The sequence below is a fragment of the Falco rusticolus genome, chromosome 9 (assembly GCF_015220075.1).
Source record: "Falco rusticolus isolate bFalRus1 chromosome 9, bFalRus1.pri, whole genome shotgun sequence".
NCBI lineage: Eukaryota > Metazoa > Chordata > Aves > Falconiformes > Falconidae > Falco > Falco rusticolus.
Genome location: NC_051195.1, coordinates 7211418 through 7282753, shown reverse-complemented (window position 1 = coordinate 7282753; position 71336 = coordinate 7211418). Strand labels below are relative to the sequence as shown.

General features: G+C 42.7%; 3 protein-coding genes across 8 annotated transcripts; 1 reads left to right on the top strand and 2 right to left on the bottom strand.

Annotated features, from left to right (window-relative positions):
• The first annotated feature begins 2063 nt into the window (after positions 1–2063).
• On the top strand, positions 2064–8751 carry COMTD1 (catechol-O-methyltransferase domain containing 1). 2 transcript variants are annotated; one of them, XM_037400954.1, is made up of 7 exons: positions 2064–2201; positions 3508–3620; positions 4665–4770; positions 5630–5748; positions 6014–6068; positions 7455–7588; positions 8358–8751. In XM_037400954.1, the coding sequence occupies exons 1-7, from the start codon at positions 2120–2122 to the stop codon at positions 8508–8510; spliced, it is 762 nt and encodes a 253-aa protein (XP_037256851.1). In that variant the 5' UTR covers positions 2064–2119; the 3' UTR covers positions 8511–8751. The 2 variants fall into 2 exon arrangements, with proteins under 2 accessions (XP_037256851.1, XP_037256852.1); XM_037400955.1 differs by having other exon boundaries at positions 3487–3620.
• Positions 8752–23818: 15067 nt separating this feature from the next.
• On the bottom strand, positions 23819–36609 carry VDAC2 (voltage dependent anion channel 2). 3 transcript variants are annotated; one of them, XM_037399494.1, is made up of 9 exons: positions 36475–36609; positions 32370–32441; positions 31255–31304; positions 28880–29032; positions 28738–28790; positions 28071–28298; positions 26738–26888; positions 25781–25838; positions 23819–24888 (listed from the first exon to the last, which is right to left on the bottom strand). In XM_037399494.1, exons 2-9 carry the CDS (start codon positions 32434–32436, stop codon positions 24797–24799), a joined length of 852 nt encoding a protein of 283 aa, XP_037255391.1. In that variant the 5' UTR covers positions 32437–32441; positions 36475–36609; the 3' UTR covers positions 23819–24796. The 3 variants fall into 3 exon arrangements, with proteins under 3 accessions (XP_037255391.1, XP_037255390.1, XP_037255392.1); XM_037399493.1 differs by lacking the exon at positions 36475–36609 and adding an exon at positions 33800–33839; XM_037399495.1 differs by lacking the exon at positions 36475–36609 and adding an exon at positions 33780–33792.
• A 15738-nt stretch (positions 36610–52347) lies between these two features.
• Positions 52348–70854, bottom strand: SAMD8 (sterile alpha motif domain containing 8). 3 transcript variants are annotated; one of them, XM_037400000.1, is made up of 6 exons: positions 70679–70854; positions 62719–63327; positions 60852–60947; positions 60019–60136; positions 59065–59215; positions 52348–58089 (listed from the first exon to the last, which is right to left on the bottom strand). In XM_037400000.1, the coding sequence occupies exons 2-6, from the start codon at positions 63297–63299 to the stop codon at positions 57785–57787; spliced, it is 1251 nt and encodes a 416-aa protein (XP_037255897.1). In that variant the 5' UTR covers positions 63300–63327; positions 70679–70854; the 3' UTR covers positions 52348–57784. The 3 variants fall into 3 exon arrangements, with proteins under 3 accessions (XP_037255897.1, XP_037255894.1, XP_037255898.1); XM_037399997.1 differs by having other exon boundaries at positions 70689–70854; XM_037400001.1 differs by lacking the exon at positions 70679–70854 and adding an exon at positions 70629–70652.
• Positions 70855–71336: the final 482 nt, after the last annotated feature.

Here is a 71336-nt window from a genome sequence, read left to right as displayed (position 1 = left end):
TGGCTTTCTTCAGTTGGAAGACTAACTCTTTTGCCACTCTAAGAAAGTGTTTTATCTGGATTTAAAGATCTGTAAATCAACTTCCTTATCTAAGGAAACAACACATTGCCCAGTACACTGACATAGCAAAAAACCTTCTGACACTGCCACCACAGATAAGCTATTACAGCATAAGAATTTGGGACACACACACACACACACAAAAAAAAGTTACAGATGCATGTTTAAGTATGTTAGCAATTCTGCTCACCAATTCTCTTGGAGATTTCAGAAACTAGAAGTTTCCAGAGAACTTCAAGTGAGGCAGCTCCTCGAGTTGGGAATCGAGAGGCCAACACAAGATTTAACGCTTACAAATTTTGAGTGTTTCATGAAAAAGTCCGCATATCCCAGTTACTCTCCCTCCTGCTGCAGTTGTAGAGAATAATCACTAGATGGAGCTGCACAGTCACAAATCTGATTTATGGAGGCTAAAAGTTTGCTGTCTCCTACAATTGTTTGGCCTAAAACTGACATATTCCAGCGCTTCCTGATAACTCATCTTTGAAACATGGGATGAAATGCTTTCATTTACAAAAGCAAAATGTACACAGAGAAAGCGATGGGGATCTGAATGGGGAAAAGAAGGGGGCGGGGGGGAACCAAACAAAACCCAAGAAACCAACAGCACTCACAGCTTTCAAAATCAAATAAATTTTAAGTGAACTAAAAAATATTGTATCTGCCGAGACAGATCATATCTCTTGCTTTGTTCTGCAAGTCAGAAAGCACAGCAGATTCCTTAGTGCTTGACATGATTAGCTGCTGCAAAAGAAATGCAAAGCTATGAGCTTGAGCCTTTGTGAATAAGGTCGAGCACATGCTAAAAATGCAGTGATAGGCAAACCCGTTTCCCATAAATGCTCTAGTGATATACTTAATCCTGCACTTAAGATGTACTTACAAAAGAATCTTTTCCTGCTAACTGCACTGACAACAGTTTTGCTAGCATCGGAACATCGTTGAAAAGCTAGCAGCCTAACCTATCAGCACGCAATTCATCTGGCTTTCTAGAGATTAACTACGTGCCAAAGGGAAGTATTACCTGTTTTCATCTTACATCTGGTGAGGCTGAGTTACAGTGCACTCCCTGCCTGCGTATTCCTGGTCTGTGTGCAACGTTGCTAATTTCATCCCCTGCAGAGTGACAAAATGATAGATCTTCACATCTTGCTTGGGTTTTGCAAAATCAGATATTGCCAACACTTCACAAAATGAAAATCAAATCCCCGGCCCTTCTCCAAAAGGCACTGCAGGGTGCTTTCAGCATGTATCAATGTAATAAAACAAAAGCACACAAAATTTTTTTAGCCTGATTCTAAGAGAAGAAAATGGCACAGTCACTGTTGGTTTATGTATCAATTTCCTCAGCGACAGATCAGGCCAGGGAGGAGATCCCTAAAAATCCAGAATGTCAAACAGAGGCAAGGGCACTGCTGCGCCTTGCCAAGGAGCTGCTGCAGGAGGGGGCTGAAACAGTGGCAGGGGAAACCAGGCAGCATTCCCCCTCTCACAAGGGGTCTTCCTTGATCTATTTCACCTGGAAGCTCTCAGTTCTTTTGGTCACAGGACTGAAGCTCCACAAACATACATGCTTTTTGGTAAGAAATCTGATCACACCTCAACCGTAAAAAACATCCGCGCTAGGGGAGGGAGAGAGCATGTTTCCTGGACTAGCTGGAGGACCAAGCCTCTCACGAGAACATTTCTGTGAACAGCTCCTCCATCAGAGCCCATTGCTAGCTCACACAACACCGCGCTGTGTTTTAAAACAAAGACTGGCACGAAGGCATACCAGGAGCAGCCTCTGAGGAGGTGAAGGCACAAGCACCAGGCACTGCTTGTGTCACTTTACCACCGCTGCAGAGTACGTGCCTCGAGAGGAAGGCGCGCACCCCTTGCGGGATGCCCACGCTCCCCCCAGCCCACCCCGGGGCGCTACGGGCCACCCCAAATCTGCCAAAGCGCCGGCCGCCGCGCCCCGCCTCCCGGGGCCGCCCCGCCGAGGACCGCCCCGCCGGGACCGCCCCGCCCCGCGCCCGCCTGTGACCGGCCCGGCCGCGCCGCTGCCAGCCGCGCCATGCCGCTTTTCAGCGTGCCCAAAGAAGTGGCCGTCGGCACGGCCATGCTGGGGGTCGCCTTCGCCACGGGGATGCTCGCAGGTAAGCGGCGCCCGTTCCCTGTCCCCAGCGGGAGGGGACGAGGACCGCGGCGGCCGGACAGGGTCCCCCCGGCGGTGGGCAGGAGCTCCCGGTTGCGGTCGGGGGAGCATCCCCCTGGGCGCTGCGCCGAGCGGGGCTGCGCTGCGGGCCGGGATTGCGCGGAGCTGGGGCCGTGAGTACGCTGATGCTCTTTGAACCCAAGTCGCTCCCGCAATCCAGCTGCTGCCGCGTGGGGCGGGCGAGCTGCCGGTGGCCCAGCGGAGGCGAGGGCAAGCTCCCGGCCCGGCCCCTACCTGCGGCTGTTCGGCCGGCCCAGAAACGCCGTGGTGGGGTCCTGGTCACACTCTGTTCTGGCGACAGTTTCGCTGTCATTCCCCGGGGTCCGATCCCACTATCAGGCGGGGGAAGGAGGCGGGGGTTGGGTTTGTAATGCAGCTGCTTGCTTGCTTACCCTTTCACTTCAGGCAGGTTGTGGAAACAATCTCCGCTTCAGGGTGATCCTCTGGAAAAAAGAGCCATTAACAGAAAATTAAGTAAAATAAAATCCTCGAAATAAAAGTGTTCTTTAATCGCGATCAACGATCAGATGTGGAACTAGATTTTTTTGTTGGGTTTTTTTGTTAATTCTTTAAAATGTTTGCCCATTTTGTAAAAGAAAGATTGGGTTCAAAGCTGAGATCAGTTCTGTATTTAAGCAGACAAGCAACAGTTCTTAAACTTCAGCTGTAGCACCTACTTTTTTTTTGCACACTAGTTTCATGCTAGACAAGCCATGGAGCAACAACGGATTTCCTCTGGCTAGAGGGCAGGACACTGTCATTAGGAGAACTGAGGGCTTGAGAAGATGCATCAGCTGATGGCCCTAAAGACCAGCAGCCTCTAGCCATCTAGAAAATAAGGCCCCCAGACTAAGAAAATTGTGTGCCTCATTCATGCTTCTCTCCTTACATTTGCCCTTTGAGGTCTGATGTGGTTACTTATCCTGTAAGAATGACTGCTTGTAACCTTCAGATCAGCCACTGAACAGCACAATACCCAAGCCTTTCCTCTTTCAGCCTTTGCAGACTTGGGCTGGACATCTTAAGAGGTTTGAAAAGAAGGGGGTGCGGGGAATAATAATGTAGTCCACTGAGCTGTCTGGCTATATTTCGGTTTCTTTTTTCACTGGATTTTTCAGAACAAAGAACTCCTTAACCTTTAGTAGCACTTAAGCGCTTGTTTTATTTAAGTGGGCAATAACTGAGAAAGATGAAATTTTTTATTATTATTCCCTATTTTTTGGTAGGTAAAAAGTACCCTTCTTTAGGTTTTGGGACACCCAAATCATCTAAGAGTATTATCGGGAAAAGCAGTCCACTCTGGCAATACATACTGGATCACTCTTTGCGGGAACATCCAATTTTAAAGAAGCTACGACTGGTCAGTATTTTATCCCCCAAAGCAGGTTTTCTGCTCCATGCCCTTACTGTTGTGCTAGGACCTTTTGGTATCACCCACACCTCATCCCGAACTGCTGAACTCAGTTGCCTACACATCAGAATTTGTTTGGAACTGGTAATTCTCAGACTCTTCAATGTTCAGGGCTGCCCTAAATGCGTATTTAATAGTATTGGCATACAGTTTAGACATGTCATTTTATCCATGGCTGCCTATGTGTTTGGGCCCCACTTGATTTTGACTGGAACAGATGACTTCTGTTCCTTTTAGCTGGCATATAAGGAAACTAGCTCAGAGGTGATGTCCTCCAGCAGGGTCCAGTGTCAGAGCTCAGACCAGACATCCCCTGACTCAGGACTGAATCATTTCAAGTAAGACAAACTACTGTATAAAAGCAATTAAGTGTTAAATACTGGAGCTGTCTGGTGGGATTGAGCCCTAGAGGAAGAAAGGAAAGGGGAGGACCAGCTTTTCCATTAAACTTCCACTGCACAGCCCTGCTTCTGCCGCTGCCCCCTCCGCACAGCTCCTGCAGCTCTGCATTGCCTAGCCAGAACCGCCTGGTCTGACCTTCAGCAGCAGACTTTAACCTAACATTTCATAAAACCATGCTACATGTCTTGGAGGAATACGGGCAGAAGCACAAAGGTTATAAATAAATAAATATATATATATATATAAAAGTGTATCTGTTTATGTAACTTCACATAAATAAAAGACTTTCACAGTCAAGATTCCCCTGTGGCTCTCATCAGTTACAACTATTGCCGAGTTTGCCAAAGCCATGGTAAGTTTAGGGCATGCTTTGAATGATGAACTATTGCTTATGAAAAGCACCCCACCCTCCTTAGCTGCTGTTAAATTCAAACCAATTTCTGGCTCATAGGTGTACCACAAAGCCATCTAAAATGAGAAGGGTAGAAGTGTCTGTTTTTCCTGGAGTTTTTCTGTTGTTTTTTTTCCCTAGATTGTTTTGGAGCTTTGGGTTTTGTTTGTTGTGATACATTATTTTTTTTCCTTTTTTAGCTCACTGCTGATCATCCCTGGAGTAAAATGATGGTGTCCTGTGACCAGGCTCAGCTTATGGCAAATTTGGTCAAACTCATTAAAGCCAAGAAAGTTATTGAAATAGGTAAGAGTGTCACCTTGTCCTCTCCGTAGTACAATAAAGCTCATGGCTGCACTTCTCCAAATACAGCTGTGTTTACATAAGGTAAAATATCTAAACATAGTGAGGCACCGCATACTTGTCTCAGCTGACAGGTGGGCAAGCTACAGCATAAAAAGCAGCGTCTGATTTGCACTTACTTGCCACTGTACCTGTGCATTCAGTAACTCTGGCATCAGCATGGATGTCTCACAAACTCCGAGGCAATCTGAAAAAGTAAGATCAACAGATCATTTGGCTCTCCCGCAGTTGCAGGACAGGGTGTATTCTTTCCTTTCTGTACCAGTTTCTTGCCAGAAGGAAATGTTTTGCTGCACAGGCCCTGCATCCAAACCACCTTCCTTGATGCACATATGTTAGCAGGATGTCCCAAAGCCAGACTGATGCTGAGCAGCCAGGTATGGGTTCTCAGCATCTTCATTCTTGGCCTAGCTGTTAGTTATGGTGCCCTGGTATTTTGCTGCTGGTCCAGTCCCTTTGACCCAGGATTTAGCTCCACTTTTAAATAAGGGTGTTCCTCAGAGATGCACGACCAGACTCTGCCCTGTATGTCCAGGAGACTTTAGGAGAAAGCCAACATTGAGCTTTGCTAAGAGATTGATTTAGAGAAAAAAAAATGTAAAAAAATTCCTCCAAACCCACCATTACATTAAAATGGAGTGGGAAAACCTTTTGTGTCCGTTAACAAATTGCCCACCTGTTTGGGCAAATCTTTGACTCCTTTGGGGTTTTTATTCCTGAAGGGAGCCCCATAACTAACTATTTATCTTTTTCCTCCCCCCTCCAATATGGTAAGTGTTGATGACTCTTATGATTTTCCTAGGTGTTTTCACCGGTTATAATACCTTGAATATGGCACTTGTCCTGCCAGATAATGGCAGAGTTATTGCTTGTGATATAAATGAGGACTATGTCAAAATTGGAAAGCCGCTGTGGAAGGAGGTAAGCAGCATCTCTTCCATTACATGTTCAGGACAGCTGCATTTGCATGTCAAGGGATTTTAGTATCTTAGACTTGCACATTCACAAAGAAGCATTCCTGTCATTAAAGGAAGCTGAGAAAGTTCCATTTGGAAAGACAAATTCAGTGCTATCTGGAACCTAGAAATAATAGGAAAAATATCTGACCACCAGTCATTTCGAGTCCAACAACCAACAGGTTATTTCTTGACTGCTTTGATCAACTCTTTGTTCTTTTCCATTCTAGGCAGGAGTAGAGCATAAAATTGACCTGCGGATTAAGCCAGCAATTCAAACACTTGGTAAGCAACTTAAAATACTTTCCTTTTTTCCCTTCCCTAGAAACAGAAGATGGATATAATGCTGATGAAATCTAAAGCCAAATATGTTTGTGGATGTGATCCCTTTGCTAAAATTTCACAACTTCAGAAGTTCATAGTTTTCCTGCATGCCAGCAGAGAGGAAGAAAATGCTTGTCCTATGTAGCAGGCTGTACTGGTCACTCACCTGTCCTGTCTGTTGCCTTGGTTAATCTATGAAGTACTATTGTCAGCTGCTTCTGGGAAAGCTGATTAAAACAGATTAATTAGACAAAGCCCGATTTCTCTTATCCACTGTCCATTATAAGCAAGTATTTCTTTGTTATAGACAGGAAGAGTTTTCTGAAAGGGTTGAAGTGCAGAAAAAATACAGAAGCCAATATAAAACTTAGCGTATAACAGTTGAATTATGTCCAGAGGACATAATTGACAGTGTCAAATTTAGGATGTGCCAAAAGTATGCAAGGCAAGATGATGTGGGGCAGAGGAAATATTAATAAATATTCTGAAAATGCAAGAAACCTGCTAGGAAAGGAGGAGTCAGAAGGTTTCCAGCAAAGGTGTTTGATAGATCCATCCATAACCTTGTGTTACTCCCAAATTCATCCATCCTTTCTAAAGAGGCAAATATAAGCAGTCTGCTAGGATGCACTGTCCTTGAAGTCTGATGGACAGCTTTGTCTAGGCAATGCTTCAGACAAAAATATCCTGTGTTGACAGAGAGGATAAGGGCAGGTGAGGGGGGTGGCTGAGACCTTTAGGAAAGCAGCAGCCGTCAGCCCCTCCGCAACTGGCGATTTGGAGTTTTCAGTCAAGAAGTCCATTTAGGAGAACTTACAATTGCATTCCACTTGCCTTGGCCCAGAGAGGGACTACTTACAGCAGTATTTTGCTGTGATAAACATCTCTGACGGGGTTTGTTCATGACTTGTGTCATGACACTTGATCATCAACAAGAGATTAGCATTTAGGACCTGTTCATAAGTGTGAGAAAAATCCTAATCCATTTAAAAAAACAATTCTGCTCAGTCAGCTCAAAAAAATAGCTGAAGTTGTAGAGTGTGTCCAGTTTCAAACTGCTTGACTTGTTTTTACTGCACCTTTCAGCAGTCCTAGCTGTATCCTGCAGGTTTAGAACTACTCCATGAACTTCCAAGTAGGAAGAACTCAGTAACCGAGTGTTTTATGGCATACATTATGTCTAGATTGGTTTCTGTGGGATAAGCTTTTATAGTAATTAGCTGTAGAGGAATAGGCTGCCTGGTCAAGGCACTAAAACCATTATTTAACGAGAACTTTGACAGAAATGGACGACTGCCTCCTACACAACATTAACCAGGGTCTAACGACTCTTTGTTACTCATCTAGATGAGCTGTTGGCCAGTGGAGAAGCAGAAAGCTTTGACTTTGCTTTCATTGATGCGGATAAAGAAAGCTGCAATGAATACTACAAAAAATGTTTGCGCCTCATAAAGAAAGGAGGAATAATAGCTATTGATAATGTAAGTACTGCAGTTACAGTAGTAGTAGCACAGGGAGTTACTGCTTTTGCCTCTGGGAAAGGAAAAAAAAAGTCACAGTGGGATTCTAGTAATGTCATTTCTGAGTTGCAAGTGGGTTGCCAATTGCAACACGTTTGTTCCGTGTTATACAAAGGAGGCTTTTAAAATTCAACATAAATTCCTAAAGCAAGCTATACAGAACACTGATATAAGCAAGGAATAAAACCCTATAGAAGTTACAAGTATTGTGTTACATTTATGTTAGTACATTAACAGTCTGTGATAACAGAAACTTACCAATTTTTTCGTAATTCATTACAGAGAATGCTCTGTATTATCCTGATTTGTCTTGTAAAGCATTTTCTACTATGTACAGTACTTACACATGATCAAAAGTAGCACTTGTAATCAGTAACAACTAGTAAGTTATTGATTGATAACTTTTACTAGAACCAAAGAACAATATTAAATTTCAGGCACCTTCAGGGTTATGGTGGCGCTGGATAGGGGATTTTAAAAATACCTATGTTTAAACACATCTTTTTTTTATTTTGGCTTCTAACGTGCAGTAGAAATATAATTAGCCAGTTCTGTGGACTCCTAATCCCACTTGCTTATGAGAGCTCCATGGCAGAGATAGTTAGAAATCGGAAATAGAATAATTAATATCCGTTTCTAGAAAATATGCAGGACATTTTCCAAAGCTTCCTTTATGGTCCAACGAACATATTGGAACAAATTAGGTGTATGACATTTCTTTTTTCAATAGGTCCTTTGGGGTGGAAAGGTGCTAAAACCAAGAAAGGATGACTTGGCAACCCAGAGCATCCACCACCTCAATGAGAAACTTCTCAGAGATGCACGAGTCAATATCAGCATGCTCCCAATGGGGGATGGAGTCACATTAGCATTCAAGTTGTAATTGGAGGAAGCCCAGCAGATGGGAAACAACAAGCTGCATCAAATCATCAGGAAAAATGCAGGCGGAGCAGTACCAAAAATGGTCATTTAACCTGTATCTCCACTGGATGGCATAGCCTGGGAAAGTAGACTTTAGGTGCAGCAGGATCCTCAGGACAACCAAGTTCAGAAGGTAGACTTATTTTGACATCTACTATGGTTTCTTATTTTAATTGCAATAAAGCAAATTAACTTAGCATGAAGTTGTCTTTGTAACACAGTGGTTGAAAAAATCTCCGTCTCTAGAATGACCGAGTTCCAAGTGAATCAATAAAACAAAGTCATTCTCTATCCTAAAAGAGGCTATTCAGTGGTAGAATACTCAGTCCTAGCATCAAAAGGAAAAGAAGTGGAGTTTACTAATGTTAATAACCATAAGAGAAAAATGGATTTTTAATGAAATGTACATGACATCAAGGAGACTGCTAGCCTTCTCAAACTAACCATATTGAAAGTCACTGGTAATCCTTGAAGGGTACTACGTAACAAGCCTCAAATATACACTCTCTGAAAAAAAAGTTCTTTCTAAAAGTACATCAAAGGACAAACAAGATTTCAAATGCAGGGCACTCCCTAAAACCTTCGTGTGCAAGAACCTGGGTAACAGTGCAGGTAGATTTTTTTTTTTTTTTTTTAAATCAGAATGAGGAAGAGCAAATGGGCAAGAAGAAAAATGAAACAATTCTTCCTCCTTCCTCTCTCCCTCCCACCTGCCCCCCAAAGAAACAACTTGCTAGGCACTTGCTTCCTAGAAAGTTGCAAGCGCAGAGCATTGGTAGCAAGTCTACAGAAGGAAAATTATGATTGTACGAGAACGCAATACAGCTGTTAACTGGCTATTCAAATAGTTACTGCAAGCAGAGATTCCATTCCCTAGGCAGCATGTAACAAAATGATGTTTTTTCTACGCCCTAGTACACTATTTTCCCTACAGTATTCTTAACTCCTAGTTAGCTTCATTGCTATTGTCATCCATTACTCTTATTTCATCCTTGTGCATTCTATAAAATTTTTTATCAAGAAATAGTTTCAAAAGCTCACCTTACCTGAGACCAATGAAATAGACTTAAGGGGGCAGGAGCTGTATTCTGTTCAAGCTAGAGAATGAGAATCCAGCTAATGACTTCTTTCCATGGTGAATTACAAATAACAATAACTAATTTTTAGGGCTTTTTATTTCACTCTGAAATTTGTATTAAAGAGAAAACCTAATGAAACAAGAAACCACAGCTAGCATTTTACAGACAAGCTCCCCTGGCTGTTGTTTTAGGGGACTGATAACACCAGAAGGATGTCAGGAAAAAGGGCACTTTTGATTTCTTGGCCTCCTGTAGGGATGCTGTTTCAGAGCTAAGAGAATCCTTCTTCAGCTTGCTCAAATAATGCACTTGAATGACTCAAGGCAGTGGGGAACAAAGATTTCAAGTCTCAAAATTGTTAGAGCTGGCTACTCAGCTCACATTTTTGAAGTTTCAGCTGGGTGGACTTGGGTTCCGAAAAGGGGCAGATATTCAGGGCACAGGTCTTGCCTGTCTCAGACACTTGTGGTAGTATACTGCAGTGAGAGAGCAATGACTAAAGGAAGCATTGCCTGGTGGTTTCAGAGTGGGTCTATGAGTGAGGAGATCTCAATTCTATTTCCGTCACTTCCACTTAAAACCCTGATTCAGCAGAGCTGTCAGGATGTGCTTAAGTACTTTGCTGAATTGAGGACTGGCTGCTGTAAAGCAAAATCCATGCCTGGGAGAAGGCCAGGACAAGGTGCATATGGCCCTTAAATGGGATTTTAAAGAGCGTACAGCTTGCCCAAGCTCTCTTTCTGCGTTTTACCCTCAGAGCTTCAAACCTCTGTGTCTCTTAATTTTCTTATCCATGTAAATGAAATAACACCTTACCAAAGCATTAATGACTATAATAGCTCTCAGATGGAGTGGCTAAAGGGATATACAAGATCATTATACATTTGCATGCAAAGCTGGCCATGTTCTACATTACAATTTTACAGATTTTTGTTATCTGCTTAAGAAGTAAGGGTTACAAGTGCAAAATGGGACACTTGAACAGCTGGGCATCCTCTCAAATATTCTTGCTTTCAGAGGCTGTAGGCTGATAATCACAAGCAAGCTACAAGCTGTTAAGAATACATACCCTGGCCTGAAAGTACCGTGATAGCCTGTCCCAAACACACAGAAGTCACTGGAATATTGATCACAGACTCTGTAAGTGTTTTGCTGCATTTCCAAGTTGCAAGAATCTTCTCAGTAAAGCTGAGCCAAAAATGGGCAAGCACCATAAAATACTTTTTTTTTTTCCCAAGAAACTGTCAAATAACAGTTTAGCAACATTCAAAACCAGATACAAACAATCATAGTTCATGAATTCAAAAACTCTGCTCCTTGAATGGTGGGAACTGGTAAAGTCCTCATCACCTGTGCTAGAGCAAAACCAATCAAGTGCCTGAGGCTGAAGCACCGTGCAGCAGGCTAGCATTTAGCCTCTGCTTTGGACTCAGCTCCATTTTAAATATGCAGAGCATAGAGCGAGCACTTAATCAAACCTGTCTCCATCCTGATCACCTAATTACCATTAGAAAGAATAGCAATGTGTCCCTAAACTATAGATTGATGAGCCATCTGCAAGCTGAAACAAAGAGCAGAAGGAAGCTTAATTGAATCAAATATTTAGAATACATTACACTTTTATCTTGTAGTTACTCAGAAGCTGGCCTTCTCTTCAGGCTTCTGTCCCATGCATCTGGAATTCATCACCACTAACGGCATTTAATCCTTCAACCTTACTATAAAGTGACTGCTGATAATACATAATTACGGCTTAATTCAAGTGGTGAATCAGTTTTAGGGAATTTGTGGGGACAATGGGAATTTAGGCTTTCATTAGGTGGTGACAGTGGACCATAGGAGAATGCAGTGCAAGTCTTTGTCTCTCTCTAATGGCGAGATCATGTATGGAAGCTTATGGGCCTGCTCACCCCTCCCAGGTAATACACCTGCCTGAGCTACTGCTCACATTGTAGAGGCTCAGGATTTTCCGCCCCTAGAGAGGAGCTGACCTGGGGCCACAGTCGTTGCCCAAACCCTACCACCCAGCTGTTCACACAACACTGACATCTCTTCTAGCTGCAAGGCTTGACCCTAGAGAGGCCAGCACAGGTGACATACATACAGTTGGGACTCACTCAGAAGCAAATGAGGTTGAAGTGTAGTGCTTTAAGGGGGGTGGGGGGGTGGGGAAGAAAAAAAGAAAATTTCCCGTAGTGCAGTAACTCCCAGAAGCCATGAGAATTAAAGCATGTCATTCTAGCTGCCAGTCAGGTATGTCAGTCCCTGCACCAAAGGTGTCATATTCAAAATGGTGTGGTGTGATATTTGGGTGGGTGGTGGGGAAAGGAACAGAAGACCATTTCAGAGCAGACTTTGCATCTCTACTAGCTAATTAAATGAGCCACCGACACTTGCTCTGCAGTGCTGCCATGCTCCCGCTTTGTGCTGACCCTCTTTGATATACCCAGAGGAAAAAGGAAGAGCTTGAAGCTACCGACAGCATAGAAAACACTCAAGACTCAGGCTGGGTGCTCAGAAGTCTGGAGCGGGCTCCCCCCAAAAAGAAACAACTCACTGTCCAAGGGCAGACACAGGAGTTCCTGAATGCTTAGGTCTCACTTCTGCATTTTCAAGGCTGCAGCTTTTGATCCCACTGGACATGCAGGGGACAAGGTAGGGAGAATCTCACATCACTGCAGGCCTGAAGGAAAACTGGGCTGCTGGGCAGAGCGTAATTTAGAGGCATTTGTTTGAACCTCTGACATTGCCATCCCTCCTCCTCCTCAAGCTGTTTGAATTTAGCCACATTACACAGGGACAGGCTTTCTGCGAATTGCTGCTCATGGAAGACAGTTGGCAAGCTTTTTGTGATAAAGCCCTTAGGATACAGGGAAAGGAACATCAACACAAGCCTCACCCAAATCCACTCCTTTGAAGGATGAGCAGCTCCCCACACTCCCCAGAAACCTTGCAGTTCAGACCTGAGGCACACACTGTCTCAGGCACTGCAATCTTGATGATGCTTGGGTGGCAACAGCAGCAAGTGCTGTAACTTGCAGCTGGCTCCTTTTTGACGACATAGTCACACAGTTAGCCGCATCCCTGCTTGTGTTCTCCTTATCACTTGAAATCCATCCTAAATGGCCACAACAGAGGGTAAATGAGCTAAGAGGTCAGTGCTGCTTTAAGAGGCTGTTCTCCCTACTAGTCGAGATGAACACAGCTTGGTTTTATCTAACCCACCTACTGAAACTGCACAGGCCTCCTCCAGCCCTGGCATCACCCTTGCACTACCATGAGGAACATGACCATGCTGAATGGCTCCATCCGTTCTTCCAAACAACAGGTACACCAATACGTTCAGATAACCTATGAGCTACACACACACATGAGATCTGGACCCATCTCTGAGTGGTTTGCAGTACATTTGATTTCAATGCTCATTTCATTTTCACAGAGGCAGCAGCAGCGCTATCGCATCCTTCCCAGAATGAAAATGTAGAAAGCCATAAATAACATGAGAAGGGTCTTTTGTGGAAGGATTTCTGATGAAATCCTAAACAACAAGTACTGAGCAGGAAATTACAAAGCCGATTCTTGCCTCTCTGCACACCCAAGAATGGCAAAGAATTGTTTCCTACCAGTGAACACTGAAGTTCCTTCAGAGGTAATAAGGGGTTGTTTTTTTTGTTTCCTCACCCATCAGTTACTCTGCCAAGCCCTGCCTCAGGGCAGTGGCATTTCTCTGCTGCATGTTTTTGCCAGTGATTTGCACTGGGATGAAAAGCTCTGTGCAAGTATAAAGCATTACCTCTGCATAATTCTAGTCACACACAAATTGGTCTCATGCATTTGCAGCTACTCGTGCTTTCTAAGTCACCTGTTTTATAATAATAATTTTCAAAGGAATGCTTTGAAAAAGGAAATGAACAAACATAAAACCTGTAAAAGAGGGAAATTAATGTGAGATTTCAGACAAGTTATTTATCTTCCTTTTTGGCTTAGTGCAATAGTGTAGGGATAAGCACATAACTAGCTGCTTTAATATTTACTCCTATTATACGAAAAGTAAACATCGCTGATAAGTCACTGCTTTCCAGGATTAGATTTCATATTTTAGAGACTGTTTTAAATTAATGCAGAAGCAAACATTATCTTTTTTCTTATTCATATATTTCCCTAATGAGTTCCAAGCAAATTGTGCCTACTTATATTTTATGATTTTAAATAATTAAAACATTTTATGGAGGCAACTAAAATTCTCCCCAGAGTTAGCAGAAAGATTATTGATTGAACAGATCTCAAGCTACAAGGAAGAAATTATTATTTAGTTTAAAGGCTCATAATATTCTTCCTATTCACCTACTGAAAAACCAAGAGACCGCATTTTTACAGCAATCTTTTGAGTTATGCTGGGGTAGGGACTTGGGTTATGTTGGTGAGCTGAAATGAGTAACTTTCTGACATCATGAAATTAGATTTGCAAAAGACAGTTAATGAGACTGTTATTGCTGCTGTCACGAGTAAATGCAATGCCTAACTACTGCATACGCACACGACAACCGTGTTCATTATCCAGGATAAAGCCTGGTTGTGCATTCACAACACCAAGAATTTTAGTCAAATCCACAAATGAAAAACATCAAAAGAATTCCATTGTCAGGGGAGGACTGGCTCACAGGACAGCCAGGCTCTATTTGCCATATCATGTGGCATGGCCACAGGAGTCCATATGGTCATGGCCCAGATGTTACTGGCCTGTAGCACAGCCTCCAATAATAGAAAGGGAGTTTCTACCAGCATGAGAAGAAAGAACAAACCAACCAGCCAAACCACAACAACAAAAAAGAAACAATAAGAACAAACAAACAAAAAAAAAAATAGAGACAAATGCATTTTAGAACAGGTGCAAAGAAACCTGTAAAAGGAAATAGATGTTTGCAAATCTAAATGGAAACAAAAAACTGTAACAGCTGGAGATTAAATTTAGGCTTATTTGTAAGGAACCTCTTTCTTGTCCATGACGTCACTCACTCGTATAATTTAACTGTTTTTTTAGGAAGCAAACATTAGGAGTTTACATTTAAAGCTAAGCAAAACATGTAGCTCCTTGGGCTAGGAAAAAAACATAAATACAGAATTTAGACAAATATGTATTTAAAGATACAAAATGCTGACCTTGAGCATTATTGTTTACTCTGCAGGTCCTACCCTTTTACCCATAACAGCTAAATGCACACAGGCTGCGGCTCACGACGCTCAATGCTTACCTCATTTCTTTATAAAAAGTCCATATTTTTGCATTTGCCTACTACAAGTTGACATTGTTGATGTCTACTACAGGTCAAAACCCAGAAGGCAGGAGAAGCAGTAGCAGCTGCAGCTAGCAGAAGTGGAAAGTTTCTTCAGGTGGTGATGGACACCTCTGAATCCAGGCAGAGCTGTGAGGGCCACGTGGGGACAGGGAGGGGGCTGTGACACCTCCACACCACTCTGTGTGGAGGGACTCATGTCTGTCTCCACCTCTGGCAAGGTCCAGCTCCATGGACAGAGGTGAGAAGGGGTCTCTCAGGTGTCTTCACCCACAGCTGCTACACAGTCACCGCCATCTCCACAGCCTCCCCAGGCCCATCAGCAGGGTATTGGTGTGCCAGTTCCACAGTGTCACCTTCAACGTCCTTTAGCCATCTAAATGTCAGCAGCTATAAAACGCTCTCCCAAGACATTTAATCCAGCTTTTCAACGTAATTAGTGGGGTCGTTCCAAAGCAGAAAGCCACAGTTAATTGTGCAACTACTGTGCTGTCACGTATTATATCAAAGAGATTAATACAACCTGAAAGAAATGGCAGGGCCCTCCTTGGTTTCCTTTGAACAACAGAGCTGGATGAGCCTCAAAGACATCCCCAGTGCAGAGGCATTAATTTACTATCAAAGTGCAATTACAAAACAATACTCACTAGGTCAAACTCCTGACAAAATGGTTCCTGTACAAAAAAAACTGCAGTTTCTCCACAGATGTGTAGAGCCAGCTTCTGTATCATCTCCAGGTCTTCCCATGGCTGTAGGGGATTTTAGGCACAGTCATGTCCTGGGAACTATTCCCACCAACAAGCAGCAGTCCCTCTCCTCAGGTCAAGAGGATCATCAAGACAGAGCCAGTAGGGTGTCTTGCTGACGGCCTGGGCCACAGCACCAAAGCTCAGCTCCCTCCACCCCCATCAGGGGCTGCTGTGTGGGATCAGACCTGTCCTCACAATCTGAGACTGATCCAAGTTATCACTGAAGACTAACTTGAAGGAGGCAAAAGCATAGACACATTTAATCAACACCCAGAGACCTGGGGCCCCAGAATTACTTCTGGTGTTACAGAAAGGGTACCAGGCACCACTAAGCCCATCACACTCCCCTTTCTCATGCAGCTTCAGTTACTTTACAGGTGCTACCAAATTTTCCTTTCCTGATTTTCAACTTAGTCACTCACGTACCAGATACTGAGTAATGCCCTTTAGCTTAAGCTTAACTTCAAGTGTATATATAAACTCTCAGACATGGACTATGGTAAACTCTTAGTGAAAACTTGAGACTTGCAGCTAGGGTCTGCCCATCGACCCTAGGAGCCATTTATGGTCAACTCCAGAAATTGCATTGAAGGCACATCATTAAGGCTGCAAAGCTAAGCACTCAGAAGTTTACAAAAAACTAATTAAATTTGCACAAGCAATCTTAATTTTGACCATCCCTATTCCATATAGGCATTATAATACAGATTTTAATTTTATGGTCAAGCATTTCTGCATCCTACCTCTTATGTGCTCCCTCCTGACATTATTAGGTTTCATTTTACTTCTTTTGCCTTCAGGCTAATAAACTGAGAACCTGAAAATAGCTGGTTTTAGGCAGCCTGTGCCAGTAGAGGATTCCTAGGTCTCAGAAGGGCCAAGCAGCTGTGTGCCATGGTCACGTTTCTCCAGCAGAAGTCATTGACAAAATTAGGTAATCACCAGCAGAAGTTATAACTGCCTTTTCTGTGTCCAATTATCTTTTCTTTCTGCTTTCTCTTTATCTTATTTCATAAAAGAATATTGGACTGTAACAGCTACAGCAACACCAAGCCATTTCAACTAACTCCCTGTACTTTTCCTCCAACGGATCAAAGGCTATCAAGTAAAATGGAAGACAAAGAGAGGAGACTTAAAAATTGGGGTTTCCTATGCAACAGGAAAGTTATCCTGTGAAGTACTGAAATTAAAGCCTTTCTTTTCATGAAAAGTTTACATTTTAAATGCTTCGCTGCTTCTTTTTCCTTCTCCCCCTTGCTGCTAACCAGGCTGAAGTCCGTGCCTGAAAGCCTGCCCCTCAGGTACCCATCTGCCACCATGCAGGCAGCTCAGCTTGCACGGCCAAGGCAGGCACGTACCCACTTGCAATGAAGACCAACAGAGCCACACTGCAGCACGGCCAGCATGCAGGGGCCAGGCGTACCCCACCAAACAAAGCACTGTGCCTCTGGGAGAGGCTGCACTGAATGACTGTGGTGGGACTGTGCGGTACACCTCTCTGCTACAGCTTCCCCCAAAGAAAAGGAAACGGTAGGAAACTGGACTTTGAGCCAGACTGTTTAGAGAGCCCATGAGAGGGAGAAATTGTGAAGTAGAAGGTGAGTTAGTTGGGCTGTGCTGGATTGGCTGGGAGACCTACCAAGGCTCCAACATTTATGCATGCTCATGACCTCTCCTTGTGCTGGGCATGATAAAATTAAACCAAGTGAGCTTCAGGCTATATGAGCAGGCTGTTAACAATTTCAGTAGCATGCTGATATACCCTAAAAGCAGTGAGAACCTTTGCTACAAATTGTTAGGTCTCATCTGAAAGCCTACTAGTCTTGCACCAGGACTAAACACTGTACCAGATTTCCCAAAAAACTTCAAAAAAGTAAACAAAAATAAAGTATTTCATCAAACACAGTGGAAGATCAGCCTTCTGCTACAGAGGCTGCAGTACAAGCTTACGTCCACACTAAATTACAGCACCCTGAAGAGGTATTTGTGAATTTGTAAATTCATAAGTTTGTACATTGCAACAAACACAATTTGTAAATTGCAGTTTATTTAAAAACATTTCATAAAACGTTGATTCCTGAAACACCGGAGATGCCAATTCACACTCACCTGGTGCCATCTCTGCCAGCCAAGGCTCCACAGGTGGCAGTGTGTAGGGCCACCACCTCCACTTGCAACATCCATGGGGATATCTGTCAGACTTGGCCCAATCCAGCCCAACCAATGAACATCCCAAGTACAACAGCGAGCAGCTTGCACCCAAACACTACTACAGCGAAAGCCACAACACCCTCCTCCGCTATGGGCAGGCTTTTCCAGGCTAAAGGACACAGGTCAAGCATCAGCAACAAGGGAAGGCAGAAACACTCTCTACCCTGCTCCCAAAAGCACATGTTGCCAATTATAAAAGCGAAAATTATACCAGGTGACTCTCATGATCAATTGTAACCCACCCAATGCACTCAACAAAGTAGCAAGGAAAAAAAATTCGCTATAACTGTAAATTTGGCCTGGGTCCAGGCTCAGCCCCAGCCTGTGGGCAGTGCACCCCCTCCTCCTGCCCCCCAGCAGCTGAGGGGCTCAACTCACCTGGCAAAGGTGTTTTTACATGCTCTGCTTGGGCAGGGAAAATAGGTCCCAAAGACTAATGAGTGACCCCAAAGAGGGGAACCAGACAAGGCAAGGCACAGGCAGGAGCAGGTGGTGAAGAGCCTGGAGCAGCAGTGCCAGCCCCACAGTATACTGCCCAGCGCCATGGACACACTAGTCTTCTGGTTTTGTCCAGGAAAGACAAATTTTGTACATGCATGAACAAAACAGCCCAGACACAAGATGCCTCCACTCCCCACCCTCAACTGAATTATCCTGCACAACAGCTTTGTAACAGCCCCTGCATGTGAAGGTGCCCTGGTTTCAGCTGGGATAGTTTTCTTCTTTGTAGCTAGTACAGTGTTGTGTTTTGGATTTGGTGCAAGAACAGTGTTGATAGCACACTGAAGTTTTCAGTTGTTGCTGGGTGATGTTTATACTAAATCAAGGACTTTTTGGTTTCTTGGGCCCTGCCAGCAACAGGGCTGGAGGGGCACAGGAATTGGGAGGGGAGATAGCCAGGGTAGGTGACCCGAACTAGCCAAAGGGGTATTCCATACATGGGACATCATGCTGAGTATATAAACTGAGGGAAGAAGAAGGAAGGGGGGAAACATCTGACATCATGGCATTTGTCTTCCTGAATAACCATTATGCATGATGAAGCCCTGCTTTCCTGGAGATGGATGAGCAGCTGCCTGCTGATGCAAAGTAGTGAATTAATTCCTTGTTTTGCTTTACCTGTTAAATTGTTCTTATCTCAATCCTTGAGTTTTATATTCCTTTCCAATTCTCCTCCCCATCCCTCTGGGTGAGGGGGAGTGAGCGAGCACCTACATGGTGCTTGGTTGCCAGCCAGGGTTAAACCACAACAGAAGAGGGTGGTGGTACAGTGCTTCTGGTGGGAGGCTGCTGCCCCACGGCTGTGGTGGCTCAAGCAAGCGAAAGGGTACAAATGCTTCACCACGGCATTCACACAGGACAAGCCCTGAGCAGACTTGCTGGGCTCTCTTCCCTGTCCCCATGCTCCAATTGCTTAATTAGGACTTACTAATTGCAAAGATGGGGGAAGAGTTTGTGAGCTACCTACACTGTGGCAATGCAAGGTCCCTGGGCTGTGGCCATCCACCCACCACACGGGCACCACAGGGCCGGTTCAGCCCCATCATGGTGCCACCAGATGTGGGAAGATCACAAATCAGGCAACGTTTTGGATCTTTTCCGTCTGCCTGCTGGTTTTTGGGAGCTGGTGTGCCCTGTCTTCCTGTCAGCAAACGCTTCTCAAAGCCCAGGGTCTGCAGAACATCCCTTTGGAAATCAAGGGATCTCAAGCCGTTTTGAGATTTCTAGAAAAACTTTGTCAAGCCAAGAGCAGAGCAGCATTCGGGAAGATAACCTGCTTAATTAATTAATTTTGTTTAGATTGGAGAGGGTATGCACCCAGGAACCAGTGGCAGACTGATGTAAGAAGAACAAGACACCTGCTCCCTCAGAAGCTGACACCCGCTGCCTAGGTCTCTCAGGGAGAGAGGACACCCGCCTGACGGCGCACACAGGAGTTTTCCTCCGCTAATTCGATTTCTTTAGCTCCGAATCGGGCTTAGACTTACCACGGTTATTATTTTCCCAAAGATTTCCCTCAGTCGGTGAGCAAAATAAGGAGACGCGCCTGCGAAACGCGCGACGAAGCAGCCTCTCCACAGGTGGTGGCGGCTCCCCAGAGGGCTGCGAGGACAGCGGCGGCCACCAGATGGCGCCCTCGGCTCGCGCCCGGGCGGCGCGCGGCTGCCGCTGCCCCAGCCCGCGCCCGGCGGCGATCGCGGCTCCGGGAGCAGGGAATTACGGGAACGCTCCTCCAGCAGCTGCAGGGGAAAACATCCCCATCACATCAATGCAATCAATCCAAAAAAACACCCTCCCCCACGCCCCGTACCCACACCCCAGAGCTGAACCCCAAGCAGCATAGCAAAACTTAGCATTTCTTAAATAAAGTCATTATGCGTGCCTAATGAAGGCTCGGTTGAGTAATGGCACCGTGGATCAATAAAATACCCAAGAAGAAAGCTCACTGGTTCCTTGTGTGCTCCTTCCCCAGCTCTCCCACCCACGGCAGGCCCAGCTCCAGGGCTGACTCACCCCAGCACACCCAAACCCTCTGCACAAAGCTCACCGAGGGTTTTATAACAGCCATTTCGTATTTTAATGCTCATAAGAGCACAGGCAAAGTAAACAACAAAGGTAGCGAGCTGCTACCAGCGCCAAATCATTAAACAGAGTCATTACTTTTGCATTGGGATCTTCCTCCATGGATCCAGGACAACAAGCATCCCATGGAAACACCCACTAACACTGGGAAGGTTTCTGGTGCGAGCGCTACTGCGGCGCTGGTGAGAGCAGAAAAGTCTCACTTCAAAACACATGCTGCACCAAAGGGCAAATGTTTGGAGCTGAAACAGTCTGCCTGCTTGCCACCTTTAAAGGCCTTTAAAGGCCTGCCAGCACTCTTCCCACCACCAGTAGATGAGTGTAGATACAAACCAAACTTGCGTAACACCCCACATCTCCTCTAAAAGCTTTTTTGCAAGTTTTAGTATCATATTATTTTTCAGATACTGCTGTGCAAAAAGTTTGCCTCTTTTTACATGACATCAGCATCAAACTCACAGCTGAAGTAGAAGATGCTGTACGTTAGGCTCACAAAAATTAGTTGTTTATTGCTTTCCATTGTACCCAGCAGCATGTGGGAAGACAGACAAAACAGGCAACTAAAACGCAGGCCAGGAATGATCAGAAGGGAAACCACTAAAATACAATGAATGCACACTACAGAAATTGATATAATCTGTATTTTTATTCCTACTCCAGATCAGGAACAGAAATATTCCACTGCAACAAGAGGCAGGCAAACAGGATAAAACTGCTTGCAACAACCGTAGCCCTTCTGTGCCACATAACAACCAGCTTTTCCTTAGGGTTTTCCTTCCTGCCGGTTCACGGGAAGCATTTGACCCTGCCCTTAAGACACTGCTGACACAGGCGTGACCCTGCATTTGCCATCACTAGCGGCTTACCTTGCACAAAACTGCTTCTGTCTCTGCAGGCTGCTACGATGAGGAAACAAGGACCTTTGACATAAGCAGGGTTGAATCACCCATGCGTGGGCCGCTCTTCTGTTTGCTGGGTTCTGCTTCCTACAGAAGTGCCGTCACCGTACATTTAAACGCATCTTTGCGCCCCGCAGACCGACTAGCACAGCCACGGGCGAAACACCAGCACAGGGCATCAGACAGCAGCCAGCATGCCGCTACCACCGGGCTTCAGCCCAGCCATAGGGAAAGGTAAAAACCTCTGCCCCAATGCTCGGGGAGGGGGGGTTCCATGTCCATTCTGAAATGGTTCCAAACAAATTTCCAGGTTTTGAATGACTGCAGTGTGCAAGAGGCAGGTTTAAGAATATACCACACCAAGCTGTACCATGTGAAGAGTGCAAGGTTAATTGAAACAACCTGGAGAATTTCTACTGCACAGCAAGAACGTAAACGTTGGGGTCACACTGACAGCAACTTCCAAAATCCAGGGTGTCAGCATCCCACCATTTAGGAAAGCACGATTAGGTTTCCTCGCAGTATGCACACAGGCAACCCCTACTCCAGCTGCGCCAGGCAGGAACGCAACACTACAGTTCGCACAAACAAGATGCACAGCCATGCTCAGGTCATTGGTTATCTCAAGTGGTTTTATTTTATTCAGAATGACACCTGAGGAAAGGCTGGCTAGCGCTGGAAGTTATCATTAAGGCTTTTTACATGTCCTAACAGAATAGAGCTATTTAAACTACCAACGACATTCCTTATCACGGAACTCCAATTACACCACCAGCTTCTGTAACACTTGAAAAGGAAGTTTGAAAACAGTTTTTATACGGCTCACTTGAGAGATGTCAAGAGATAAGACACTGGCTGAACTTCCTTTCCAAGCTCAAAGTGGTTATTTATGACAGAATATTTTAGGAAAACAAACATTTTCACAGTTGTCTTAAACTACTGCAAAGCCCTTTCATCTCTCCAGCTGCCTATCAGCATCGTAACAAATGGAACTACTTACAAGTTTAAAGGCTGAGGACTAGTAAAGTGATGGACATGAACACAAAATAAAATGAACAGGTTCAAGTTTTCCATTACTAATCTGTACAAATTTAAGAAGAACTCTGCAATATCTGCCTTTAGTTCACTTGCCCATTTTGTGACCTCAGGAAAAACAGCCAGAGGTGAGCAGGTAGTCAAGAAAAGGGTTAGAGTTGTTTCGGGGGGGGGGGGGGGGGGGGGGGGGGGGGGGGACCCACAAAAAACCCAACCAACCAAAACCCCAAACCACAAAAAAAACCCACAAGACACCACCTCAAAAAAAAAAAAAAAAAAAGTATCAGATCATTATAACCCTATTAAAAGCTTCCAAAAATGCATCAGTGTTGCAGCCATGCTGGTTTAAGGATGCAAAGCATCATTCGTAAGTAAAAGAGAGTCCTTTATTTGCCCAGGTGTTAGAGGGGGACAACACATACAGGCACACAGCATTTTTTTCCTCCAGAAGCTACCTGAACACACTTTGTGAGGCACCGAAAATTGTTATACCAAAAAGAGAACCTGTACTAAAACTCCAATGTCTGGCTGCAGTCTCTAGCTTTAAGTGGCCTAGCACATAAAAACACAAACTAAAAATACAGTTTATGAACGTTAACGTGCAGTAAGAGAGCAACAAACTGCACCTTACACGCTTCTTCCTTCACCAAGTGGTGGAAGTGCTCCTCAGAAGAGGACATGTAGTGACAACAGGCACTCCAGAGCACAAATGCCACCGAACCTTCTCTTTGTCACTGTCACAGTTTAACAAAAATAGTCAAATACACTAGTAGGCCTGCTCAAGGGCCTAAGCTGGAAGCTTAAACCCTGCTCTGTCTTCTGCAAAGGCGGCAGCTCAGCTATTCCGCAGCTAAAGCCTAAGCACAGGCCGTTCACAGCACAGTACTGTACTTAGGATTCTGAGCAGAAGGGCAACAATGCAGGATGGCGCACCACCTCGGCAACTGCTACAGCTTTTACTGGGGTTAAGTCTAATCCACAGCACAAGCCCAACACAGCTCACAAACTAGAGATGAAGCTCCCTGGTCACAAGCCAGCCACCTGCCCTGTAAAGGAAGCTGCTGTGAACTACACACTGCAAGCCTGAATATTAAAACACCTTTCCCAGCTATGACAGACTTTAAAAAGTAGACTTCAGGCACTCCTCTGAACTCAGTAAATCCCTGTTCTTAAATGAATGCACTGTAACTACATGTATTTAATATATCCCACATTGAAGGCATTCACAACTTGTTACGTTTGACTTTAAAGGACGTTATGTTTACAGACAAATATCCCTAATACTTCTATACTCTCTTAATTCTAGACTGGAAAAACATGAGAGTTTTTTCCATTATTCTGCACGTTTCTGGACTTGAAATGGGTATCTGCAATGATTTATTAGTCAAAGTGAAAGCAAAATCGGATGCGTTTTCCTGTCTCCATTTAAAATGAAGCCTTTATTTCAAACATTTTAAGCAGAAACCTCTCACAGCAGTTGGGATAAGCAGGCTGTTATACCATTACACTGTTACACTCAGTTGCAGAGATACGTCTCACTTCATACAAATATAAGCAAAAGGTGTGTTTGTGGTGAGGTTTTTCACCCCTTGGGCAAAAGCGTCAAGGAACAGTTCTTAAATGTCTTAGCGTGCCACGTACATCACTGCACTCTTTGCATCAGGAAGCCAGCTAGTAACACAGTACACCTTGCCCGTGGAACACAGGGGAATCAAACCACTGTGTCATGACAAATCTTACCTGACAGAAAAGCACATTCAACTTGCTTGAGGAATCCAACCATTCAGTGAAAACCATCTATATTCAGTGCTGTCATGGGTGAGGTGGGGGGGTCCTTAATTGCACAAAGGTATAGAGCACTACTTCTTGGGTTATTTCAAGTTAAAACTTAACTGAGCACTACCCTCACATCTTAACTCTTAAAATATCTGAGGCACAAGTATGTGTGTGTACTTGTTTTATTCGTAATTTGTCTTGGGATACCAAATGTACTTCTACTTCAAGTGAATTAACAAACTCTTTGACCTCATTTCAAAAAATCCACGGATCCATTTTTCATTCAATGGCAATACCAAATGTTAAGAGGAACATAAAAACAAACATGCACACAATTGTACAGTTTTCATAGATGTCTATTTCATTATTTGTGGGTAGCGCATTAAACAGTTAAATACATTTAAATAATGTTTAAGTGACTGCACTAATGCAGAATTTTAACTAGATGGGTAACCAATTTAACTAGAAACCAGCTAACAAGTAACTGTCTAAATACTTCAAATACAGCTCTTGTTCTAGGTCATCCTTCTTGGAAAAAAAAAAGCCTGCTGGTCACATTGGAAATACATTTTAAGGCCAAATTCTTCTGATATCCCTTCTCTGCAGCAGTTTCTTCACCTTTTTAAGCCTCCAGTTCCAGGCCAAGACCAAGTTTATGGCCACCAGCATTGATGCTTTTCCCATCTATCAGGGCAGACAGTGTAAGCTTCACACCTGTAAGATTTTTTAAAACAGCATGTTTACAACAGACAATCAGAGTAGCTTTCATGCAACTCAACCCCCCTCATTACAAGTCCCAGTTGTAGCTCGTTCTATTTCATTACTTTCCTCTAAAGATTTCTACAGAAGAATCCATTTACCCATAAAATCCTATTGAAGGGTAGCCATGTGAACCAAGCTGAATGCTTTTTGTAAATACCGTGTTATACAGTGAATATACAAAGTCTCTAATTGGCAAGTATACAAGAGCTCTCCTTTTCTACATTAAAGTGAGCAAAGGAGGAGAAAAATTATGCATAGAAAGGCAGACACTTTTACCAAGGAAGGGATGGAATGAAACTACCATTTTTATTTGTTTTCAGGTAAGGAACTAACCAATGGTAATATAGCACTAACAGGTATTTTCATACTTAAGCCAAACAAGTTAAGTTCTGGAGGTGCTTGGTTGGGATTTTTTGCTAGTATTAAGAGCAGGAACTATGCTCTTTTGACGATGAATCATTATTTCAAGGTCTGCTATCATTCAATATGGTACGACTGGAGAAAGCAAGGCTTAAAAAAAACAACACACACACACATACACACCCAAAAAAAAACCCCAGACTGCTTTGCACAGCCTAAAGCTAAGCTATCAAACAAAATACAGTCCACTCCTACACAATCAATGAGGCATATGATGCAGATGTACCATTAGATACAAAGGAATTTGTCTTGTTCAGGTAAAGATTTGATGTGCAACATATAAGCTGCTGTAAAACATCTACTTTGCCTTCAAGACAAAACTATTCTGAAGGGAAATAGTTGCATATAAATGTACAGATCTCAAACATTTCCTTTGTGGTGCATAAAAGAAAATGTATGTGACAATTCATGTGATGCCCCTTACCTGGCCTCAGGGTCTGGGTGTAACCCACTCCAACTAGACTAGAATTGTTCACTTTTGCCTGAAAAAAGAACAAGACAGAAGCAATTGAAATAGCGTAACTGATTAGTTCTTTGTTAGTTCTCCATTCAGAAGCCAGAGAACTGTGGCAACATTGCCATTATCAACATAAACCAAATTTTACTTGTTCTTTCGATATCTGTGCTTATGAGATTGTGTCTTTCCAGCTCTGACCTTGCCCCCCAACTTACCTACAGCTGAAGTAGCGACATATTTAAGAGCAGGGTGAATGTAAGGGCACAGAACTGTTACTGCAATGTAGTTTGACAGGTGAACTTCCCCACTCCCCCCTTTCCAGAAGGCCATAGCAATTTGCCACTATGGCCTCCCAAAACAAGCCACTTGAGAAGAATCCTCCACGTTCATATCATTACAGAAGAATCAGTATCTTGTAGGTCCAACCAAGTCAAGCAGCAAACACTTTGTAACGTCATCATAAACAACATGCGCATATAATTTGCATCACTTCCTCTACAGATGATTCCAACAATCCTGGTTCAATTCTAGCTTTATAACACACAAAACACTCTGCATATCGCTTTTTTAACCAGTACCACCAGAGTTCTTACCATGAGAATATGACAGAACTCCCCAAAAACTGGTTTTAAAAAAAAATTATGTAAGCTTACGGAACTAGACATGAAGGGGTTTTTCTTTTTTTTTTATAAATACATTAAGTCCTCCAGAGCAGCACATCTGACAGATTATAAGAGACCCTGCTGTATGCAGCATTATAGAATCTAAATACTGCTGGTTTAATTATAGCCGCCTGGATTGTAAGAGCAATTCCTACACCACTTCGTGACCTACTACCTTCTTTTGTACAAATAACACACAGATTCACAGAAAGTGAAAGTCCACTGTGCTTAGCATAAACCTTTTGGTTAGAGCTGTACTTACAGAGATAGAAGCAGTGGAATCCAACTTGTATTTAGCCGCAATGCCAAAGCGAGTGCTGTTGCTACCTGCTGTCCAAGCCAGGTTTACAGCAGTTTCAAGATTGTCACTCACTTTCTGGTAAATTGACCCACCAAATTCTGAACCATCATTGCTGCACAAATTGAAAAAAAGTTAGTTTCCTATATTTACATAATCCAAACATTTTTTTAAAAAAATACTTAATTTTTTTATTCAAATGAGAATTCCAGAAGTTTGAGTTGTTTCATATTTTCGGCAGAAGGGGAGATGAACAAAGGCTTCAGGGCAAAATTAAAACTGCAACAATTAATGAAAAAAAACCAGTTTCATATAGTACTACAGCTAATTCTCACACTAGTGTTGAACTAAGTACTTGAATGTAATTCCAGACCACACCCTTACAGAACAGGTAAACGTTAAAGAGTTAAGAAATGGGCATTCTTAATTTTATGTTTATTGAATACATAGTGTTCCCAAAGAATTAGATAGCCTTTTTAAAAGCCTGTCACAATGCTTGATATTAGTAAACTGAAATGGAATTCTTACAGCCCAGACTATAAAGTGTTTTGTAGCTTCCTCCCATACCCCAACTTCCATAAACCTAGAGAGACAGACACCATCCCCATCCTCCCTCTTCAAAAGGGGAGGCTTCTACCTTTAAAATCAATTATTTCCTAACTAAACGCACTGGAACAATTCAAACTTTTATTAAAACACATTGTTCTTCAGAAAGTTTTGAACAGCTTGCTCTGAAGAACTTTTAAGATCAAAATGCAGCAAGTCTGAAATAAAGTTTATAAACAAGGTGTCTTAAACTTTTGTTACTGTTTCATGCACTCTTCATTCCAGACAGGCAAGAAGATCAACCTACTCAGAAAGTCCAAAAGCAAAGCTCTAGTCTTGCTCCAGAAAAATACTGCTGGCCTACTTAAACAGTGCAACGCTAATTACTACCTCTAACAAATCTACTGCCTGTGAATTATAGTCAGATACAATTCAGTGTAATGGGAAAGCTGGAAAAAGCATTATGATCAGCTCTGTGCAACTGAACTACTGCACTTGCAATGTGGATGTACTTCAGTGTTTGGCAAGCTCTAGCATATATTATGCTGTAAGTGCTAACAAGCCACAGGTATTTACTGTTTTGAGAGCGCACGATACAAAGCAACGTTTATCATTTATTTAGTTTCATATTGAAAAATGCACTCTACTTAATGGCCTTACAAGCATCTCTTGCTATTTCAAGCATCTGTATTTTGATTAGAAAGTTAGAGAGTCTGCTGCTGTATATCTGGACACAATTTTCAGTACTTACACATTAGTGTGCAGTTGGAAGTCTCCAGTCTTGTAACCCACAGAGAAGTTATTTCTTGTCAATTTTGATTTGGCACTATCAAAAGTCATCTGATAACCGGCAAGCCAGCCTTCATAACCAAAGACAGCTGAACCATGGATTGCAGGTCCAGCAAAATCAAAGTCAACATCACAACCTAGGTTTAGGCATTCACGTTTATAAGCTGACTTAATTTTACCGCTTTTCTTTCTGAAACAGAGAAAGAGTTATCTTAAGACAAGGCTTGATCTTCCTCAATAAACTTCCAAATTCGAGCCACATGACTCCACACAAGGCATCCAAATTCCACGCACAGGCATCCTCTAGACTGGGCCAAAGTTCTGCTAGCCCATCAGGCAAACAGGCATTTTGTGATGAATGCAGAGGCATTTTCACACCTCCTGCAATCTTCCAAGTATTTCTATCCCAGAAAATAAGCAAAGCAGGCTGTTGTGAAATGCCCAGTACTAACCCCGTAGGATAAGATGCGATGCTAGAGAGCAGAAGCCTTTATCATTGGGATTTGTTAATTTGGATTAATAGCAAACCATACAAACTTCTCTGTCAACGCAACAGACCAGATGAATGTTTACTGACCATGGGTGTTATTACTGCCCTATATAAAGGCAAAAAGGTTAACGATTCTTACCCCGTATTTGGTGAGAAAGTTGTATCAAATGTCAACTTCAAGCCTTTGGCAATCTAATTGGAGGGGAAGAAGGTAAGATAAAAGCTATAAATTTGGTTCTGCTAGTTCAATAGAACAAATAAAGACTCTCCTAATCTATTACCTGATCTTCAATCGCAATTTCTGTTCCCAGAGTGTTATCTGTGTTCCATTTTTCTGTGAAAGTCAGCCCATACTCAGTCCATTTGTATTTGGTCTCCAAGCTTCCATTCACTTTCCCAGTGTCTGTGTTTGATGAACCAGATGTTGTGAATTCCTAAAAAGGACAGTGTCCACGTTACACAGAAGATACATGTGATCCTGAAAGCATTACACAGTGCCAAAAGAGAAAAGACTGTTCTTCAGCAAATGCGTAGTTACTCTACACAAGTTAAACAACCTAAGAACAAGCTGGGGGTGGGTGGGGTGTGTGTGATGACATGGTCAAGAACTACTAGACAATTCATGCCTACATGGAGGACCGCGCCCCCCCCCCCCCATCTCAACTGCAGTGTTTCTGCCACTATTACAAAACGCACAGGGCTGCAACGTAACTCAGAAGCAAGACAGTAGCTACTGCACATATTCTCCTTAAAAGCAGAAACAAGTTCCTGAAATACAAGGTTAAGTTTGATACTCCTAATGAGCAAATTAAAAAATCAAACCAAGAGCTAAGAACGTTATAAGTCACGTAATGCAAGTCTGGTAAAAATCTTTAAGGATCACATATGCATTTTCATTATTCCATTCAACCACCTCCAAAGATAAATCATGCACAACGGTAAAAAGTCATAGAATGCCATCATTTTTCAAGTTAGGGGTGGGGTGGGTGGTAGTTTGTTGTTTGGGGGTTTTTGTTGCCTTTTAAGAGAGTCCTCAGTCTACCCAATACACCAAGCCTTCACATAAGCCACAGGCACAACATGTTTTTACTGACATTATAAAATTTCTATTCCCCTGACACTTCGGTTTAACGACACACAGGAAGAACACTCATATTTGAATTGTGAGCAAAGGGAACCGTCTGATTTTATGCTTCTGGTACAATCTTACTTGGAATTCTTGAAAGTATTTAAAAGTTAACCATATCACTCACATCTTATTAAATAAAGCAATCCCTATGTCTCTCACTACTTGGATTCTCACAAAAAACAGAATGATTTCTGTGTACCACTGTTCAGAAACTGAAAGCAATACCAAGCAGAAGTCTAGTCTGCAAATACATGTTAAAAGAGCTCTTTCCACTGAAATATTATTGCCCTTATGATTAAAAACATTCAAAAACACAGAAATCAAAATTTCAATCTCAGACTTCCTCCACGTACAGTGTTATTTTCAAGTCAACTTCTCACACTCACTTTCCCCAGAAGGAAACACAGATTTGAAATCACAAGTCATTAAACATTCATACTCTCCCAGCCCAAGAGCTACTGCGCACCGCAAGCGCGCATGAGGCTGATCTTTAATGGTGGCTGATCAAACGTAACCAAGGCAAACACATTCACCTGCATTATGTGAGTGAACCGCTGAACTATCCACACAGCTGCAGCATTCTAAGGTCAATTTCTTGGCAAGCGACAGCAACCTCTCAAGTTCAAATACCTGCAGCTTTAACTTCCTGCTTTGTGCTGTTCCTAGCGCACGTGTGACTGCGACCATTGTGGTACCAGCTTCAGGAGAAGCAAACTATTACATAACCTCTTATCTCTGCTTTAAAACATCTGCAGTACCCACATGCCAGCACTTTCTCCACCTGGGAGGGATGGCTAATAACTGATACGAGATTCACATGAGGGCTTGAATTTTTCAGAGAGTTTTACCAGTATTACTGGGTAGTCCTCAAAAGAAATGAGCTAAAATAATAAAAAACACAGCAATAATAGGGCTCTTGCAAACTGTGCTTCAGTTGGCATACAGACTTCCAGAAAAAACACAGCATATAAACCATGCGCCTCGCTTGGTAGTAAAGCTTCCAGTTTGGGGGAAAAAAATAATCATCTACCTTTATTTCTTGCGAAGTCTGCTCTAGAAATAGATAAAAGTATGGGAGGCACTGCTTGCATGACTATGCATTTTGCATAGAACACTACTCCAACGTTTTAATACCTTTAAAGAGGAGCTAAAGATTAAACACGTTAATTCACCACCAGCTAATTCACTCAAGCATCAAGATGCCAGAAAGTTCCACCAAATACAAATATTATGATAAGGTACTTGAGAAATAAATTATGTGTACTATGACTGATACATTGGAATACTTCAAGAATGTGTCAGTTATCTGTTCACCTTCAAACACAAGAGAATTTGGGGTTTTTTAGCAAAGACTACTAAACAGTGCAATACCCCTGTTACATTCAGAGTAAGTGTCACATCTTCAGGGGCTTCTGAAATTAACTGACACCAAAAGTTTATCATTCACATAACCTATAAACTACTTAGCAGCATCTGGAGGATGTCCCATAGCCAGAAAAAAAAAAAAAAAAAGGTATTTAAACTCACCACTCCGCTTGCAGATTTTGTTTTCACATCCAGTTTCACCAACCCAAAACCTTAACAAATAGAAATGAAAGTTACACCAGTAGACTTTAACTAAGACCATCCACCACATTTTCCAAGAAGCTGGTTTTCCAAGCAGTCTTGTATGCCACGTACATACACATACAAAAACCACCATAGACTGCCTTCAATAACAGTCAAGTTTTAGATGCCACAGCAGGTAGAGGTGGCCACTCTAGAACAAGCCAGTTCTGTTCCAACATAACCACACAGAAAGCGGGGAGTAGCCTCTCAGTTGTACTCTGCACATTTAGCTATGAAACGATGACTTCCAAAAGTAAATTTATTGTCAGACAAAATGTACTCTTTTCTGTTCCCAGGATGGCATCGGCTTTGTAGTCGGTGCCACCCGAAGAGCCCTCCCAATGCAAAAAATTCATCTCTCCGCACCAGTAAGAAGTATCTCAAAGTAAAAAAAAAACCAACCAAAAATCAACAAAAAACCAAACAACCCAACAACTGTAAAAATGAAGTCACTGGGAAACGTACAGCCACTGGAACTGTAATATAAGTAGGTTTTATGGGAGTGTCAATTGACACTGTTACCCTTAGAGCCGATCAACAGCCTTGGCTCAAAAAGCCTTCACATGCATCCCCGAAGACCAGGAAGAAACAGCAGAATTCAACTACGCAACTGCCTGGTATTAAAGCATTTTAAAATGCTGAAGGATTTTTTTTCCCCATGGTTATTCCCCTTTCTATTCTAAAAAAAGGTTGTAATGTTACAGCAGTATATATCCCCTTCTGTATCAATAAATGTTGTGGCACAGACAGACTGGTAAACATAGTGTACTCCTAAGTTGAACTACGCTTGGGGTTACATGCTTGTATACCTCTGACAATTATGTGGCTAAAGCAGTAAGATTTAACAGACTTCACATCAAAACGGACCACAAAAAGCCTCCAACAATGTTAGTTGATGGTAATGATAGACAAAAAACATGCTCCCCCTCCACAGAAACACAGGCACTTGAGCATTCAATTTTACATAAAGGCTTAAAAAGGTAATTCATGGCTGCAGCAGAAACACCACGTTTTATAAAAAAACCTATTCTTACCATATCCTTTATTGAAGATATCTCTGGCAGATTTGCCAAGGTCTACATATGATGGAGGAATCGCCATTGGAGCTGAAAGGTAATGGGCTAATTAATAGTGAACTTTTAACCATTGCGCGCGCGCACAAAAAATGCTACCATAACTCTTTGAAGATCCTCGTTAAGGCAGATCCATATAAGAAAGCGATTAATAGACAGATGGCTCGAACAATTACAGTATTCTGTGAAACGCCTACAGATTTTGAGCGACGGTCACTGCAAACACTAAATGTTTTCCTGGCTTCAGTAATCTGCTTGTAGAAAAGAGGCATTACAAGACCACCCAGTTTGTAATTTTTCAAGTAGACTTCTCCATACAATTTTAATTACCAGAAATCAAGTAATAGATCACATTTCCAGAGTTGGCAGTTACCACCAAAAAACAGCAAACTGGAAATCTGAAAAACTGTAATACAGACAGTTGTTTCCTGAAGTTCCACAAAATCCAATTCGACAGATGCTTTTGAAAACTACTTGGAAGGACCCACAAGCTTTTATTTTCAAAATTTAAAAAGAGCGCGTATCTGTTGTACAACATTATTTGCCAAGTATTTTAAACGGTAAGACATACGACTTCAAAAGAAACATCTAATGCCATCAATGCAATCAACCTGATGAAGTTCCCCATTCCCATTACCCACCCCCGCCGCCCTCCCCCCATAACAAGCAAGAGTGTAATTTTCAGGTGTTGTCTTGTTAAGTTTAAAACAAACAAGCAGTAGGAGTGCTGGGTCAGTGAGAAAAGCTCTCTTCAGGAATCCCCCTCACAGACAGGGAGCCTCTGGCAACCTCGCTGTTAAAGAACCTGTCATTCAAGACTAGCTATCACCAAGCCTCCCTGGAAGATGGATAGATACCAGCCAAAGGTCTCACACAGGCCTGTATGGCTCTCCCTCCCTGTGAAGATAGACTTTATCTGTACCTTCCCTTGCTGACTGTTTCCCCATGATTTAAATAGCAAAAGACCACTGTTAGAGAGGCACTGTGTTTTGAAGTCTTAAAACACAGAAAACTGTGTCTTTCAAAGAGTTAGTAACTTCCCCAGCCATGCTGTGAAGGGGGGAGGACACAACTAACTAAATAAAGAGCATTAAAAGGCTAAACACAAGCAAACAAAAACCTCCTCTTATCTTCTCAAACTGTTTGGTCACATTGGTTTTGCAGAGAAAGTCAGATTAACATAACTGACTGTTTATCTTGCTCTTGTGTGGCCTGGGTTTTTTGTTGTGCTTTTCTTTAAGGGAATGGAAAAATATCTTCAGAACCTCAAAAATAACAAGGGCACTATGCTCACATGTTAACTTTCAATGGAAAACAGGAAAGATTACTTTTTTATATAGTACATTTAACCAATATTTACATTTTCAACACCTGGCTATAAAATTGCTTACCTTCTGTAGATCTCTGCAAGATCATAAGTGTTTCAATAATACAACACCAAGACAAGTTGTTACTTTTTCCCCTCAAAAAAAGTTTCGTTCCATCTTTTCATGTCCTTATCTACATAGAAGGAAAACTCTCCTGGAACACCTGATCCAGTAAAATTTCCTTTAGGACACCATTCCTCTACAGAGATTGTAGTTTCAGAATAGCAACCACATTAAAAAAAAAAACAAACCAAAAACTAACTCAAATTACACCTGCCATATACAGCCTCATTGTACGAACTGCTACTGGTTTTAAAAATTCCACTACTTTAGCAAGCAATGGTAAGGCACAAGACTGTTTCTTACCTTGCTACAATTTCTAATGAAGTTTTCCAAAGTATCTTATTCCACCTCCCTACGCCATAAGAAGGTAACTTCAACCTCCTCTGAGCAAAAAAATTTACATTCACAGTTTAACTAAAAAAAAAATAACTAACTAAACCCACCCTTCTTTAGTAAGGAGTTTTAAATTCTACAAACAGGTCACTGTAGTAAGACATCCATTGCTTGTTCAAGAACACAAAACAAGTCTGTTTTTCCACAGAGTTAAAGCAAACTGACTCTTAATAAAAGAGGGGAGAAAAAAAAAAAAAAAGACATGAAAATTACTTAAGAGCATTGGAAGTTTAAAAAGGCTTAGCCCAAATTTGAGTCCGTAATAAATAACCCTAAGTCTTGAGGGAAAACAGAATTCTATAGCAGAACAAATACTAATCCCTAAACCAAACTATTAAATGGTTCCCATTATTTATTCAATAGAAAGACGCAGGTGGTAGACCAAATTACAAAAAAGTGTGGGAACACTGCTCTTTCCTCTAAATTTCTGCTGCATGGCAACTGTACAGTTCATTAGCAATTTAAAACAATTTAGAGATGGTTTAGCTATGTATTTTTTCCTTTAATGAATAGGTCTCACTACTAACTAGCATCTTCAGAAGAATAATTACTTCTAAAGTTTTATAATAGCCTTTAGCACAGACATGCTTCTACAGTACAAATGAGCTTTTCACTTTTATTTCCAATCTGACTAGACAACCATTACAGACAGCAGATATGCTAAGCAGTAGTGCCCCGAGAAGTTACCAAACTGGTACCTGTGTCTAAATTCAAAGGTTTACTACAGTAAAAAGGATGCTGCCATTTCATCTGGCCTAGTTAAGCATCTTCCCATTGCAAGGAAACCAAACAGTATTTGTCAACCAGTCTACAAGATGCAAGTTTTGCAATAAAAAGTTGAAACAGAACACAGCTGTCACACTGCTGTTCTAATCCTATACTAACAGGGATGGACAAGGACAAAAGGGGAAAACAAGGAGTTAATTCTGGGTATACTAAATACCCCAGAAGCCAGTGCCATCACCAGAATGCTCAATAAATGAAAACAGGACACCACCACCACCCCAAAAAATAAAATAAAATCATTCCTGTGTCCTCCAATGTTGGCAACTTAGCTAGGTTTGCAAATTCTTATAATCAAAAGTGATTTTCTTCTACCGTATTTTCAAGTATCTTTCACTTAACAACTACTAATTACAAGTCAGTAAAATATAAGTAGCATTTAGCTACAAGAGGTTTGCTGTGAAAGTGACTACCAGATAATCTTATTCCTCATTTCAAGAACACAGAATCCACTTGAAGCAAGCGGGAGCTCCACCCTGAAAAAAAAAAGTGGCAGCTACCACCCCAAAAAAATAAGTTTAATTAATCTGTTACTCAAGAGCCATAAACACGTTTTCTTCTTCTGTTAAAAAAAAATAAATCCCAAGAACAGAAAAAGGCTTTAATGTTATCAGAATTATTACATCGCAGTTTTCCTCAGAGTTTTGAAATAACAATCTCAACACCTTACAATTAAAGGAATGCCAAGGACTTCTACAAAGATTTCTAGCAATTTTAGGACCTCAGTATGTCGAAGATCAGGCTAGAGATTAGACCTAGCTATAATAAAAAGAGCTTCAGTACTCACGCAATTTAAAAAAAAAATAGCAATATCTACAGGGAATTTTTTTTTTTTCCAGAGATGTAAAGAGCAGCGGAGAAATTACTGGGAAAATACTTTGTTAAAACACATTAAACACGTAGCGATCTTTCAACCTAAGCTGCCGCTACAGCTTAATAATTAAAAAACATATGAGAGCTCTCGCCACGGGCAGCGGCCGCGCCGCCACCGCCGGGCCGCGCACCGGCCCACGGCCCACCGCCCTCCGAGCGGGGCACCGGCAGGGCCGCGGGGAGGCGAGGAGCCCGGCCGGGAGGCGGCACACCCTGCCCCGCGCCAGCTCCCTCCCGCCGCCGGCCCGCCGCAAGGTGAACTCCTCGGCGCGGCCATCTTGGCCATCCCGGCCTGACCCCCGCGCGCCCGCCGCGCCGCCCCTTATGTAACCGCGGCCCGGCCCGCACGCCCGGCACAGCGCGGCGCCCGCCCAGGCCGCGGGGGCAGGCGGAGGGGGCAGCGCGCCTGAGAACCCCCCACACGCAGGCACACGCCCCGCCGGCCACCCCCGCCCCGCCGTCAGCCTGGGCGCTGGGGCTGGCACCACCGAAGCCCCCAGCCCCGCTCACCACCCCTCCGCCCGCCCGGGCGAGCCCCGCCCGCCTCCCTTGCTCCCGCGGAGCCGGTCGCGGCGGCGGGCCGGCACCTGGCTATAGCGCGGGAGGGCGGCGAGGCCGGGGGCTCGGGCGGGTCTCGCCGTGAGGAGGCCGCACTGCTGCAGCCGCTGGCACTGGAGGGCGAAGTGAAGGAGACACCGATCCGCCCGCCGCCGCGCAGGACCCCAGCGAGCCGGGGCCGCCCCGCCCGCCGCCTGGCCCGCCCGCCGCGCCGCACCGCCACCCGCCCGCCCGCCGCGCCGCCGCCCGCGCTGCAGAGCCGGGGGAGCGGCGGGAGAGGCCGCGGGGCCGAGCGAGGAGGCGGGCAGCGGGCACGGCGGCGCGGCAGGCGCTCGGCGGGGCAGCCCCGGCGGCCAGGCGGGGTCCTGCGGGCGGGGCGGGGCGGTAACGGCCGCGCCAGGGCCGGCGGGGCGGGAGGGGCAGCCTGCCGGGGGAGCTGAGCGGCGCGGCCGGCTTCGTCAGGGGCGGCGGAGCTGGGCGGCACAGAAAGGGCTGGGGGAGCCCGCCGCCCCCCCCCCCCAGCCCCGGCCGTCTGTGGCGGCCGCCCCCCAAGCGCATTTCGCCGTAGGAGAGTTTATAAAGAAATCGGCGTTTTCCTCCACATGGTGCTGGGAGGCTGCGGCGCGGCGCCCGGCAGCGTGCCCGAGAGGATCCGTGCCCAGGGGCGCTGCTCCTCCGCACTAGCGGTATACTAGTCCTCCGTTCAGGGCCCACCTGCCATCGCGCCTGAGCTTGCGACGCCCTTTGCCCAAGGAACAGCCACCGAGACCGGCTCCGCAGCCAGGCACGGCACTGCCGGTGGCATTGGCCGGGGAGCACTGGTCTGGTCGGAGGCAGCCCTTGCGCCTCGCAGCCCCCCAGGACCCCTTCCCCACAGCAGCGGCCCTCGCGGGGTGCTGGGTGCCAGCGCAGTGCCCAGCATCCCTCCGCAGGGATGCTCGCCTTGCCTGTCCCCTGAAAGTTGAACACATGGCACTCTGTGTGCTCTCCTGTTGCTGCCCCTGAACCTGCAGATGCAGCGACGCGCCTGTCCCACAGCTGATCTGGCAGCTTCTGCACCCTCTAACCAGGTTTGCTGCCTCTTCAGACAAGTGCCACAATCTCCACGCTGCCTAAGCTCCTTTCTCACCTTCCAATCCCCAGAAGACCCCACAACAGAAGACAGCCTGTAACCCTCGGAAAGCTTTCTTAGTGGTGTCCGGATCATAAATAAGACCTCTTGGAGAAAACAGTCAAATGACTGTTCTGCAGCAGCCACTGCACTGCTCTGCAGCAGGAATCACTGAGTCACCCAAGGCAGGCCATTGCTAGGCCAAGGAACTGCACAACAGGCATTTATGAAATTCCTGCTTCTCCCCTGCTTGCTTATATTATGACATGATCAAAATTCCTCAAGAAAGTAAAAAACATTTACAAATACACATTATGTTTGCATAGTATGAAAAGTATGTATTATCCAGCACCACCAATTTACCAGAACACGTGGGACAACAGTACTTTTCCAGGTTATTAAAAAGAGAGCAGGTTAGCAGCAAGGTCTGACATAATACCAGTCAGCACCTGCTAGTTACATCTAAAGATAAGCAACTGATTTATTTTTTGTTGTTATGTAAGCCAAATACTTTCACATCAGAAGGCACAACGGGTTAGTATGTTTCATTCTGATATTTTTAAGTAAGACAGCTTGGCATTCCACAGAAGGATTTATATTGATGAATCAAGGAGGAAAACCACATGCTAAGAGAACGCATAGCAGTAGGGAAACTTGTGTGTTACTGTATACACGAACGTGCATTTCAAATAAAGGTCTGATTAAGTAAAAATAGATTATGGCTTAAGTTGTTCATTATTTAAAGGCATGCATTTGTTACTCATACCCATAGTATAAATCCATTCTGAATAAAAGTTCAGTCACATACACGAAACATCAGCTTTTTTTCCTTTTTCCTTTTTCTTTTAAAGATTAGTATTTTAGTCATGGCTCAGCTTTATTTTTAGCAATCCAGGAAAGTAATTACTGCCCCACCCTGAGCAAAAAAAAAAAAAAAAAAAAAAAAAAGCAATGAATCACTTGCTTTGTGTGACAAAGCAAAGACCTAATCTGAGACAGACTTACACAGCACACAAACTCCTCTACATTTATGTTCCAGGCTTCTGTGGCGACAGTCCCTGCTCGCCAGTGGTTTTCACTCTCACTCTCCCTGTTCCTCACTCGTACAACCAGGCCTTACTTCTCACAGCATATCTGCTAAAGCTCAGACTGCCACGAAAGGCATGCCTTCAAGCTTGCGATGGCAAGCCATCTAAATTATTCTGAACCTTTCTTCTTAGTCCTTTCCTCATACCACCCAGTACACACACCTCCTGCGCTCGCTCTAAATGGGCTGGTTTTCCATTCAAACTAAGCAGCTCTCGGGTTTTGTGCCACTTGCAGTTTAGTGATTACTGCTTCGTATGAATACAGCCATGTGTATGCATAACTTAGCGAGTCATAGGTTGGTGCCACTCAAAAAAGAATTTTAAAAACCCCAACACATCACTGCAGAAGTTTACTGCCATTTGAACAAAAACTCTGCTTATCTCTCCGTATATTGGAATCACAATTACGTAAGTAATGAACGTGACCAACAAGAAGCGAGCATGTGGCCACAGCGCACATCAAACAACTTAGATCCAAGTTTGTTTGCTTCTAACACGAGCCTAAAGTTGTCTGCTTTTTCCTCCAGATGCAGAGCTTCAAGCTGGAGATTCAGTGAAGAAGAAACATTAGCAAAAGCCTAGCAATGAACAGCTAAGTAAATTCAGACTCCTTGTTCTGAAACAAGTTGACCTGAGGGATACCACAGAGACTATGAAAGTATAACCAGCAGGGAAAGTGTGGAAAACAGCTGAAGCTAGCAGGAAACAAGTTCAGAACAAGAAAGCAAAGATGTTTTTTTCAACCAACGAGTGCCATTTGGTGCAATTACCTGCCACAAGAAGCTAAATGTTTATATGGGCTCTGGGGGAAGCTAAACAGGTTTGGGGAAGAGAAATCTAGTGAGGATTACTAATTATTAATCCATTCAACCACTACATATGGCTGTATGGTCAGAAAATCCCTGCGCTGCTAACAGAAGTATCATTTAAGCTTACTCTGTTCTTACACTTTTTTTTTTAGGACCCATTGCCTAAATCATTGCTTAATTCCATTGTCTCAGAAGCAGGAACATTAGGCTGGCTACACCTTCTGTTCGATACCATACATCTGCCCTTATGCAAACCAGGCACCTGGAAAGCCCCAAGAGACGGCAGAAAAGGCCCAATACTGCCAGGATCCTTTAGATTGACAGACTTCATACCTTTTAATTTATCTCACACACACCGCCCCCCCAGCTATTTTAAGTAGCCTTCTTTCAGTTTAGCTTAAACATTTAGGAGGAAGTTGAACTTAAACCAGATTTTAAGACACACTCAAAACAACAGGTCCACACAGAAGCCAACACATTTAAATTGTCTGATACAGACACATAGGCAGCTAATCCCTTAGCTCAGAGGACCACCAATAAATATTAGTGATTTTAGAGCTTAGAAGGCAAACAGAAAGCAAATTTGAGAAAGCCAACAAGAGAATCAACTTGTTTTCAGGCCCTACTGAGACTAACGGAGACATGGAGCACCTTAACAGCTACGCAGCTAACGAAAGCTTACTGCCCATGGCTCTGTAGCCAAAGCAAACCGAAAATCCAGTCCTCCTCCTTATGACCTGTGGAGACACTGCACACTCTTTAGTACATGTTCAATGCTAAAGCACCTTATTTCCAAATAAATAGCGGAAGGGATGTGGAAAAGGTTCTGTTAAAGACCAATGAGAAATTGAAATGAAAACCAGCCCCACATGGAAGAGCCTGTACTTGTTCCTTCTTCTGGATTTATCTATGACTGTAAATTCTTTTCCTTCATTTTTCTTTCTGTTGCAGTTTCCATTCCCTCAGGATTGGTGTTTTTTTATCCTCAGTAGCTCAAGCAATAAGCAACTTTTTAACAAAGCTAACTACTACCTGATAGATCTACAAACCATCAGGTTTCCTGACACCTTGAAATAAGTAAATTAATAAGCTTGATTCCTTGGAGGAGGTACCTCCTGGAGAGACAACCAAGTAATCAAATGCCGATCTGTGAGCAAAACACAGTCATTCATGCAAAACTCACTGAGAAAATCAGAGAGACTTGTTCAGTGTTCCTAAATCACTTACGTGGAACAGTAGGTTTGTGTGAGTGGTGCAACAATTCTCAGCTGACGTAAGTCTGAGAATGACGACTGATTCCTCCGGTACTGCTGACATTCCTGCTCACGGTACAGACTAGCAGTTCCTGTGTCTGGTGGATGCATGGCACTTTGTTTCAGAGTTACAAATTTTTCAATTATCTGAAGTTTTTCATAAGTTCCATGAGGATTACATGCCTCAGAAAACTCAGTGTATTTTACACCAAAGAAATTACATCGCAGAGCAACAGGCCTCTAAGGTGTTACTCGCCTAGCTGCAAACAGTTTGGTGGCTTCCATGAAACTGATCACTTCTCTCCTTGTAAGGCTTGACCCAGTGGGGGACACAGGTGCACAAGGTGCTGAGCGATGGTTTTATGGCCTTGCCTCTCAGTGAAGCCACGCCAGGGTTACGCCTAAATTCTGCAGATGACACCATGAAGGTGGTGGGGGAACAAGCAAAGCTGAGCCATGCAGGAGGAAGAACACGTGGAGGGCTGCGCCCAAGCTATCGCACGCTATGTACGGTGTGCAGAAGTGCTAACGGGGGGCTCGGGGAGGGGGAGTGCACAACAGTTTGGCCCCAAGCAGATCCTTCCCTAAAAAAAAAAAAAAAAAAAAAAGTGCTTCCCCGACATTACAACTTTTTACATTATCTATAGGGTGTCCTTATGACGCTCAGAGAATTCTGATGATGGCCTTTACTGTAAACCGCTCTGGATGCGCAGCTCCAAACCCGAAAGCATCTCTACGGTAACAACACATGCTGCCAGCCGTTTGATTTGTGAGGGATTACGTTCTCTTCTTCAACAAATAAACCATGTAAACGTCGTAAGAATATTTGCTGTCATTCCAACCTGCATTTCAAACTATTTCCTCCTGAAAGCAAGTCTTTCTTAAGGTCACCTCTCTTCCTAGGGTGACCGGTGGTAGGAGGCTTTACAAGCGCAGTAGGTGATGGGAGGCGGTTCGGGAGAGCCGAGCCACAGGGTTTCAGGCTGCAGTAACCTGAGCTGGGGCCACAAAGGGCCTCAGACTTCGAGGACGCTGCAGCCGGGGTCGGGCTGGCTGAGGGCTGGCGCGGGTGCCTGATGCCACTGCCCCATCTGGGTACGTAAGGCAGGCTGACTTGGGGTAGGACCACGTGGTGGGACGTGGGTCTTGAAATAGGTGGAAATCAGCAGATTTCTGGAAGCAGATATGTTAGGGGTAAGTTGGTGGTGCTGAGCAACAGGACAAGGTCAGCGGTGCCCTGCACCACGCTGTGGCCATGGCTTTTTTCGGCTGCATGTGACGTGATGCCAGTGAGCTCAGGACCAGCCATCGCCCACCCTTAAGGAGTGTGGGGTGGCCTCATTTTTATCCTGTAGGCACACAGGAATAAAGTCTGTACACGTCTGCTCTGTTCCTCAGCCCCAGCAGTCAAGAGAGTGCTGAACACCAATTCCCCGGCTGCTGCCTTTCAGGAGCGCAGGCAGTGGAGGGCAGGCTTTCCCGGCTGGCTGAGCACGGCCAGGTCGGGTTGTAGGAGGGAAACGCAACTGTAGATGCTGAAATACAGCCCAGACTTCGGGAGAAGAAAAAAAAAAAAAAAAAAAAAAAAAGAGAGGAAAAGAGTGGGGATTTGGGTTTCTTTCCACGGTCCTGGTAAAAGCAAGCCGACCCCCTGGGTTACGCTGAATGCTTGCTAGCTCCCGCACCACCCGGCAGTACATCCCATGGGAAACAGGCAACAGAGAGAGAGGTGACCTAAACCTGATCGATCTGTGATCAGCTAAAGTTTCGCCGGAGCAATCTGACACAGCTGGTTATCTGGGAGGAGAGGCTTATCTTGATAGGACAAGCCTGTTATAAAACCTACAAGAAGTGATTTACCTACAGATCTATTTTGACAGCTCTCATGCTAACAAATACAGTAGTAGCAAGTGACTTACCTTTCCCACCTGCATGATTTCCTTGGAAAACTTTGTAGTCCACACCCTCATGTGGCACAGGCATGTGCAAAGCAAGCAACCTTTGCCAACATATCTGAATCCTCCACTCCTCCAAGGGTTTTAATTTTCATTTGAATACCAAGGGTTTAGAACACACACACAAAAAGAGCTGTGGCATAATCTACTCACTCACTCTGGCAGATTTTCCCTCTTTCACAGAAATTTGACTGTGATTATGCACTCTCAGGTTCTAGTCAGTTGCCAGGTGCAGGTGTCAGTGCAGCAGAGCTGATGATAATGATTCTTAGCATTAGGTCTGCCTAACAACCCCCAGTAAAATGTCAGATTTTAGTAATAGATTATTTCATTGACTCCTTTACTCAGAGAGGACGCGCTAGTCCAGAAATCTGTGTCAGCCTGAACGTTTGTTTGAAAGTTTTGATTAAAATGCTCAGTGTTTTATAAGGGGAAAATGCTGTTTACCTAGTTGAAATAGTTCTAATGGTTTAATTGAGATGGCTCTGTGCTTGTCATGTCAAAACAGGTATTTCAGCCATCGCCTGGAAGGACTGCCCTTTTGCTGTCTAGTAAAATTCACCCAAAGAATCTCCCCTGGTGCAATTTGGCAATTGATTTCTTTAAAAGACTTACTGATGGAGCATGCTTAATCTCTGCATTTAGCGTAATTGGTCAAGGCCATCTCCCAGGAGCAACTGTGCATACTTCATCCCACAGCTGAACAAGAGGGATGGGATTTCTTACGTGATTTTAACTCTGTATTGTAAACCCAACTGTGATTCTGAGCAGAACGGGAAGTCCCTACAGGTAACTCTTCACGAGCACGTGAACCCCAAATGCCTCCTGTGCGGAAAGCAAAGAACAGAAAACGATACAGAAACAAAAGGCAAGACAGTCAGAAGCTCTGAGTACTAACACAAGAAGATAATGAACTGTGACAGGAACAAGGGCAAAGGTGTCTGTTGCTAAGAATGAAGAAATCAGGGCTGTACTGCAGATTTACCTGCAGCAATTAATTTCACATCTCTTTCAGACTCTTTGCCCTTCTGCAAAAAGGGAGTAATGATATTGACCTCTTTTGTAGAGCTCAGCACAAAGCGAATGTTGGGGAAAAAAAAACCTGTCCTGCTTTCCAACCATTACGTAACTACAACTTCTTTTTTTTAGTGTCACATTGAAAAACTTGCACACTCAGATGTAAAACAACAGAGCACGTAATAGAAAGGTAAGATATTACTTGAAAATCTACACAGCCAAAAATCCTCCACATTCAAGGGTGACGAGATAGGAACAACTGTGGCATCTCACAGACAGAAGAGGCAATATTACTTGTACACAACCAAACCACCAGGAGAACACACACACCGTTCTAAATTAAACAACTTCTTAGCTATCCCCTTTTCCTTCTGTTTGGAAGGAAGATGTGTCTAGGCATACCTATTTCATACCCTGAGAACACATTCACATTCTTAGAATTCAAACATTTAAAAAATTTCTCCTACACTATGGTTTGGAGAGACGTTGGTCTGGCACTGCTGCATATTGGTTTATGAACAGTGGGAACGCATTTTATAACACAAATGCTGAGCAATTTGTAAAATAATGAAGCATTAAAACAAATTTTAGATCACCCAAGAGTTCAGGCAGAGCAGAGGATGGACATACAGCCATGCTGTTTCATTAGAGCCACAGAGAGCTCCATCTCCCCGAGCTGGGAGCAGAGAGGAACCATGGCATTCCCGGGGTGGTGAGCTAACATGGATAATCTGGGCATTCATAAGCATATGCCACACGGAGGCTGACCCTCGATCCTGTTGCTGTACCTCCACATTTGCACTGCAGATTCCATTCTAGCAAAACAAGAAACAAAGCAAGAGTAACAACTTAAAGGTTTTTACCAAAATAGAGAACCCCATCTTTTATATCTGATGCTTTGGTTTAAATAGGCACGTGACTACTTTGGGTTAAATATTCATATGCAGAATATGAAAACTGAAATTTACTCAGCCTATATTTCACACGGACTTTGCCCGAGCACCCAGAAAGTAGCAGTTTTATCATATAAGTGGCTATAATCAAAAAGCATAAAGCTTACTACATATTGTAAGATTAAAAAAGGTCAATTTTTGAAAATTTGTATTTTGATGGAGGAACAGGAAGAAATACTTTTTGTATGGGTATCTGTATATACATGTGTTTTCAAAACTAGCCTAGACAACATGCATCAACCTAGGAAAACCATCAAGAACTATTCTAATGATCACAATGTTATTGTCTATGCGGCCTGGAAGGCAAATGGGCATTAACTTTTTTTCCAAAAGTTATCTTGTGTTAGCCAGATATAGCAAATGTGACAAAACTAGGTATAAGTTATTGCTGAAAATGACTGGCTTTCAGATACAGCGTGATGCAGAGACTTGAAAAGCCTGCGCTGGGGAAAATGGATGGCATGTGTTTGCAGACAGGCTCACAGGTGCAGGCTGTGGAAAAATTCAGCATCACTCACTTCATCAGTGTCAGTTACAACCAAAGACAGATCTTCAGAACAAAGACCTGCAAGCAATGACCCACGCAATACACATTTCTTTAAAAGAACATCACTGAGGACTGGCAACCGAACAGAGCTCTCTCACTTGATGGGTACTCACAGCAGGACACAGGCCAACAGTTCAATTAACCCAGCAACAGATTAAGGAAGCCATAAACATTAAGAGGCTAGCTAGGGCATATACAGAGAAATAGCATCTGCTTCATAGGCCATAGGGAGTGATCGCAAGGAAGGAGTCCTTTCGGCAAGAGAAGTGAGCCTTTGCTCCATTTTTGTCATGTGGAGGTAAGTCTTCTAGAAGGATGTTCTCAGACCCAGGAGGAAAGGTTCCAGGCTTCCACAGTGATTCAAGCCGAAAATAAAACTTACAAGATGCTTGTACACTGGCATCTCTGTTCTGCTTGACCACGGGAAATAGCTCCATCAAGCAGCAGCCTGCCAAGCCTCAGCTGGATGACTGGGTCATCCAGGGTCATGCCATCATGGAAGATTCACCCAGCAGCAGCAAACAGAAACACCTACACTTTGGGAGTGTGAATTCCCTCAGACAATTAAGTTCATGGTTTTTTCAAACACTTTTAAGCCAGGAAGGGCAGAATCACCTCCCTTTGAAAGTCAAACCCTGTGAAATTCAAGTTTTTTGACAGTGTCTCAGGTTGGGAAAAAGCAGTAATAAAAGTTGAAACAAAAACCCTAAAATAATGACCTTTGCATTAATAAACTGCAGTTTCAGCGGTATATCCACCAGCACAGTCCAGGACGACCGATTCAGTGGTACGATGGACTTCTGACCTTTGTGCCATTATCTGGCTGCTCCCATTTGTTCAGTACTACAGCGCAACGTTAACTGCACGGGCAGGTGAGCGCCAGATACGGGACAGGTCACACCGTGTACAGCTTCACCCCATCCCAGGCGGTCTCAGCTGAGCTGTGCTTGTTCCTGTGAGTGACACCTTCCGTCTCCGGGCTTCCATGCTTCCAGCACCATTTTCAAGAGTCGGCAGCTTGCTTCTGACACAGGCTGCAGTTAGTGTGAAGCGATGCTGTGGATGCATTCTGAGGCACCTGCCTCCCTGCCTTTCTCTGCAGCATACAGCATCACAAACAGCCTACAGCCTTGCCTTCTCCGTGCCCCTGCGGCTGTCACTGCCAGCAGCCCGTAAGGTCGTGGTGAGCTGGCTTACGCAGACTGCTAGATGCGTGGGACTGAGAACAATTGTGTATGCTTTCTTTTTCTCTCTCTCTCTCTTTTTTTTTTTTTTTTTTGTAGTTTCACTCAGCCGTTCATCGCAGGCACAAACAGGCAGTTTTACTAGCAGTGTGTTTATTTTCTTTGACTGCAGTCCTGATTTCTTACTGCTCAGGGAATTTAGATACAAGAGACTATTATTTGAAGATACTCTCACTGTTTTAAATAAGCTATCTGAGAAGCCAGATGCAGTATAATAGGTTTGTCTGATTAAGCCCACTGCAGTCTTTGGCATGCCTGGGACTACTTCTGTGCTTTCATTTTCCAGGAGGATGAATTTCAGATGTGCTTTGAAATCCTCAGAGCAGGATACAGATGTTCAAGTGACAAAAGCCAGCGCTTAGCAATCTTAATGCATAAGCATACTTCTTTTGGCGGGATCCTGGCACTCCAGCTTGCTATTCCGATCTGATGGCCGACTGCTTTCCATTAATCACTTCTGGCAGAGAAAAAAGGCTTTCCAAAGATGTTTTACCTTTGGCCTGTGCTCAAGCAGCAAAAAGGACGTCACAGCATGTAAGGCTTGTGCCAGAAGGGATCTCCAGCCTAACAGACAGCATGATTCTGAGTATTTTTGCCATGACATTCCCCACAGGTCCATCCTAAAAGACTCAACTATCTTGTCAGCCACACAGCATCGTAGGTTTCTATATCTAAATAAGGCGTCATTCCTCTGTTACTCTGCCTGTGGTTGTAGGTAGCTGATAGGTTAGTTCACGCCTAGCAAAGATCTAGCAAGACACCACCACAGGAAGGATGATTAGAAGACATAATACAACACAAGCTTTGTAAGACTTCCATGGTTGAGGGGAAGAAAAGAAGGAAAAGGAATCAGGAAAATACAGATGTCAATCCAAGTCAGCCTCACCCTTTCTTTCCTGCATTTGGGAACATCAGTGTACAGAAATCCTTAGACAAACCTAAATTCCTCTTAGTGACCTAAAAAGGAGAAAACTTTTCTAGAACACTGCATTTCACTCAATATTAAGATTAAATATTTAAGGAAGACAGTGCACTTGATTAAGGAACCCAAGCTACCTTTATTCTGCTTCTGGTAAATGCCCTCAGAAACACTGATGAGTTTATTTGTCTCAGTGCGCTCTCATCAAACTCCCTCATTTCTTACTAGAGGGAGGTAAGGAAACCGCCTTCCTAAGCCAGCGTCTGTCTTACCTGTCTGAGAATGAATTCACACAGTTCTTCAGCTGTTAGACTGGAGTTGGAGATGCCAGGGACCTGCATCCAACCACCCACTGTCCCAGGATCCAACCGAGTTTAAATTACCACATCTTACACATCTGGAGACTGGGGACCGGCGCCTCCTAAGAGCTGAAACAAAGAATGATACTGAAAGCTATATGCGCATTTATACATATACTATACATTATGGGGGGCGGGAGGGTGGATTTCTTAAGATCAAGTCAAAGGGTTTCCGTAGGGTTCTTTAGTCTTTGCGCAACTCTAGGTGTAAACTATTCCTGCACCTGACGTGCTAGCATTTATTAGTATCGGATTAGTTGGCACTGGGCTTTGGACACCTAGATGGGACGTGGATACATACATACACCAGGTAGCCCAAGGTAAGCTCAGGCTACTGTCTTCTCACGGATAACGTGCTCACCGCACCAGTGCTGGCAGGGAAGGTCCTGTGACTTCCTTTTGCGCTGCAGCAATCTGGGCTGTTCTGTTGTTCCCCGCCTGTTCCCCCATGCCACAGGGAAAGCGGAGGAGGGATTTCTGTGTATAAATAGTATGCGGAAAACCAAGGGCAAATCAATAGCCATCGCATGACAGTCTACATCCCCAGCGAAAAGCCAAAGTGAAAACGACACAAGTTGTGATGCATCCATCGACCACGCCAGCAAGTGCAGGCGTGGATTTAACTCAGATGCAGTTGGATGTGGTAGAGAATGCCCGAGCGGGAGCCTGGCCGGGGATTTAGCTGCTGCTGTAACTCTGTCTTGTAGGCAACCACTCCTGGAGCACAATAAGCTAATTCTGGCATGTAACCCCTGGTCTGTTCCCAGCCAGCGTGCACACTGCAGCAGCATGACACACGGTCATGCCATCGCACCAGCCCATCCCTGCTTGGACAATCCCCGTCGGAAGCACCGAGGCAGCATTTCTGCGGCGCTGGGGCAGAGGTGGCACCTGACTGTGCTTTCACGTTGCCAGCTGGCCAGAAGCAGTCATCAGCCTTCTGCTAAAGCTCTGGTTTTCAATTACTGCAACCCACAGCTCGGAGAAACAGCCCAGTTAAGAGAAAACCAGAACAATGCTTTGAAGACCGTCGTTGTGAAAGACCACCTTTGCAAGGAGCCATCTCGGGAATGGCCAGAGACCTTCAGCACGGGCTGCTTAGCAGAGACCTTCCTAGTTATTTCCAGTCTCATAACTGACAGCGTGCGATTGTCACATGAGGGGCTGTTACGCCCCTTGGCATTAGCCAGGGTGACTATTCTTAGTAGGCAGGACAGAAACGGAGGCAGAGCCTTCGGATGAGTACACCGCAACCCTCTGTTACTCACAGATTGAATCACTTTTTGGCACCCTCATTGAAGCGTTTGGCTAACCCCTGCTTTCCTCTTCAGAAACACTGCTATCAGCGAGTGGTTCCCCCTGTAACACACCGCAGAGGCATTCATCAGGGCATGGCTAACAGGGGTGCCCCTCCCCCCCAGCCCCCGAGTCAAGTCAGTACCTCGCAAGAGAAGGCAGAGCTTGCAAAGACACATGGAAATCTACTGAGAAATAAAATAGGGGCTGCAAGAATCTAGGCCTAATGTGGGCATTGACTGCGATTTAGCTTGGCCGGAGCTTGATCTGGTGCAAAACAACATATGTGGTTTCGCAGAAGCTGGAGCCAGTGCTTTATGTTACTGCCTTCGCTCTCCCTAACCTGGGCTCTTGTTTCTAGGTCAAACTGTCCCTTTCTGCCAACAACCGGGGCACGCCTCTGAAGGCCCCCTGGAGCACAGCGCCGCCGTCACCCCGCTCCTCGGGCAGGACCCGCTCCCCTTTGCTTCCCACCCTCCACGAAGCACGGCTCGTGCTTACCTTGGAGCACAGGAGGATGGGGAGAACATCACTTACCTCTGGCAGAAGCAGGCACAAAACAAGTGTAACAGTTTTATGGCTATTGTTTAAACATGCATAATCAGGTTATTGTTCTGTGCATATTCAGTATTACAAGCCTCCCCCCAACGTTAAAAAAAATCCAAAACCACTACTGAATTTTTTTTTTTTTAAAAGTACCATTAGGATACAGAAGTCTTAATGTCTTAGAATTGCCACTGCCTAACATGATGAAATCATTTCAATCCAAAAACTTAAGCTCTGGAGGGGGCCTTTGTGATGAGACTTGCAACGCAGCTGCAAAAGCCAGCAAAACTGCCGTTTGGTCTATCAGCCCCTTTCAGTGCTTCCGTTCGTACAGCAAACCGATTCCTCAGTGGACACAGTCACCTCTTTAATAATATGTTTTGGTAATCACCCCGAGCTTCATTTTCCACTCTCCACAGTATTTGTGAAATGAACTGCTTTTCCCTGCTCTACTAAAGACCCTCTGCAGTGCAAACTCGTCGCCAGCCGCTGTCTCCTTTTCCTCTCTACCCCTCTTTTTAGGGCTATTGCCTCCAATTACAGTACTCGAGACTCTACCAGTGAGCAAGAGAGACAGGCTCAGTTTTAGCAGAATGAGGGACAAAAAAAGTTAATTGCTTTTTATATTTAAATTGAACTATGCTTCTTTGAAAAGAAGCATTCCCTGTCTCTTTTCAAACTTATCTTGCTTGCTGTGGTATGCTAGAGATTAGAGCTCAAAAAGAACCTCTGGAACATACCAACAACTGTTATAAAAAAACACTGTTGGAAAAAAACCAGTTACCAAACTGGATGTCAATACTTTGCACAAGTCAAATTATTACTATAAACAGTCCAGCGAGTACCTGTCCAAGCATCAAACTTCAGTACAGTTTTGACAGCAACAGGAATTATTTATTATCTGGCAGCTGTTTAGCAATCCAGAGAGAGCCTGGAATTTCACCAGAATTTGTCATAGGCAAGTGCCGAAATCAAAAACCAACCTGTCCTAGGTAGCTGCAGGCTTAAGACTGTCGCTGTAACCTTTAATTACTATCTCACCCAGAGCAGCTATTTCTCCAGAAATAGTTTGAAGTATAGGCACATACTTGTAACAGATTCAGGTAGCATGTCCCAACTATATTTCTGTCAGCATTCCTGTTTTCCATACTGGAGAAAGAGCTCGTAATACCATCACACCTATGCTTCAAGAAACCCATTTCAGTTAGCCCGCAGCGAGTTTTGAAAACATGCTCAGCCTTCATGAACTATGACAGCTCTATGAATGGCCAAGATTAACAATTCAATACATGTTTTGAGTGCTGAACGGTAAATGAGATTGACACCTTCACATTTAATAGATAAGAATATACTTCCTTGGAAGAGTTCACTGGAGATAGAATGCAATGATATAATTAAACACTTTGTAGATCCTAAAGGTATTTTCATGTCATGCATTTCACTAATCAGGATAGGAGCTTCTGTTCTGTACCAATTTCCTTACAAGAGTTTTGAAAATACACCTGAACAAAGCGGTCTGAGAAGGACCATCTGAAGTTGATTATCCCAATTGCACCCAGTAAGAGCGCAGGCTAGGGAGAGGTGTTCCACCTGCATTGTAACACCAAGCTCGAGCCCATCTCCATAGAGTCTGGTTTATTTCTTCATTACAGGTAGCAGCAACTATTTCTCTTGATAGCTCTGGTTGTAACACTGAGAAGTGCAAGTTACTAAAGAGGGGAAAGATTTTTTTATTCAAAGTCCACATCTCTGAGCAGTATTGTAACATATTCTTGGAAGCAGGCAGCTGTTTTCCCTGGAAGTTTTCCCAATCTGTTTTACCATGCACAAAGCACATACTCAAAGTTGCCTAGAACACAATCTACTGCTTCCCAGAATACTAGACTAAAGGCCACTGTAAGTACTCTGCAACTGGTACACTGGATGTTATTGCTTTTGCTCCCCCTCTTTCCCTGTACTTTTTTTTTTTTTCCCCAGAAAGTTGTGTTGTGCCACACACACCCGTTTCCTTTTTTAATCTGGTCTTTAACAACTGAGTTAAGAAAAAAAAAAAAAAAAAAAAAATCACACTGAGGAAGGACTTCATATCAAGGATTCTTTCTCTAAATTATCAGATCGATCAAGATTTTTTAATTCAGAGCGAGGTAAATGAAAAACTTCCTAACAGTTCAGTATGCTAAGTTTACCTGGCTCACGCTAACTGACGAATGTTTTAGCTGGATTAAGGTCACAAAACACATGTCAAAATTGCCATTTACAAGTACGAACATACAACTCCAGGGTGCACAGCATGCCTGGTGTATACTGTTTTAAGAACAAGTACACATCCTTTCACATACCAGATGACTGAAATCCATGACTTAAAGTAACAACAAACCTAACATACAATCCCATTAGAAGGGTATAAAAGTTTTCAGAAGTTATCTTTACTCTTTCACAATTTTTCCAATAGTGTTTAAACTCTTGATTTACTGTAACGCTATTCACCACCAATATCCAGAGACATTAAAGTTACTTCAGCTGAAGAGTCTTTGAAAGCCCTCTTCTCATACTTCACTGAGATCTTCAAGATTAAATAGATTTTTTAATAACACAAATATTAAAGCTATCTGCCAAAACAATTTACAACTGACAAAAACATCAGGCATACCAATACACGCATTAGGCAGCATATGTTTTCACACCAGTAAAACAGAGCTTTGGGGAGAAACAACTCTAAACCCTAGATTACTCAGGCACACTTTTATGGTCACAACACTAACAGAGATAATAAGCCATCATTTTACATATAAAATAAATCAAACATTTGCCATCTTTCAAATATTTATTTTATTTTAGTCCTTTTAAATACGTTTTAATACAACAAAGATATAAAACAATATATTAATTCAATCCGAGTTTAGAATCAAAACAATATTTACTTATTTACAGTACTCACTTTAAACTTCACTGGCATACCTTCTAGCCATTAGGTAATACTATTTTCTCTGTTGGAACGAAATTGAAGGAACTGTTCAGTGTCAAAAGCCACGTTCCTGCATCCCTATTATGTTAAGTACCGTGTATAATGCAGTTTGTGGTTTCTCACATCTGAGAAATTTCTCAGATTTGACAAAACTTAATTGAAAGAGCAAACTAAAGTTAGAGTTAGTCTTTCTAACTACGCAGTCACGGGGCATCTAGGTCAGGTTATTGTGTTCCACATTTGTCACCTTAAGTTTTACACACCTATTACAAACTGGCTTTAAAATGTGCATGTCACGGAATTATGTACATAATACTCACTGCAAATTTCTTAAGATGCAAATGGTAAGTATGCAGGACACTGCTACATGGAAAGTTCAGTGTTCACAATACTATAGTGTTTGAGCTGAGGGCTTATGAGGGTTTTTTGGGTGTTTTCCTTCATATAATGAACAAGACATCAGTAGGTTCACTCCAAAGGACTTTTTTTTTTCCCCCCCCAGAAATACTGTTTCAACTAGAATAGCGACAATGTCAAAAGATACATCAGAAATAGTAATCTGTATAAATCATCAATGGTTTATCAATTAACACTTGATTGATAAAGTCCACATGCACAAAACAGTTCAGACGGTAAGCTGGCTCACTGCTGCCAAATATACTTCCATCTCGACAAGACTATGATGGGTTTCATAGTTACAGGTCAAGTTTCTACAAAAGTATCCTAGACTATTCAAAAAAACCCAGGAAAATCAGTATTGTCTGTACATTACTGCAATTTGTCAACTCTTCAGTAGGAACTACGTGGACAGGATGAAAAACCACCGTCATTACAGCTTGCTCTTCTTGTGCTCCTCATCCACAAAATCTACTTTTTTTTTTTCCCTAAGATATCTGCTATTTCTTCAAATGTGTATTTAATGATTAAGACTCAGCTCCACAACAGTTTTGGTGCTTGAAAACCAAATGGACTTTTGCACATCAAAAAACTAGCTAAATAATAATGAACAAGTAGCACTAAGTATGCGAGCACTGCTTAAAAAAATCCAAGGAATTGCAAAGGCCTTGCAAAAGACTGATGTCCCAAGTTCAACCCTTCTGTCCTCCCCTTCGGTGCTCTTTTTGGCACTACATGAGACAGCTGTACAGAAACGATTATAGGAACCCATGCTTTTATCCTCATTGCAGGGTTTCAATACTTCTAAATAACCTTATTTAACATGCGTGCATCAAAAAACATCTTCCCCCTCCCCCCCAAGTCATTTAACTGACTCTTGCTTCTCAAAACGGCTATCAAGGTTTTATTTTGATGCTTTGTTGGGGCTTTTTGGTTTTTTGTGGGGGTTTTTGTTTGGGTGGGGTTTTTTCTTTTACTGATTTATTCTCTGAGATCACAGTTAAGTAATAATTTCTTTGAAATTCTACTGGAATGTTTCCTTCTATAGTAGATGGGGGGGCGGGAAAAGAGGGAAAACCAAAAGCGACATTACCTGTTCCCCATTACTGTAGCACGACACCACGCACAGCACGCGCTTGGCCTTATCCACCAGAATGCTTGAACTAAAATGGTAACCCTCACTGAAATCCAGAATATTCAGTGATTTGCTTAAAGTTAAGCATATCTATTTGCTTCATCACAAGCAGTATACCAACAGGATCCATCCAATTTTTGCTAGTGTTGGACATGTAAATACTTCAGGCCTATCTACATTTCTGTACCAACACTTGTGTTACCTTGCTTACCAGAGGACATTAAGATAATTAGCATATATGGAAGCTTTCTGTATTGTTATTCAAGAACAGCTGGAGGAACCTTGCTAAAATATACACCTACGGAAGTCCAAATTCTGTATGCAGGTGTGACAGCATAAACTCACTAGTTTAAGGGATCTTCCAGAAAGTGAAAACTAAAGGCAAAACGTTTAGGAAAGCTATTATAAGCAGCTGTGTCATAAGATACAATAACAAGAAAACAAACAAAACAAAAAAAAAAAAGAGGGGGGCAGTGTCTATGTGTCTATCACTTGCAGGCATGGGCACATATATCCCCAAACTGATAATAAGGAAGAGCTCAAGACTATTGTTAAGTCTCAAATATTACCAATTTGCTAAGCTACCAAAAAAATACGCCACCCTCCCCTGCTTCCATATATCCAGAGTTATTCAGTTAAGACTTCTCTACTTGATTAGTTACTGGACTAGATTACTAGTGTTGTTAAGACACTTGCACTCGCTGACGTAACACAGTAATTCATTGATTCCTCTGAATTCAGATTATGTGCGCGCTTCCCACAGACCACTGAAGATTGCTTTGCACACAACAGGTGCAGCAAGTTAAAGGACAGCAAAAAGACCAGCGCACAAACAGAAGGGAGAAGGACAACCTAAAAATACTCAGCATTAAATCCAAGGCCCAATGATGCTTTGCTGCCTTTACTTGAAAGTGCTTGTCAGCAGCAGAGAAGCTGCAAAATGTTTTTAGAACACCGACTCTCTGAAAAGAAGATATAGAATTTTAAGCCTGTCAGTTATTTGCAACTTGTTTCCATCTATTAACAATAAAGCTTACATTACTAACTTTACAGACCAACCTGTGCTCTTTGGCATGGGAGATCAGATTTTTTCTGTCTTCTAGCAATTTCAAGCCTTACCCTTGCATGTCTATAGACAGACAACACAAAATTCCAAAAACAGAAGCGGAGAATTGTCCTGACAATGTTTTAAACCCACTTTATGCTCACAAAACCAACCTCTGTTTATTACTTATCTTGGACTCAGATACTTAGCATCAAGAAAAACAGCACAAAAGAACAAGCTTCCTTTAAAAACCACCGACAGCCAATGCTGATTTAAAACATGGATTTACTTAACAGAATTTGAAAAATTAAATTAGAAAAAAAGAGAAGCCTTATGTTTCAAAGTATATGATCTCCAGTTAAAAAAAGAAAGTATTGAAATAATAGCTTTACTTTATGTAAACATTATTACACTGGGCTGCACTTGAAAATTCTCCTGCATGTCCAAGTTGCAAAGTAATTTTTCAGTTTAGACACAGCTACAGCAGTTAGCACTGACATGGTTCTTTTCAGAATCAGCAGCTTTGCAAGTTTAACTGCATACCTCTCCATATGTTATAACTCAGAAAACAATCCTGCACATACAGAGAACAGATGCTTCCTAGAGTTTAAAAAAAAAACCCACCAACATTCACAACTGTGTGTGCATTGCAAAGGCAAATATAAATTAACAAATAGAACTCTTTGATTATAAAGTCTCAAGAGGAATGTTCAAATTGCTTTTCTGAAATCAGAAAGGTAAGAACGAGAAATGAAAAATCTTTCAAATCTTTCAGAATATTTTTTCCTTTTTTTCTAAGTGTCAGCATACTCCCCCAATCTGGATGGCAAGAGCCACCAGGCTACGGCAGATAGAACAATACAGCATTAAACCTGCAATTTTGCTAAAAAATTGGAATGTTACAAATATCAAAGTCTGCGGAATAGTACAATGTATGTGTGCTCAATACAGCTGGCAGAGATACTCTAAGACACACAGTTCCTCTGTGGAATAGGAGCTAAATTAAGTTACAAGAGTAACGTACTACAGAGAGGGGAAGATAGTCAAGTTAGTACAATCCAGGTTTATAAAAGAAACACAATACAGCAAGGAGTAGCCCACAGTAAGTTACAAGCCTCCAAGACATGTCTTGCAAAATTCCCAAGGGATTCCTTTTCATGCAAACATAAGTAATTGTGGCCATTAAAAGTCAGCTTGTATCAAACTGGCAATGCTTAATCTAACTTTCCAAGGCTGACTTACATTACCTTCTGCACATACCTATTCTGAAACTGCAATAACCAAATAAAATGCTCTAAAACATTTTTCTGATTTGCACCTTTTACCTATCAGTCTTCATTTAGCATAAATCTAACTTAAAAGTCTCTACAGCCAACGTTAATATTGCCCCCTCACAAACCACAGCACAAGAAATTACCTACCAGCTGTGTGACCCTTGTTTACACATTATGGACTCGGAGTGTTGGTTTGGGGTTTTTGTGGGTGTTTTCTTGTGCCTGTTTTGTTTTTTAAACAACCAAAACTCAACTGCTTATGGTACTTTTATCTTTCAGTATAGTAAACGAGCAACTTAATTTAAGAACTAGTCTCTTTTCACACTTGCTAGAAGAACTTATACTGCATGTGTTTACATATATATAAACAAATATACTGTGTATATATATATATCCAGAGATAGTCACCATATTGTTGACACCAGAGTGCTAAAACATACATCAATAAGAGCACTATTTCCAATACTCACTATTACTTTTCCTGATAGAGTTACTACATGCATTTTCCCCATCCATTTATGGGACAGTAAGATATATGAAGATAACTGTTCCATTTTTCCAATGTTAAAGAGCTGCTCCTAAAACACATGCACAGGTTTGGGTATAAAGCAATTAAAACCACACAGAAGTCATTTTGTGGCTTTAAACTCACTAAAGCTAAATTAACATTACTTTCAGTGCATGTAGCATTTACTTTAACTCATTTAGTTAAACACAAAAGGGAAAACTTCCAAGTGCTAGAACAATCATACAGACAACTGATAGACTAGACTAAATAAGCTGTCATTAAAAAAAGACATCACTGCATAGCCACAAGGCAGACTTTCATTTTTGGCAACCTGTATGCAGACCATTTATACTGTCAATTATACTTTAAGACTTGTTATTTAACAGTTAAGAGACCCTTTTAGCAAGGAACTATACTGCTTTCTTCATTATGACACAGTACTCCTCAGTCTTTTAAGTATACACAGAGTTTGTTTTGAAAATTACATTTATGACTGTTTTAGAAGAAAGTCTTCATCAGGTTCTAATGTTTTAGTGTATGTAAAGGCTGGCACGTCAGGTAACGAAGATTATGTGGACCTGTAAAGGGTCTGTTCTATTCAGTACAAGCATGTGTTTGAGGTTACAGTTACATAACACTCACATACAACCTTTCTAAGGGTAACAGTATTCTGGTTTATATTCACGGTTCACTGATAGCCTCTACCGTTCCCTGCATCGTTTTCTATTTCAGCAACAAGAAAACAAAACACATCCCTGTGAAGTACAGGAACCCTATTTCACGGTTAGGAATCTAAGAAACAAGACAAGGAGGAAGAGATCACGGAGTGAAAAACGTTACTTTACATCCCCCCACAGCTAGCCTTGTAGGATCTTAAGTCATGACACTTCACAAAAATCTGAACTGTCACACACACTCTTCAGCCAATCAATCTTTTCAGTATGGTAGGTTTCGAAAAGGGCCAGCAATACTCGTTGGGAACAGTTCCATTAACATTGCACTCAAAAAAAGAAAACATTGGAAACCAGATCCTTGCTCTCCTACTCTGTTGATATGCTCTAGTATTAGCCAACGTATGGTAATACAAGAAGAGTCTTGTAGTGATGTAAAAGGCAATGAAGACGTCTATAGAATAATGTTCATGTGCAGCCAAAATGAAGAAGATTCCAAAGAGATTCAGGACCCAGGACAAGGTGTGCAAGAAGTTCCAGCTCCTTGGCGTATCTAGGAGAAAACAGAAAGCGACTAACCTTGAATGTCTCAACAGTCTGGGTCATTGTGAAATCCAGGCCCAAACGCTCCAAGTTTTTGCACAGATTTTTTTTTATCCAAAAATGTGATGAAGTCACTGTCTTCATCTGGAAATACTGTTTACATCTACAGGTCCAATAAACCCAATAAAAGCAACCACAGAAGTTATAAATGTCTATCAATGACTTCCTTTACAAATACAGCTATTACACATTTCTGGATTAACAGAGCATCCTGAAATGGTTTAGGACCACACAAAGCAGAACTGTTTGTTCAACTGATTTCTTTTAATGAAAATCATGCCTTTTCCATGTAGTAAGGGGAACTATGTCATAAAACATACATTACTTTGTTACTGCAGTCATTCAATCATAGATTAACTCAAACTAATTACCTTAGTTATTATTTACTTACTGTATAATGTATCAAATCACACTTTGTATTTACAGAGAAGCACTACTGTTTCATATACTCTTACTCATTATGAGGTTTTGTATTTTGGCTTTAGGGCTTACACTGAACATACAGCCACCTAGTCAGGTGTTTCCCCTGACGGGGGGGGGGGTGTCAGTGGCAGATACCTACAGAAGCCTACAAAGTAAGTATTTTCCCTAGTATTCTCTCAGTAGCAAATCAGAGAGCCTTCCTAATTTTCTTGGCTCACGTGTTCTGTCAATGTGCCCTATCCGTCCTTTCATTATTCTGAGCAGTGCTGTTCCTCTCCTGGCTGCAAGTAAACAGTCACAAACCTGAGCAACAGCACAGAAATCCAAATTTCTATCTGTTTGCTTAGATGTAACGCTCTGAACTTTTTGAGGAGGTCACGCCGCAGATATTCTTAATACTTAAGGACATCTAAGCATTTACACTCTCACACCCTTGGTCGACAGCAAGCAGTACGTATTCTTAACACTGAGGGACACCGAAGTATTGACATACTGTACTTACATTCTGTGACAAAGAAGTTGAGCATGGTCAGGACGACAGTGTGGCCACTGAACATATAATCTCCACACGTATGTACTCCAGTCAGAGTCATTCCAAAGCCACTCCATATTGCAAATGCCCGCTGGAGTTTTGCCCAAACATTGCCATACAACTAAAAGACAGTAACATTAACCTTTACTAAGTTCCAACCCCACTGCCTGAACAATATGTCCTTACAGTTAGCTGTACAGCTATGGATGTTTAATACCGTTTATCATGTCGGGTCTTTTATTAACATGCAGGTTAGCACATATTTGGATTTCATCGTGGCAGTGAATCACATTAGTAACTACAATTACTAATTGTATACATCATACCTCTGGTGAATACTGGAATTTAGATAGAGTATTTTATTGCAAGTGATTTACACACAGGGTCTTCTTGAATATATTCAACCTCCCAATGTGTTTTTGTTAAGCTCCCAATATATTCAGCTTAAACTGTCTTCTAACTAAAAGTTAGGAACCATAAAATCCCGTGTTCTGGAATATCTCTCAGGGTGAAAGGGTGAAATAATAATAGGTTTTGGGGTTGGGTTTTTTTTTTTGAAACCATACATCCAACAAGACAAAGACGCAATTACTCCACTTTCAGACTTTCTTCATGAAGTCATTATCTTAAGTGCACACTTCTATGATGTATTCTTTCCAGTTTACATTGTGAAATGCTCTGAACACCCTTCCACAAGGAACTGTCTCCTTTCCAATGTGGCAAGTGCTTCTAAGACCCCTAAGGATGCTTGCCTGCATAATGGCAGTTAATGAAGGTGTGTGGAGGGGAACAGCAGAGAAATGATGATGCCGTTTGAACAAACACACATCTAACATTATGGTCACAACAATCTTAATCATATCTGAGATACAATATTTTCAAAAGGGAAACAAGAAAATAATTTAAAGCATTTTAAGTTTTTACCTTTCCAGTACATTGCAAGTGCTGGCCTGGCACAGAGAGTGAGGTAACAAACATTGTAATGCAGCGTAGTAAAAATACTGTCCCCATGAGGCTGCACAGCCTTCGCAGAAGTATAGATCTGGGAAAAGTACAGAGGAACTGATTGCAAGAATCCTGATACAATGTATCTTTAAATCAGGAAAGCTACAATAAACATCCCCTTGCACCCCAACTTAATCCCATTAAATCCCTTCATCATTGTTGCAAGTTTCACAGTAAAAAAAAAAAATAAATTTTTTTTTCAGTAATACTGTAAAGGTATGATTCCACATGGCAGGGTGAAACACTGTAGCAGGCTTACTGTATAGGTAAGCTCCACTTCTCTGCAGCTACACTCCTACCAGCTTTGGCACTCATACCTTCTGTTGGCAAACTGATAAAAATCAACAAAACTGGTAAAAATTTAACTTAAAACACACACAAAAGGATTTCCTACCCTTTAGTGACAGCAAGCTGCTAGGCTGCCTCAGTCATCCTGCAGAATTTCACTCTCATACAATTTTCTTATATACAAAACTGTTATCGTATGAAGGTATTTACTGACAACTCTCAAACACGTGTTCTGAAGGAAATTACATACAAATCTGGTAGAAAAGTAAAGTCAGATTACTCCTTTGTAAGATTCACAAGTCACCATTCTTGATTAAACCCTCCCTAATCCGTTTTTACAGGGACATATTAGAAGCTTACATGATTCTCACTGAACAGAAAGTCTTAAACAATCACCATGAATTCTTGCCACAGTCCTTTCTCTGAATCTAAGTAGCAGTTAATTTGGATTTTATACACCGTACCTGTGTTTGTGAAGCAGAAGAACCAACAGCCAAATATAGCAAAGAATGACACCACATACTTCAGTCATAGCAAAAGCCCATGGTATCCTAGGGACGCTAAAAAAAAAACAAAAAACAAAAAAAGGATGAAGCAAGAACGTTAACTTACAAATACAAAGGTTTATTTTTTCTTTCTAATCTCAGTATTGAGTACAAAGGCATACAAAGTCCTTACTACAAAACTTGCATTAGTCTAACGACAGTTTAGACTACAACTAAGAATTATTTTGTTAGACTGAATGAAATAGAATTTGAATTATTTTTTATTTACATTATCTCCTTTCTAATAATGTATTTTCAGCAGGCATTTACCCAGAATTCATTAAGTCAAAGAAAATCTCTAGTATGCTCTCTTAATTAACGCATCATATACTGACAGGATGTGTTCCTCTACCACTGATGCCCAAGAACTTTTTTCATTGTGACACAAACTTGCATCATGTCAATTATGCTGCTTATGCTTATAAGAATGCCTTGTCAACACAATTAACGATGCAGTCTAAAATCCCAAATACTTGTAATGAAGCACAACTGCACAGAAGTGTTAGAAAAAATAGAAATTGTTTTCACAGTTAGATTTCAGTGATAATCACTACATATAAATCTTTCAGCCTTGCTTATCAAAAGATTTAAGAATTTCTTGCACACGTATGGCACCAATAACAATTTCCACTCTGCAATTAACCAAAATACATATCAACAGGTTTCAAGAGAGGCTGCTCCTCATAGTTACATGTTCCCCCTGATACAAAGGGGTAACAAAGCACTGCTCAAATTCTAGCTTTGTAGTAATCCCCTCGCATTGTTTTGTGAACTGCTGCTTTCCAACCTCCCCCATCCTCCTGCCCACTGAAAACCGTGGTAGTGCCCGAGGAACAAAATCCAGTAATGCCATAGCTCCTGTCCTCTCTCCCCTCTTCCACTCTGCTGGATGTGGTCCATTCTTGCTGAGTTTTATCTAAACTTATGGGGGAGTCTGCAACTTACTCCAAAGATTAAAGTCCTACTGACTTCACGAAAATGGAAATTACTGACAGGGATAAGGAGATCACAAAGACTGAACTCTTAAATGGTTTATCTTGTCTTTTAAAACTTTCTAGACAATAAGTTCTCTGCGATGCACCTGCACTTCCTCAAAGGGAGCATTTATTCTCTATTAATCTGCAGTCAATGACTAGAATTTCACATGTGCTACTGTCTTTCTCTTCTGCCTGAAGTGGAATATTTTCTTTACAAACTGAGCAGGGTGCCTGAGCAGTAACAGTGTTTTAGTACACAGATACCCGACAGTTAAAAAAGATACTGGTCTATTCATTCTGCCTCAGAGTTTCCCTAAACCACCCAACAAGTTGACAGCAGCTCGGGAGACAAGAAAAATACAGCATCAATGCTATTCCCTTTCAATTTCCTTGCTCACTGGCAGACCAAAATACTCCTTCATCAAAAGTTTTTCTGCATCAAGATATGTTAAGCTTCATAGGAAACATCTGGATTTCAGAAAAAGCATATGGCTGCTTACCTATGCCAGCTGACCATTACCCTTTTTACTAGATTAAGAGGATGGAAATTCCCATGTTGTGATTAGATGAAGACACAGAATTAAATAAAAACTGGGTAGAACAGCAGCTCAATTTATTTTCCCCGAGAATACAAAATCTCTGCATTAACTGATGTGCATTTCAATCTTAGCAGATGGGTTTACGACAATCTAATTACTACTATTTTGCAGAGGCATCTTCCAGAGCGTATGAAACTTTGAGAATGAAGAAAAGACAGCCTACACTTTCACCATGAGGTTACTACTTTGTTTTAAAAGAAAATTTCTTACCTATCTAGAAATATGTCTGGTAGAGGTGGATATGTTTGCATGTCAGGTACTCGCTCATGCACTATAACCATGACAAATGATGTAAAGCCAAACACTATGAAGACATACACACAACTTAAAACCGTCTTCCAATACTCTGGGTCCAGTCTTCGTGTAGTGTGTTTGTTTTTTCCATTTGCATATTGATACTGATCACCATTCAAGTCAGTAATTGCTCCGTCATAGTCCCGAGGTACTTCGCCGTTACAAAACCAATCTGTGCCCTGTAGTGAACCAACACTTGGGCATGTTGTGCCAACATGACTATCGCTGTTGTAACCAAGCTCTTCCAGGACATCAATATGTTGCTTCTGCAGTTTGCGTATGGACAACATTAGCCTTTTGATATCCCCCAGGACTTTGATTTCCAAAGGAGGGGATCGTAAATCATACTCTGTAAGTGTCAGCAGTGTAATTCCATCTAGCCTGTGTCTATAGCACAAAACATCCACATATTCACAGAATCCTTCTTCCTTCAGCCACTTGGCCACGTTCTTGGTAGTCCAACGTCGAATGCAGAGCTGGTTATTGCCTGCCATCATCCTTCTCTATCCGCCAATAAAAAATCACCTGTTACATAACAGAGAAAGAGAAGACTTGATGTTTAACAAAGATTACTGAAATGCCACTGTATTTTTGTGTGATTTTAGATCCTTCATTAGCCAAAGGCTTTTTATGTAAGAGCCAGCTAAAAATCAGACCTGTAATTCATTAGGTAAATAATATAAAAATGCTTTAAAAACATTTTTATTCAAGCAAAGTTAAATTAAGGTTTTTCTCACTTGTTCTTAAATAGAAATTTAAAGCTGCCAAGCAGCAGAGTACTTCCTAGATGTACCCAGTTTACTTTTATTCTTTTGTTAAAAAAAATAAATAAATCCAAGTTTGTTAATTACACTAGGTGATGAAAAGCAAAGATTACTCTGTTTAAATACCAGATTAATCATTAGTCTTTTCTACTGTTGGTAGTTCATAACTTAAGCAAGAATATATAGCCAGCAACCACATAAGACTGAATTAAAGCTAAAATAGTATATTACAGGTCCAATACATTCTGCTGTTTTAAAACATATACTGAAGCTTTGGTGGCATGACACTTCCCCCTCCACCTCTTCCAAGTAAACTTAAAACTAGGGATCTACGATTCTATTGACCTGAGGCACCTTAGTTGTATGTTGACAGTGCAGTCATCATATTTCTTTGTTCAATCTTACTAATTATGACAGATGCTTGCTTACTATATTGTGAAGCCTTTACAAATATTCAGCTTTCGAAATAACATAACTAGAAATTAGAGCATAAGCTTTAATTCCAAAGCATCTTCAAAAGCAATGTGGTAATAGCTAACATCACACACCAAACTCAAAAAAAGAGGTATTCTCTTCATACAGATTTCTCAATAATTGTTTTCTTAAGTCTGGAATATTCCTTGAAGGTAGGCAAGACATCTCAGCGCCATTTTAGTCACATGTTGATGACAAGTCACCAGAACAAGTTAGAACAACCACCAGGAAAAAAAATGCACCACTGAATGTTACATGGGATACATGAAAAAACTTTCAAAGGCTACCGGTGATGTAAAAGTAATAAAAAGCTTATCCAATATTTAAGACCCACAGCAGTACAGAATGGATTTGTGCATAATTTATATTTGGTGGCTTACGTACAGCTACCATCTAAGAAACAGCTACAATTTCACAGCTCTTTTGTACTTGAAAGAACAGCTTAATTAACTAGAATGCTTCAATCATGCCAATCAAATCTCAGAAAATACAAGATAGTACAATACACCAGTGCCACATATATCATTCAAGGTTTTCAGAATGAAAGCAAGGAAACAGCCTATTTAATCTATTATTTAGCTTCTCTATATAGTAAACAGGTACTCAAACCCATCATGAATATTCAACACAGTTTTACATCTTTTTTAGGGGCAGAGATCTTGCAAAACCAAGAAGCTCTTCCCTTCTCCCTTCTCTTTTTAAAGAGGTACTGTACCTATTATTAGAAGTAGCTCTTATTATTGGATGCAACTTTTTCTTCCATCTAATTAGCTTACATCTACCAGGACCACACGCTATTTTATTCTGTATCAGAGAAGATTCAATTTGTCCAGTGAGACCTCCCAGCAGTACAAAAGCTTAGATTAGAAACAAGCGCAAAGTTGCCCTTCTAAAAGAATCAAGGGAGTGACACTTCTGAATATATTCTTGAGTTGATTGTGTATTAACAACATGTACTTAACACCTAGTTTTAATTTCTCAAAACTCCATACACAGCCAATATGTATACATGTGTTCATACCTTGACTTAAACAGTTGACAAAACATCCATAAAGCCCCACTAGAATCTCTGCATTTACTGTATACTCTTCCTTCTACACACAAAAGGGTATTTTCTCACTTCTGTGTTACCTTACCATTTTCGAAAGTCTTGTTCAGAACACCTGTAACAACTACTTGGCTCACACAGCTATTAACAAAAGGAATTATGACATATAATTTGTAATTAGTGATCAATTAATTGAGCTTCTTTGTACTACCTATTTTTACCTTACTCCAGCAAAACAAGCAAACAAACTCGAATTGCTTATCTGGACTTCCAGCTTTCCTCGTTCAGAAACACAGATGAAATACTGAAAAAATCCTTAATCAGTGTTTTTTTATAACACTGTAACCATCACAAGTTTTCTAAAAGCAGTAAATTCAGACTCACCAAAAATATGATCCACTTACTATTTTGTCTTCTAAGCAAAGCAACTTGTGAGGACAAAGTCAGGCAACGCTCCCTAACGAGAATTCTGTTCATTCGTCACTAGTCAAGTAGCCTAACACCAGCCTGGCATTTCTTCATCGGGCGTTACAGGAATACAAATCAACCCTTACCAAACACGCAATAAAAGTAACATTACAACACGGAGTGAGCATACTCATCAAAGGTCACTACTGAATAGGCTGGACCTGGGAGAAAGTCTACATTAACTTTAAGATGAACCTGATAGGACCCGCTCCTGTTTTTAGAGCTGTCAAAGACAAGACATGTAACCAACTGGAAAAGACGAAGAAATCAACAAAGAAACAACCACTTATGCAAAACAAATTTAAACCACTGCGCACAGCTGGTAGCTAATTTCATCTCAACAGCAACAGTTAAGGATCAGTTTTGATGACAAGGCAATTTCTTTAAACTCAGAAACTGCCTCCTCCTTCAGACTACTCATTTAAGCGCCACTCTTGTGGTTTAAAGGGTAAAAAGGGCCCTCCCTAAGAGTCTCCGCACTTGGCATACAATACAGATCTCTGCGCCCAACTGCTCCTATCAACTTTTGAAGCTTAGGAAGGCCAGGCCACAAAACATTTGTTACACTAACGTAGCAAGAGACCAACAGATAATAAAGAGATTACCTAGATAACTGTACTGGTTCTCCTGAAAGAAAACAGCACCAGTAACTACTTCGCCTTCTACATTACTGGTTTTATCACTGAAACCAAATAACGGATAACATTATTTAATGATGAATAATATGCATGAGTAACACAGAGCAAGCAGACTTAAGCATTAGAGGGCAAAATATACTTTTCGCTTGACATCAGCAATATTTGTAGCTAGCTAGTTGATTACTTTCCTGGTACTGTGACTTCATACTTAGTCAGCTCATCAGCAGTACATATCATGTGTCCCATTTCTCTTTTTCCTTCCCCAGCCTCTCAGTTAACAGCAAAACCACAACTGAACGCGCACTTCTTGCACACGTGTTACATGTTTATTTTTTTCAAAGAAAAACTTTACTTTATGAACCATGAACATTTCTACAATTTGGTTAGGGCATTTTAAGAAATGAGATGCCAAGTATACCCTAGCTGTTATCACAATATTTTTCCTAGATGTATATTTAAACATGGAAAAGTAACCTTTCTCAGAATGACTACCCAATATTCCACCATTTCTTCCTCTACTGAATTACTGCCAGTCAACCATTAAATCCCTAACTTTCCCAGCATACAGACTTTGAGTCAGTATGTTTAGGTAAAAACACAGGAAGCTGAACATGCTTATCAGTACTCTAGAATAGCATTAATATCACACTAACTGCAGTCTTGTTACAAAAACAAAATGTGATTTTATATATATATATATTATGCCAGAATCATGGCTGAATGGTGAAATAAGAACCTAGTTATGTCCGCAGCAGTTCACAGCACGTTGACTAGATTTGTTTACTCCGGACAGGCATGCAGAACTCTACCAGCACTATTACTGCTTCACCACCTGCCCTCATGTGCCTGGGAGAGCCTGTGATGATATGGGCTCTTGATTTCAGCCCCGGCTAGGTTCAATTCTCAATTCCTTGAGAGGAATTTTAGGAAGAACGCTGAAGAACTATCAGATCTCAAGTGATTTAACCTACATTTCTTTGTGGAAGGTTTCAGGCTGAAGTCTGAATATAGGCAATTCCAACTCAGCCTCTCCTTCGCTGGCTCTGCTGGCCTAGGAGCACGACATCTCGCACCCAGGGGAAAAGCTGTTCTATACGCAGGCTGCTGGTTCACAATGTGGGTGAGACCCAGGTTTGAGGCCTCGGCTCCCCAGCACAAAAAAGCTATACTCAAAAACATGTGCTGAGCCAGCCTGCAATAATAAGGCTACTGTCACATACCAACTTAGTAATGCTGTGCTGGGAAAGGAACATACAGCACTGCCTTGTTATGTGTCAAAAGCCTCGGATGCTCTGCTGACTTGCATCAAAAGCTTGTCGCTTGCGCTTCCTGAAAACTCTGAATTCTCCAGTGCTTATTTAAAGCAAACAGCACCAAAGGTTTCATTGCCATGTAGTATACAGTGACTTAAGCCTTACCCTCTAAATGCCACCATATACAGTACAGTATCTTGTAAACAACTGGAGAAAGAGACCGCTTGCAAAAACAATACATGATTTTTCAAGGGTTTTTTTAATACAATAGCTACTATAGTATATATAAAACTGATCAAACGCAGCACAACACCCACCACGAGACTGAAAAACTGGGTATTTTCCTAAGGCAAGCATACAACAATTTCAAATGCAGAAATATCCCTGTAAAACTTGCATTCAGTTTTACTTAGTGCCTTTGCTGTCAGAGTTGTTTCATAAACATTTATAGTTAGTGAGATTATCAGCAGTACCTTAGCTGTACCCAAAGGTCTTAGTGCTATTTCTGAAGGTAAGATAAGAAATCTCATAAAGTAACACTTGTTTAGTTTACTGTATGTCTTGGGTTTTAAACCATCAATGAAGACGTGCTTTTCAAGAAGTATTTATTGAAGTGCTGCATTGTGGAAAATATAGAACCAGTACTGTAAAATCAAAGATTGGCTCTGTACACTCAGAAGTCTTTCTGTTGGAACGCCTCCATGCAAAACTGACAGCAGCTGCTACAGAAAGTCCCGAAAGCTAAACATACTTGTCTTAAGAACCACTAAAAGCAGTTACATACAGCGGCAAGCTGAACAGAACACATACTGCTCCCTGACTTTTACACCTCATTAAACCAAAGGGGTTGTACTGTACTCAAGTGAACACTAAGAACAGCTCAACTCCTAATCTACTAACCAGCTAACAAAACATTTTTTATCCTATCACCATACTTCGAGGTACACACAAGTGATTTTTAAACAACTGATCAAGTACTCCACCACTCATCTTAGGATGCAATTCACAGTACTGCATTAATATTTGTATAAGATCTTGAACATTTCACATACTAAGTGTCATGTGTCAAGTGTTTTTTTCTCCAGCTTCAAGAAACAGCATATCCATCTCATAACGGAACACTGTTTTGCTGATGAGTTGTATAAGGATAAAGAGCAGAAAATTCAGATATGCTTTTCCCCCTTTTATTTCTTTCTTCTCTTCCCACAGCCTCATCTTCGGATGGAAACAGGGGAAGATATGAGGAAACTCCCCATCCAGATTAAAACCAGCACACTATCTTAAATGAAACTCTGTTCTTACTCTCCACAATCATTTACAACCTCATCTTTCTGGTCTAATGAAAAATCTAGGAGTCTTCCTTATTCCAGATGTATTAAAATAAGTAAGAAAAAAAAACCCTTAAAAAAGTTATGTGATTATCAAATCAGCATCTATAATGTAATATGGTTTATGGATCTCAACCTGCTTAGCAGGCTGCAAAACTGAGCTCTGTATGAAGAGTGATAGTATAGAGCCTGAAAGATCTCAACTCCTAGGACAGCTTGTGTTTTTAATTGTATATTACCAAAAAAGACCCCAACCAGCCAGCAAAAAGAAGGTCACATAGAATAGCAAACAAGATAAAATTCTTGCTCTTTACAAATCTACAGGATGTTTCCTTCACATCCAAGTAGCACTTTCGCAACAAAATCTTGCAAAACCTCCCGAAAAACTTCCTTCCACTGGGTATAAAAATCAGTTCGCCCCAGCCCTGCGTTAATTCCACCTTTTTTCTGTATCACAGAAAGCAAAAGGAAGAACAAGACTACCTCCGATACCCAGAAAGGGCCCCCACCCATCAAACGGGAGGGGCATTTAATTACCAGGAAACATCTTGCTGAGCTCTTGCCGCTCCAAAACACTGCATGAGCAGCAGCTCTGCAGGGGTGGCACTGACGCTGTGCTACACTGGGCCAACAGCACGAGGGCTCCGTGGAGACGGAGCACACTTAGCACAATTGGAATGTTCCATCAAATCATCTTACAACATGCAACATGTGTCGGGTTTTTATAAAACAAATTTTGCAAACTGAGGCATCAAATACAAAACCATGAGACCACTTCAACTCCAGTTACAAACCCACTAAACACGTGGATGTCAAAACTGCCTCTCATTTACCTCTTCCGTCAACTTACAGAGCTGATAAACCTATGCTTTTTAAGTATTGTTTTTTAAACATAGCAATCAGCAATCGTTAAGTGAGTAGCGCCAGAGGCCACCTAATGCACTGTCAGCATAGGTTTGACAGCCTGAGTGGACAACAGCTCCTGCAAAGTTTCAACTTTCTAAATACACCCAGGCCTTGAACTCACACAAAATCTGTCGGGTCCAGGCAGACTCCTCCATTTAACCCTCAAACCTGAACAGCAGGTGTGCAAACCAGCAGCAGCACTCTCCCATGATGCCTTATCAAATCCTACAGGCTCAAAAACTTTTTGACTCAAAACTAAGTACTTTGCCCTTAGAAAATCCACTGATTTTACACCACTGGAGTTGAAAATTGCAAGATAGCAGCCTCTGTTTGCCTTGGCACGACTGGTTTGTTATCCAACTGTAAGACTGACACAAAGCATCATTTCCAGAAAGGATTTGTTTCCTGGGCAGGCTGACACAGGACTGAGAAAACAAGTGATTTCCCTCTCCTCCTACACCTGCTACAATAACAAAAAATAAACCCTGCAAGAAGCCAGCCCCCACCTGCCTGGGCTGGGAGCCCCCATCCCGCCCAGCGCCTCCCCTGCCCCCTCAGCCTGTCACGGAGAAAACGTGCACGGTTCAGAGGGAAACCGACCCGGCTGGGCACAGAGCCTAACCCCCTCCTCCTTTCTACAGCAGAGGGAATAACTTCAGGGAGAAACGAGCAGGATTTTAGTTTCTGAGCAGAGTGGTTTCCTCAGCAGCCGGCAGGGGAGCGCCGGGCCGCCAGCACGGGGAGCCGCCGCACCTCAGCGGAGCCCAGCCCGCGCACCGTACGCGCACGAACCACGGCGGAGCGGGCTTCAGCGCAGACAACCCACGCCGGAGGCTCTTCCCGCTCCTGCGGCGGGCGAGCCCACTTCCCTCCCCTCACACCCCCGGCCCGAGGCAGCTCTGTCCCTGCCGAGACCCGCGGAACACACACACCGCCCTCAGCCCCACCTCAGCGGGACGAGCGCCCGGCCCCTTCCCGGCGGGAAGAGCCTCCTCACCTCCCCTCACCTGCCGCCGCGCCAGCAGCGCTAAGTAGCGGTGCCGCAGCGCCCGGCCCCGGGGCGGCGGCAGCGGCGGCGGCTCCTGCGCGCCCTCCCTCTCTCCGGCGGCGGCGGCCACCGCCAGCACCCCATCACCCCGCCGGAAGTGGCGGCCGCCGGCGCCAGCTCCTCGCGGGCGGCGGAAGGGGCGGAGACAGCGCGGGGGCCGCTTCCGGGCGAGGTGGTACCTCAGCGCGGCCTGCCGCCGCCCACCGGGCCCTGTCGTGGGCCCCCGGGGCCCTGCCGCCGCCGCCGGGCCCTATTGTGGCCCTCAGGGCTCTGCCGCTGCCCGCCGGGCCCTATCGGCCAGCGCACAGCCAGGCCGTGGGCGGCCGGACCCCGCCGCTGCGGGCTCGGAGCGCTTGAGGCGTTGCCTTCGGGAACGCCTGCAGCCCTGTGTTCCTCTGCGTTCCTGCCGCGCGGAGTGCAGGCCGTGCAGCTGGCGGCGGGGTCACTGGGCTGCCTGGGCCCGGGGAATGGACGTCTTAAATCTTAAGTATATGGAAGTACAGTCACAAGTGCTTCAAGCTGTGTGAAAACCTCAAAATCTGTATACATAGGGCAGCATATTTTCTATTAAAAAAGAATGTCGAGATTCTTTTGTCCTAAGAAAAGA

Bases quoted from the DNA above. Each gene is read 5' to 3' on its own strand.
- COMTD1 (XM_037400955.1), top strand. From the start codon at position 2,120: ATGCCGCTTTTCAGCGTGCCCAAAGAAGTGGCCGTCGGCACGGCCATG. The intron at 2,202-3,486 runs GTAAGCGGCGCC...ATTTTTTGGTAG, and splicing joins CGCCACGGGGATGCTCGCAG to GTAAAAAGTACCCTTCTTTA. The intron at 4,771-5,629 runs GTAAGAGTGTCA...TGATTTTCCTAG, and splicing joins CAAGAAAGTTATTGAAATAG to GTGTTTTCACCGGTTATAAT.
- VDAC2 (XM_037399493.1), bottom strand. From the start codon at position 33,824: ATGATCTTGCAGAGATCTACAGAAG. The intron at 31,305-32,369 runs GTAAGAATAGGT...CTATTTGTTAAG, and splicing joins TATCTTCAATAAAGGATATG to GTTTTGGGTTGGTGAAACTG. The intron at 28,299-28,737 runs GTAAGAATCGTT...TCTCTGTTTCAG, and splicing joins ACTTTCTCACCAAATACGGG to AAAGAAAAGCGGTAAAATTA.
- SAMD8 (XM_037400000.1), bottom strand. From the start codon at position 63,299: ATGATGGCAGGCAATAACCAGCTCTGCATTCGACGTTGGACTACCAAG. The intron at 60,137-60,851 runs GTACGGTGTATA...TACTTTTCCCAG, and splicing joins CTTCTGCTTCACAAACACAG to ATCTATACTTCTGCGAAGGC. The intron at 59,216-60,018 runs GTAAAAACTTAA...ACTGTCTTTTAG, and splicing joins ACTTGCAATGTACTGGAAAG to TTGTATGGCAATGTTTGGGC.